The sequence below is a fragment of the Mustela putorius genome, unplaced genomic scaffold, assembly GCF_011764305.1.
Source record: "Mustela putorius furo isolate JIRA1106 unplaced genomic scaffold, ASM1176430v1.1 tig00003901_pilon_pilon_pilon, whole genome shotgun sequence".
NCBI lineage: Eukaryota > Metazoa > Chordata > Mammalia > Carnivora > Mustelidae > Mustela > Mustela putorius.
The window spans coordinates 22,151,385-22,223,473 of record NW_025422049.1 but is presented as its reverse complement, the minus strand read 5'-3'; the positions used below and the strand labels follow the sequence as shown (position 1 = coordinate 22,223,473).

General features: G+C 38.9%; 3 long non-coding RNA genes across 3 annotated transcripts; all 3 read right to left on the bottom strand.

The window, feature by feature from the left end:
* Positions 1–7,138: 7,138 nt before the first annotated feature.
* Positions 7,139–17,504, bottom strand: LOC106004304. The gene is made up of 4 exons (XR_001177281.2): positions 17,443–17,504; positions 15,702–15,767; positions 9,080–9,220; positions 7,139–7,204 (listed from the first exon to the last, which is right to left on the bottom strand). It is a non-coding gene; the product is annotated as an uncharacterized LOC106004304 (long non-coding RNA).
* Positions 17,505–19,754: 2,250 nt separating this feature from the next.
* On the bottom strand, positions 19,755–25,599 carry LOC106004302. The gene is made up of 3 exons (XR_001177277.2): positions 25,532–25,599; positions 20,354–20,482; positions 19,755–19,792 (listed from the first exon to the last, which is right to left on the bottom strand). It is a non-coding gene; the product is annotated as an uncharacterized LOC106004302 (long non-coding RNA).
* A 2,331-nt stretch (positions 25,600–27,930) lies between these two features.
* On the bottom strand, positions 27,931–40,454 carry LOC106004303. The gene is made up of 3 exons (XR_001177278.2): positions 40,286–40,454; positions 28,750–28,839; positions 27,931–28,112 (listed from the first exon to the last, which is right to left on the bottom strand). It is a non-coding gene; the product is annotated as an uncharacterized LOC106004303 (long non-coding RNA).
* Between the last annotated feature and the right edge of the window lie 31,635 nt (positions 40,455–72,089).

The window sequence follows — 72,089 nt, the reverse complement described above, 5'->3', positions numbered from 1 at the left end:
AAGGCTGTTATTCAGAACAGAAGGAGATAGTTTCCAGGACAAAGACTAAAGGAATTCATGAGCACTAATCCATCCCTGGAAGAAATATTAAAGGGGATCCTTTGAACACAGAGAGAGCCCAAAAGTAATAAAGACCAGAAAGGAACAGAGACAATCTACAGAAACAGTAATTTTACAGGTAATACAATGGCACTAAATTCATCTTTCAATAACTACAGGGAATGTCAATGGACTAAACGTTCCAATCAAAAGACACAGGGTATCAGATTGAATAAAAAAACAAGACCTACCCATATACTGTCTACAGAGACTCATATTGGAGCCAAAGACACCTCCAGATTGAAAGTGAGGAGGTAGAGAGCCACATATCATGCTACTGGACATCAAAAGAAAGCTGGAGTAGCATCCTTATGAAAGATAAACTGGATTTTACACCAAAGACTGTAATAAGAGATGAAGAAGGACACTATATCATAATAAAAGGGTCTACCCAACAACAAGATCTAACAACTTTAAATATTTATGCCCCCAACTTGGGAACAGCCAAATATATCAATCAATTACAAACTTAAGGAAACTCATTGATAATAATACAATAATAGTAGGGAATACTAACACGCCATTCATAGCTATAGACAGATGGTCTAAGAAGAAGATCAAGAAAGAAACAATGGCTTTGATTGACACACTGGTCCAGATAGACGTCACAGTTATATTCACAGCATTTCATTCTAAAGCAACAAAATACACATTCTTTTTGAGTGTACATGGAGCAGTCTCCAAAACATATCAGATACTGGGTCACAAATCACATCTTCACAGCTACCCAAAAACTGAGATTATACTAGGCATATTTTCAGACCACAATGCTTTAAAAGATGAACTCAATCATAAATCCCCCTACGATTTGCGGTCTCTTCTGATTTGGTTAACACACATTTTTCTGGGGTCTTTTCCACCCTTTTAGTACTTTATTCTCTCCTTCACATATTCTTATCTGGATAAAATGACTAGGCTGAAAAACTCACCACAAAAAAAAAAAAAAAAAAAGAGGGACACCTGGGTGGCTCAGTGGGTTAAGCCACTGTCTTCGGCTCAGGTCATGATCCCAGGGTCCTGGGATCGAGTCCCAAATCGGGCTCTCTGCTCAGCGGGGAGCCTGCTTCCTCCTCTCTCTCTGCCTGCCTCTCTGCCTGCTTGTCATCTCTCTCTGTCAAATAAATAAATAAAATCTTAAAAAAAAAAAAGAACAAGAGGCAGTACTGAAGGCCAGGGACCTAATCAATATGGACATTGGTGATATGTCAGATCTAGAGTTCAGAATGGCGATTCTAAAAGTGCTAGCTGGGCTCGAAAAAGGCATGGAAGATATAGGAGAAACCCTGTCTGGAGAAATAAAAGCTCTTTCTGGAGAAATAAAAGAACTAAAATCTAACCAAGCTGAAATGATAAAAGCTATTAATGAGGTGCAATAAAAAATGGAGGCTCTTACTGCTAGGATAAATGAGGCAGAAGAGAGAATTAGTGATATAGAAGACCAATCACTAATTCTCTCTTCTGCCTCATTTATCCTATAAAGAAGCTGAGAAAAAGAGAGACAAACAACTACTGGACCATAAGAGGAGAATTCGAGAGATAAGTGATACCAGAAGACAAAACAACATTAGAATAATTGAGATTCCAGAAGAAGAAGAAAGAGAGAGGGGAGCAGAAGGTATATTGGAGTGAATTACTGTAGAGAATTTCCCTAATATGGCAAAGGGAACAAGCATCAAAATCCAGGAGGCGCAGAGAACCCCACTCAAAATCAGTAAGACTAGGTCCTAATAGTAAAACTTACAAGTCTAGTGACGAAGAGAAAATCCTGAAATCAGTCCAGGACAAGAAGTCTGTAATATCCAATGGTAAAAATATTAGATTGGCAGCAGACTTATCCACAGAGACCTGGCAGGCCAGAAAGAACTGGCATGATATATTCAGAACACTGAACGAGAAAAACATGCAGCCAAGAATACTATATCCAGCTAGGCTATCATTGAAAATAGAAGAAGAGATAAAAAGCTTCCAGGACAAACAAAAACTAAAGAATTTATAAACACCAAATGTGCTCTACAAGAATTATTGAAAGGGGTCCTCTAAGCAAAGACAGAGCCTAAAAGTAGTAGACCAGAATGGAACAGAGACAATATACAGTAACAGTCACCTTATAGACAATACAATGGCACTAAATTCATATCCCTCAGTAGTTACCCTGAAGGTAAATGGGCTAAATACCCCAATCAAAAGACACAGTATATCAGAATGGATAAAAAATAAACCCTATCAATATGCTGTCTACAAGAAACTCAATTTAGACTCAAAGACACTCCCAGATTTAAAGTGAGGGGATGGAAAACAATTTACCATGCTAATGGGCACCAAAAGAAAGCTGGGGTGGCAATCCTTATATCAGATCAATTAGATTTTAAGACAAAGACTATAATAAGAGATGAGGAAGGGCACTATATCATACTCAAAGGGTCTGCCCAACAAGAAGATCTAACAATTTTAAATATCTATGCCCCTAACGTGGGATCAGCCAACTATATAAACCAATTAATAAGAAAATCAAAGAAAGACATCGACAATAATACAATAATAAGGGACTTTACACCCCCCTCACTGAAATGGACAGATCATCCAAGCAAAAGATCAACAAGGAAATAAAGGCCTTAAATGATACACTGTACACTGAACCAGATGGACATCACAGATATATTCAGAATACTCCATCCCAAAGCAACAGAATACACATTCTTCTCTAGTGCACATGGAACATTCTCCAGAATAGATCACATCCTGGGTCACAAATCAGGTCTCAATCAGTACCAAAAGTCTGGGATCATTCCCTGCATATTTTCAGACCACAATGCTCTGAAGCTAGAACTCAATCACAAGAGGAAAGTTGGAAAGAAACCAAATACATGGAGACTAAACAGCATCCTTCTAAAGAATGAATGGGTCAACCAGGAAATTAAAGAAGAATTGAAAAAAATTGATGGAAACAAATGATAATGAAAACACAATGGTTCAAAATCTGTGGGACACAGCAAAGGCAGTCCTGAGAGGAAAATATATAGTGATATAAGCCTTTCTCAAGAAACAAGAAAGGTCTCAAATACACAACTTAACCCTACACCAAAAGGAGCTTGAGAAAGAACAACAAAGAAAGCCTAAACCCAGCAGGCGAAGAGAAATAAAGATCAGAGCAAGAATCAATGAAGCAGAAACCAAAAACCAATAGAACAAATCAACAAAACTAGGAGCTGGTTCTTTAAAAGAATGAATAAGGTTGATAAACCCCTGGCCAGACTTATCAAAAAGAAAAGAGAAAGGACCCAAATAAATATAGTCATGAATGAAAGAGGAGAGATCACAACCAACACCTAAGAAATACAAACAATTATAACAACATATTATGAGCAACTCTATGCCAGCAAACTTGACAATCTGAAAGAAATGGATGCATTCCTAGAGACATATAAACTACCAAAACTGAACCAGGAAGAAACAGAAAACCTGAACAGACCTACAACCGGTAAGGAGATTGAAACAGTCATCAAAAATCTCCCAACAAACAAGGGCCCAGGGCCAGACGGCTTCCCAGGAGAATCCTACCAAGCATTTAAAGAAGAATTAATCCCTATTCTCCTGAAACTGTTCCAAAAAATTGAAATGGAAGGAAAACTTCCAAACTCATTTTATGAGGCCTGCATTACCTTGATCCCAAAACCAGACAAAGATCCCGTCAAAAAGAAAATTACAGACCAATATCCTTGATGAACACAGATGCAAAAATTCTCACCAAAATACTAGCCAATAGGATCCAACAGTACATTAAAAGGATTATTCACCACAACCAAGTGAGATTTATTCCAGGGCTGCAAGGTTGTTGGTTCAACATCTGCAAATCAATCAATGTGATGTATTAATAAAAGAAAAAACAAGAACCATATGATACTCTCAATAGATGCTGAAAAGCATTTGACAAATACAGCATCCTTTCTTGATCAAAACTCTTCAACATGTAGGGATAGAGGGTACATACCTCAATATCATCAAAGCCATCTATGAAAACCCCACTGCGAATATCATTCTCAATGGAGAAAAACTGAGAGCTTTTCCACTAAGGTCAGGAACACGGCAGGGATGTCCATTATCACCACTGCTATTCAACATAGCACTAAAACTCCTAGCCTCAGCAATCAGACAACAAAAGGAAATTAAAGGCATCCAAATCAGCAAAGAAGAAGTCAAACTATCACTCTTTGCAGATGATATGATCCTTTGTGTGGAAAACCCAAAAGACTCCACTCCAAAATCTGCTAGAACTTGTATAGGAATTCAGTAAAGTGTCAGGATATAAAACCAATGCACAGAAATCAGTTGCATTTCTATACACCAACAACAAGACAGAAGAAAGAGAAATTAAGGAGCCAATCCCATTTACCATTGCACCCAAAACCATAAGATACCTAGGAATAAACCTGACCAAAGAGGTGAAGTTCTGTACTCAGAAAACTATAGAATCCTCATGAAAGAAATTGAGGAAGACACAAAGAAATGGAAAATGCTCCATGCTCATGGATTGGAAGAACAAATATTATGAAAATGTCTATGCAATCTACACGTTTAATGCAACCCCTATCAAAATCCCATTTTGTTTTTCAAAGAAATGGAACAAATAATCCTAAAATTTATATGGAACCAGAAAAGCCAGAGGAATGTTGAAACTCGAATAGCCAGAGGAATGTTGAAAAAGAAAGCCAAAGTTGGTGGCATCACAATTCCAGACTTCAAGCTCTATTACAAAGCTGTCATCATCAAGACAGTATGGTACTGGCACAAAAACATACACATAGATCAATGGAACAGAATAGAAAGCCCAGAAATAAACCCTCAACTCTATGGTCAAGTAATCTTCGACAAAGCAGGGAAGGATGTCCAATGGAAAAAAGACAGTCTCTTCAACAAATGGGGTTGGGAAAATGGGACAGCCACACACAGAAAAATGAAACTGAACCATTTCCTTATACCACACACAAAAATAGACTCAAAATGGATGACGAACCTCTATATGAGAAAGGAACCCATCAAAATCCTTGAGGAGAACACAGGCAGCAACCTCTTTGACCTCAGCCACAGCAACTTCTTCCTAGGAACGTCACCAAAGGCAAGGGAAGCAAGGGCAAAAATGAACTATTGGGATTTCATCAAGATTAAAAGCTTTTGCACAGCAAAGGAAACAGTCAACAAAACCAAAAGACAACTGACAGAATGGGAGAAGATATTTGCACACAACATATCAGATAAAGGACTAGTATCCAAAATCTATAAAGAACTTCTCAAACTCAACACCCTAAGAACAAATAATCCAATCAAGAAATGGGCAGAGGACATGAACAGACATTTCTGCAAAGACATCCAGATGGCCCACAGACACATGAAAAAGTGCTCCCCATCACTCGGCATCAGGGAAATACAAATGAAAACCACAATGAGATACCACCTCACACCAGTCAGAATGGCTAAAATTAACAAGTCAGGAAACAACAGATGCTGGCCAGGATGCAGAGAAAGGGGAACCCTCCTACACTGTTGGTGGGAATGCAAGCTGGTGCAACCACCCTGGAAAATAGCATGGAGGTTCCTCAAAAAGTTGAAATAGAGCTACCCTACGACCCAGCAATCGCACTCCTGGGTATTTACCCAGAAGATACAAATGTATTGATCTGAAGGGGCACGTGCACCAGAATGTTTATAGCAGCAATGTCCACAATAGCCAAAGTATAGAATGAACCTAGATGTCCATCCACAGATGAATGGATAAAGAAGAAGTGGTATATATATACAATGGAATACTATGCAGCCATGAAAAGAAATGAAATCTTGCCATTTGTGATGACATGGATGGAACTAGAGGGTATTATGCTTAGCGAAATAAGTCAATCAGAGAAAGACAATTATCATATGATCTCCCTGTTTTGAGGAAGTTGAGAGGCAATGTGGGGGGTTTGGGGAGTAGGAAAAGAATAAATGAAACAAGATGGATCGGGAGGGAGACAAACCATAACAGACTCTTAATCTCACAAAACAAACTGAGGGTTGCCAGGAGGAGGGGTGTAGGGAGAGGGAGGTAGGGTTATGGACATTGCAGAAGGTATGTGCTATGGTGAGTGTTGTGAAGTGTGTAAACCTGGCCATTCACAGACCTGTACCCCTAGGGCTAATAATATATGTTAATTAAAAATGAAAATTTTAAACACATAAATAAATAAAATAAAAATAGAAGCCACTGAAGGTTAAACCTCTGCCTTCAGCTCAGGTTATGATCTCACAGTCCTGGGATCGAGCCCTGTGTCGGGCTTCCTGCTCACTGGGGAGCCTGCTTCCCCCTCCCCCTCTGTCTGCCTGTCTGCCCCCTTGTGATCTCTCTCTCTGTCAAATAAATAAATAAGATCTTTAAAAAAAATAAAATTTTAAAAAATGCCATTGAAGACTTCAGAGAATTAAAATTAAAACCACAATGAGATACTACCACAAGCTTACCTAAACCACAAAAATGAAAAAGACGAAAGGTACCAAGTGTTGCTGAGATTGGAAATATAGCCTGAAACAACCACTTTGAAAAAGTGTTTGGTAGTATCTACTAAGCTCAGCATGCACACACACATACTATGACTCAGAAATGCCTGTCTTAGGTATGTGCCCCAGAGAAAGGAAAGTAAGTATCCATCTAAAAGGTAGGTACAAGTATGGACATCCATAGCAACATTAAGTAAAAGAACTAGAAAATACCCAAATCCCCATAACAGATATATAGATTAAAGTATCTACAATGTAATACTATACACCAATGAGAATGATCTGCAACTACAATGATAATATAAATCACATACTCAAACACACACACACACATACACACACAAATCCCTGTTATGTTGATCTGAAGGAGCCAAACGTAAAAGAGTACATGCTGTATAATTCCAGAAATTTTTTTCTTCGAATCTCCCTACTGAGTTTAAGAAAGAAGAGGAAAATCAACACCTCATTTCCTTTCATTTGAAAGTATTTAGTGTCCCCTTATATTACCTTCAGAATAACCTCAGAGAAGCACATATCCTCTGAACTCTTGAAAAGTGGTGCACTGCACAGAGTACCATATCTGATGGAAAGAAAACTGAGTATTAACAGGAGATATATCTGACCTGCACCAGACCTAACCCACTAATTCTAGGTGACCTTGGGTAAGTTAAGACAGCTCTGCTTGCCTCACCAGTCAAAAGGGGTCAGATCATACTTCCCACCCAACAACCGAGGCCTCAGACACAAAAAAATGTCATTCTCATCTTGAAGAGCACTCTGAATTTACAGAAAGAATTCATAGTGGAAGCCCAAGGTATTATTTTTATAGACAAGTTGTCCAATGCATAGTAACTATGATAATTATTTTTTTTGTTTTTTATAATTATTACCTTCTCGTTTTTCTTAAATAAATACCCCCTATGTATTTTTTAAAAAATGCACACTGAAGCATAGCTTTAACCCAAAGACATGGCCCTGGGGGCACCTGGCTTCCTCAGTCAGTAGAGCATGTGACTCTTGATCCTGGGGTCATGGTTTTGAGTCCCACACTGGGGGCTGAGATTACTTAAAAAAAATAAATAAACTTTAAAAAAACCATATAGCTCCAGCCTAACATCACCCAGTATGAGCTGACATAGTTCAACACATGTTTTTGTTGTTGTTCTTGATGTTGTTTAGATTTTATTTATTCATTTGAGAGAGACAGTATGATTGGTGGTTGGGGGGTGGAGGAGGAGAGGGAGAAGCAGACTCCCCACTGAGTAGGGAGCCCAACACGGGGCTCAATCCCAGGACCCCGAGATTATGACCTGAGCTGAAGGCAGACAGATGTTTAACCACCTGAGCCACCCAGGCACCCCCAACACATGTTTCTTAATTCTTCTTCAGTACACTGGTTAGGAATGTAGCCTCTGGAGACAGACTAGGGCCAAACCCTAGTTCTGCCATTTACAAAGTGTGAGTGTGAATATTTTACTTCTCCTTGGATTGGCTTCCATCTCCCCTTCTGACCTCATTTCCTACCATCTGTACTCTATCTGCCAGGTTCCAGCCACTCAAGCTCATCATCAGCTCCTGGAACAAATGATGCCACACACATCACAAATCAAGAAGCCAGCCTAGGCCTAATAGCCTCTTGTCCTTCAGGACTCACCTCAAATGCCACTTCCTGAGAAAGAACTTTATGGACAGCCCAATCTAAGTAATCCCTGACCCATCATTTTCTCTTCTGTGTATGTGTTTACCTTCCTAAAGCCCAAATGGAACTGACCCACTTATGATCTAACAGCTTATTGCCAGTTTTCCCGAATCTGAATGAAAGCACCAGAAACTCTGCCTATCTTGTTCTCTGTGCTATATTCCCAGTACCTAGTTTAAGGCCTCACATATAAATCACTAAAAATGTATGACCTAAATGAAGGAATTATTACCTATTTGACACACAGGAGCAGACACAGATATTTGACAAATAAATTAGATGCCAAAGATTCAAAATTTTAAGAACATTTTGTTGTAAATCCAGAGTTCTTTTCAAATTGGAATGAGCCAGAACCAACTATTTGAACCAAATTATTCAAAATTTAAACCCTTCCCACCTACCTCCCTGTTTGGGATACAGCAGACCTAGGATGAGCCCAGGAATCTTAAGTTTCCACCAACACTCCCTGACAATTTTGATGAAGTGGTCCATGAACCACACTTGGCAAAATCCTGACCTAAACATCTGATATTTGTGTAACATTAATGCATACCATGCAGATTATGTGATATGAAGGGCATCTCCATTAATATAATTACTCAAAGGGGGCACTGGTCCTTCCCTCCTACCTATGACCACAGATTGCTTCCCCACATAAAATCACACTTAAATTCAACAATATTCCTGTGTAGGGGGAGGAATTGGGTATCACTTTACTAAAGTATAGATGAGGCTGGTGGAAGGGTAGTGACTTACCTAACGTTTCCCAATGATGGGAACCCGATGTCTTCATTCTTGCTCCAGGAAACTGACTAGCACACTGGAAATTATACTTGGTTCTTCTCTATCAGCTCCTGTTTGGAGGGCCTACACTCCACACCTTTCTCTGATGTTCTACTAGAAGGGAAATTCAAGGAATCAGACAGCAGTTGGAATAGAGGAAAAAGTGAGAGGAAGGGAAAGCACATGAAAGACAGGGGAAAGGGTGAGCACAAGCTTGCCTGTGCCCACTCAGTTCACAGAAAGCTGTGCAATGATGCATAGCCCCCTCCCACACACACAAGTGACACTGAAGCTCTCATATCATGGAAATGAGGCCTCATCCCTGTTTACTGTTCCATGTCCAAGTACTCTCTCTGGTAGTTATACTATGAGGTTTATGTCAGAGGTGGGATCACATTGACAGAATTAAGGAGGCCAAGTTGGAAGAGGCAACTAGCATTTAGAGGGCCTACTAAATGCCACCCAATATGTCATTATTTTCAGACTTTTTTTCTTTAAATCCTCAAAGTATTGCTCTAACATGGGCAACGTTGCTTTCTTTCTATAGACAGGGAAATACTCCAGCTCAGAAAGTAAAAAGTCCATGCTCAAAGACCCCTAAGGAAATGACAAACAGACAGAGAAGCCAACCTGAAGAAGCTTCGGATGGCGGGACCTCAGCTTCAGCAAGCAGACCACTGCACAACTTGCTACCCAAAATAAGCAAAGGGAGCCTCTGCAGATTACTGGACTGAAGGAAAAAGAGGCCAAGACTCAATAGCAGAACACATACAATACACACAGGAAACACAAGCAGAAGCACCAGGCCCTGGGGAGCAGGGGACACTACACTGCAGGGCACTACAGGACCTCTTCTTTTTAAGGCGATTATCATTCAGAACAAGAGAATTAGTAGACTTTCCTAACATACAGAAACACACAGAAAGTGAGACAAAATGAGGAGATAGGGAAACATCTCCTAAATGAAAGAACAGGACCAAACCACAACAAGAGACCAAAGTGAAACAGGTACAAGTTGTATGTCTGATAGATAATTTAAAGTAATGATCATAAAGATACTCACTGGAACAGAGAAAAGAGTAGAGGACATCAGGAAGACCCTTTACACAGAGATAAAAAAAAAAGAACCAATCAGAGATCAAGTGCACAATAAAAGAAATTAAAATTAAAAATACACTTGATTGAATAAATAGCAAGCAAGGTAAAGCAGAGGAACAAGTGAATTAATGACCGGGAAGACAGAGTAATGGAAAATAACCAAGCTGAACAAAGGAGAGGAAAGAAAATTATGCAAATTGAGAATGGTCTTAGGGAACTCAGTGACTCCATCGAGTGTAATAACATCTTCATTATTAGGATCTCAGCAGAAGAAGAGAGATAAAGGGGCAGAAATTTTATGTGAAGAAATAATAGCTGAAAATCTCACTAGTCTGGGGAAAGAAGCATATATCTAGATCCACGAGGCATAGAGATCCACTCCCCTCCAAATTCACCCCAAGGAGGTCCACACCTTGTAATATAAGGCTATTATCATACAGAACAAGAGAATTAGTAGACTTTCCTAACATACAGAAACACATAGAAAGTGAGACAAAATGAGGAGATAGTTAAACATCTCCTAAATGAAAGAACAGGATCAAACCACAATAAGAGACCAAAGTAATTAAAAGGTCAAAAAGGAGCAATAGGGTGCCTGGGTGGCTCAACTGGTTGAGCGTCTGCCTTCGGCTCATGTTGTGATCTCAGGGTCCTGGGATCAAGTCCCACATCAGGCTTCCTGCTCAGTGAGGAGTCTGCTTCTCCCTCTGCTTCTGCTCCTTCTCCCTGCTCATGCCCTCTCTCTCACTCTCTCTTAAATTAATTAATAAAATTTTTTTTAAAAGAGCAATAAAGAAAAAAATTTTAGAGCAGCAAGAGAAGACAGTTACATAAAAGGAAATCCCCATGGGGCACCTGGATGGCTTGGTCAGTTAAGCATCTGCCTTCCACTCAGGTCCTGATCTCAGAGTCCTGGGATTGAGTCCCACATTGGGCTCCCTGCTCTGTGGGGAGCCTGCTTCTCCCACTACCTCTGCCTCCCTCTCTCCATTTCTCATGAATAAATAAATAAAATCTTTTAAGAAAAAAAGAGGATATCCTCATAAGCTTATCAGTGAATTTTTTAGCAGGAACTTTCCAAGCTAGAAGGGAGTGTTATGATATATTTGAAGTGCTGAATGGGAAAAATCTGCAGCCAAGAATACTCTATCCAGCAATGCTATCATTCGGAATAGAAGTAGAGATAAAGAGTTTCTCAGACAAACAAAAACTAAAGGAGTCCATGACCACTAAGCAGCCCTTCAACAAATATTTAAGGGGACTCTGAGTAGAAAGGAAAATAATAAGTGAGAGTATAAAAAGTAAAAAACACAAAAGCAATAAAATAAATATTACTGTAAAAATCAGGCAAAGAATTCATAAAACAAAAGGATATAAAATGTGACATAACATACCTAAAACATGGGAGGAAGAGGAGTAAAGAATGAGTTTAAGCAACCATCAAGATAATATAGACTGCTATATGCAGAAGATATTACATACAAACCTAATGGCAAACACAAATCAAAAACCAGTAATTGATATGCAAAAAATGAAGGAAAGGAATCCAAGTATATCACTAAAGAAAGCCAACAAATCAGGGACGCCTGGGTGGCTCAGTTGGTTAAGCAGCTGCCTTTGGCTCAGGTCATGATCCCAGCGTCCTGGGATCGAGTCCCACATCGGGCTCCTTGCTCCGCAGGGAGCCTGTTTCTCCCTCTGACTCTGCCTTCCACTCTGTCTGCCTGTGCTCGCTCTCGCTTGCTCTCTCTCTGACAAATAAATAAAATCTTTAAAAAAAAAAAAAGAAAGAAAGCCAACAAATCATGAAAGAGAGCAAGAGAAGAATCATAGAAAATCTATAGGAAAAAAAAAAAAACAAAACAAGTAACAAAATGCTAATAAATACTATCTGTAAATAACTACTTTGAATGTAAATGGACTAAACACTCCAATCAAAAGACACAGGGTGACAGAGTGGATAAATAAAAGAAGACCTGGGGTTCCTGTGTGTCTCATTCAGTTGAGTGTCCAACTCTGAGCTTTTAGCTCAGGTCTTGATCTCACGGTCGTTGAGTCCAGTTCCCACATGGGGCTCCATGCTGGGTATGGAGCCTACTTAAAAAAAAAAAAAGACCATCTATGTACTGACTATAAGAGGCTTGTTTCAGACCAAAACACACCTACAGATTAAAATTAAGGGGAGGGGCGCCTGGGTGGCTCAGTGGCTTAAAGCCTCTGCCTTGAAATCAACCACAGGAAAAAACTTGGAAAGATCATAAAATACATGGAGGTTAAATAACATGCTACTAAACAATGAATGGGTAAACATAGAAATCAAATAAGAAATAAAAAATTACATGAAAATGCAAGCACAACAGTCTAAAATCTTTGGGATGCAGCAAATGTGGTTCTAAGAGAGAAATTTATAGCAACACAGGCATACCTCAAGAAGCAAGAAAAATCTCCAATAAACAACCTAACCCTATACCTAAAAGAGCTAGAAAAAGAACAAACAAAACCCCAAACCAGCAAAAGGATGGAAAAAACAGATCAGAGCAGAAATAAATGATATAGAAATTTAAAAAGAAAACAACAGAATAGATCAATGAAACCAGAAGCTGGTTCTTTGAAAAGATCAACAAAATTGAGAAACCTATAGCAAGAGTCATTTTAAAAAGAGGGACGACTCAAACAAAATTACTAACGAAAGAGGAGAAATAACAACCAACGGGGCGCGCCTGGGTGGCTCAGTGGGTTAAGCCTCTGCTTTTGGCCCAGGTCATGATCTCAGGGATCGAGCCCCGCATTGGGCTCTCTGCTGGGCAGGGAGCCTGCTTGCCCCTCTCTCTCTCTGCCTGCCTCTCTGCCTACTTGTGATTTCTCTCTCTCAAATATATAAATAAAATTTAAAAAAAAAAGAAATAACAACTAACAACACAAAAATATAAACTGTAACATAATATTATGAAAACCTATATGCCAACAAATGGGACAACTTTGAAGAAATGGATAAATTCCTTGAAATATATAAACTACCAAAAGTAAAGCTGGAAGAAATAGAAAATTGGAAGAGAAAAATTGAATCACTAATCAGAAAACTCCCAAAAACCAAACTTCAGGACCAGAGAGCTTCACATGTTCTGCTGAACATTTAAAGAAAAGTTAATATCCATTCTTCTCAAACTATTCCAAAACATAAAAAAGGAAGGAAAACTTCCCAACTCAATCTATGAGGCAAGCATTATCAGAAACCAGATAAAGACAACAACAACAAAAAAACTATAGGCCAGTATCTCTGACAAAAATAGATGAAAAACTCTCAACCACATACTAGCAAACCAAACCCAAAAATACATTTCAAAAAATCACTTACCACAATCAAGTGGGATTTATTCCTGGGTTGCAAGGCTGGTTCAATATTCATAAATCAATCAACGTGATACATCATATCAATAAGAGAAAGGATAAGATTATTTCAACCGATGCAGAAGAAGCATTTGGCAAAATATAGTATTATTCACGTTAAAAACCTTCAACAAAGTCAGTTTACAGGAAACATACCTCAACATAGTAAAGGCCATCTATGAAAAACCCAAAGCTAACATATTTAATGGGAAAAACTGAGAGCTTTTCCCCTAAGGTCAGGAACAAGACAAGAATGTCCACTCTCACCACTGTTATTTAACATAGTACTGGAAGTCATAGCGACAGCAATCAGACAACAAAAAGAAATAAAAGGCATCCAAAGGCAAGAAGGTAGTAAAACTTTCACCATTTGCAGATGATATGGTATTATATATAGAAAACCCTAAAGACTCCACCAAAAAACTGCTAGAACTGAAAAACAAATTCAGCAAAGTCACCGTACACAAAATCAGTGTACAGAAATGTTTCATTTCTATGCACCAAAAACAAGGCAGCAGAAAGAGAAATTAAGAAAACAATTCCATCTACAATTATACCCAAAACAATAAGATACCCAGAAATAAACCTAACCAAAGAGGTAAAGGATCTATACTCTGAAAACTATAAAACATTGATGAAAGAAATTGATGACACAAAGAAATGGAAAGACATTCTACGTTCATGGATTGGAAGAATAAATATTGTTAAAATGTTTATTTTACCCCAAGAAATGTACACACTTAATGCAATCCCTATCAAAATGCCAACAGCATTTTTCACAGAACTGTAACAAATAATCCTAAAATTTGTATTGAAACACAAAAGATCCCAAATAGCCAAAGTAATCTTGAAAATGAAAAGCAAAGCTGGAGGCATCACAATTCCAGACCTCAAGCTATAGTACAAAGCTATACTAATCAAGACAGTATGGTAATGAGGAGCACCTAGTTGGCTCCATCAATAGAGTGTGGGACTCTTGATCTCAGGGTCATGAGTTCATGTCCCATGTTGGGCATGGAGTCTACTGAAAAATAAAAAAGAAAAAAACATGCTATGATACTGGCACAAGTCAAAGGAACAGAATACAAATCCCAGAAATAAACCCACAATTATATGGTCAATCTTCAACAAAGCAGGAAAAAATATCCAACGGGAAAAAGACAGGCTCTTCAACAAATAGTGTTGGGAAAACTGGACAGCAACATCCAAAACAATGAAACTAGACCACTTTCTTACACCATACACAAAAATTAACTTAAAATGAATTAAAGACCTAAATGTGAGACCTGATACCATAAAAATCCTAAAACACAAGCAGTAACTTCTTTGACATCAGCTATAGCAATTTCTTTCTAGATATGTCTCCTGAGTCAAGGGAAACAAAAGTAAAAATAAATTATCAAGACTACATCAGAATAAAAAGCTTCTGCACAATGAAGGAAACAATCAGCAAAACTAAAAGGCAACCAATGGAATGAGAGAAGATATTTGCAAATGATATCTCTGATAAAGGGTTAGTGTGAAAATATTAAAGAACATATAAAACTTAAGACCCCAAAAAACAAATAACACAATTAAAAAATAGACAGAAGACATGAATAGACATTTCTCCAAAGAACACATCCAGATAGCCAATGGACACATGAAAAGATGCTCAACATCATGCATCATGATAAGTGTACTCTTTAATCTCCATCTCCTATTTCCTCCACCCACATTGCCACTTATCAGATGAAAAAAATAAAATGAAATGATTAAAGTTTTATATAAGGAATGAAATTAATAACATTTAGTTTGTAAAAAAAAAAAAAAAAGGAAAGCAACACTTGATAACTATCATAGTAACAAATGATCCAGGCAACAGATCTGAGTGCATCAGTCTGCATCAAATCCCACAGCAGTCACTGAGTCACTATGGTAAACATATAAACATATTGGCCAGGGAAAGCTAGGAAAAAGCAAACAGCAACCACCCTCATTTGGTTCCTAACATGTGCTAGGAATTGGGCTGGACTGACATAACACACAGTAATTCACCCCTCAAGTATTCCTGACAATATATTCCCAGCAGCTTTAGTAATATATACATATGTGCATACATATGTACCACATTCACATATGCTTCTTCCTCTTCTCTCCCCACTCGAGATCCCAAGAATTCATTATAGTGGAATATCTGGGGAGTAAAAAAGAAAAACACTACAATTCAATGGATTCAATTCTAAATACACATACAAACTTGAAAACTACTAAACTATTTTTTACAGATGAACTGTAGACTTGTCTTTGGAACATTTTCTCCCTAGTTTCAATACATTGCCAATAACCTCTAAAAGCTGATATAAAAATACAAACAAATGCATGTTATACATCAAGTACTTTTTCCACTGCAGAGGAAGTAGCCTGAGCTTTCAACCAAAAAGATTCCTCGATGGCTATTTTTCAACATTTTGGCTTCTGAGAGTTTAGTGAAAATATATGTGTAAATTGCAATTAAAAGATAGTGTCATTTGGACACCTGGGTGGCTCAGTCATTAAGTGTCTGCCTTCAGCTCAGGTCATGATCCCAGGGTCCTGGAATTGAGCACCGCTTCAGGCTCCCTGCTCGGCAGGAAGCCGGCTTCTCCCTCTCCCACTCCGCCTGCTTGTGTTCTTTCTCTGGCTGTCTCTCTTTCTGTCAAATAAATAAAATCTTTAAAAAATAATAAAAATTTTTAAAAAATACTATCATTCATGATAGTACCAAAAAGTATAAAATACTTGGGAATCATCTCTCTACTTATATGTAAAGGTAGGTACATTGAACAGTACAAAACACTGCTGACAGAAATTAAAGATCCAACTAAATAGAGGGATATACCATTTTCATGTGTCAGAACACTAGTATTATTAAGATTCTATTCTGCTCAAACTGATCTACAGATTCACTGTAATCCTAATAAAAATCCTAGCACACATTTTGTTTTTAAGAAACTAAGAAGTTGATTCTAAAATTCATGTTGAAATGTAAAGGACCTAGATTATAAGAACAACTTTGAAAAAGAACAAATTAGATTGTGCTATTTACAACATGGATGGACCCAGAGGGTATTATGCTAAGTGAAGCAAGTCAGACTAAGACAGACAAATACCATATGATTTCACTCATATGTGGAATCTAAAAAAGCAAATGAATAAACAAAGAGCAGAATCAGACCTATAAATACAGAGAACAAACTGATGGTTGCCAGAGGGGAGGGGGTTGGAGGATGGACAAAATGGCTGAAGGGAAATGGGAAATACAGGCTTCCAGCTATGGAATGAATAGGTCACAGAAATAAAAGGCAGAGCATAGTCAACAGCTTTGTAATAGTGTTTGTATGGGGACAGATGGTAGCTACACTTGTGATGAACACAGAATAACGTATAAACTTCTTGAATCAAAATGTTGTACACCTGAAACTAGTATGACATTGTGTGTCAACTACTCAAATTTTTTTTAAAAAAAGAACAAAGCTGGAAGATCAAAACTACCTGATTTCAAGAGTTATGATAAAGCCTTCAGTAACCAGAACAGTGTGGTATTGGCATCAAGGTAGACAGGAAGAAGATCAAAGGAACAGAATTAAGAGTCCAGAGTTCACACCCATATGAACAACTGATTTTTGACAAAATTGCAAAAGCAATTCAGTGGAGAGAGGAGAGTCTTTCAACAAATGGAGTTGAGACATATTGAGTACAATATGAGTGCATATCCATATGCACAAACAATCATCCATGTATCTTACCATATACAAACATCAACTCAAAATGGATCATAGACCTAAATATAAAACCCAAAACTTCTAAAATAAAACAAATGAGAGGGGTACCTGGGTAGCTCCATCGTTAAGCATCTGCCTTTGGCTCAGGTCATGATCCCAGGGTCCTGGGATGGAGCCCTGTGTCAGGTTCCCTGCTCTGCGGGAAGCCTGCTTCTCCCTCTCCCACTCCCTCTGCTTATGTTCCTGATCCCACTGTCTCTCTGTCAAATAAATGAATAAAATATAAATTAAAAAAAAGAAAAGAAAAAGAAAGGAAAAAAATCCTTATGACCTTGGGTTAGGTGAAGATTTCATAGATGCGAAATCGAAACTATAATTAATAAGTGAACAAATCAATAAACTGGACTTCCTCAAAGTTAAAAATTTCTACACTTCCAAAGACACTATTGAGAGAATTAAAAGATAAGCCACTGACCGGGAGAAAATATTTGTAAATTAGAACTCTGATAAAGGACTTGTATCCAGAATACAGAATTTCTCACAATGGTCATTAACAAGAAAACAGTTACTCTAACAAATAAATGGGCAAAAAAATTTTGAATAAACACTGTTAGAGAGAAGGGAGTTGGGGTAAATTGGAAGGGGAGGTGAATCATGAGAGACTATGGACTCTGAAAAACAATCTGAGAGGTTTGAAGTGGTGGGGGGATGGGAGGTTGGGGTACCATGTGGTGGGTATTATAGAGGGCATGGATTGCATGGAGCACTGGCTGTGGTGCAAAAATAATGAATAGTGTTTTTCTGAAAATAAATAAATCACTTTAATAATTTAAAAAAAAAGATACATAAATGTTTGGGCACCTGGGTGGCTCAGTGGGTTAAGCCTCTACCTATGGCTTAGGTCATGATCTCAGGGTCCTGGGATCGAGTCCCGCATAGGGCTCTGCTCCACAGGGAGCCTGCTTCCTCCTCTCTCTCTCTCTTCCTGCCTCTCTGCCTACTTGTGATCTCTGTCTATCAAATAAATAAATAAAATATTTTTTAAAAACATACATAAATGTTAAATAAGCACTTGAAAAGATGCTAAACAAACTTTTCTCAAATATTCAAATCCATTAGGGAAATATAAATAAAAACTACAACATACCACTACACCCTTCTAAGAACAGCCAACATTAAAAAAACTGACCATACCAAGTCCTGGCAGGGTTGTGGAGGATGGAACTCTCATACACTGCTAATGGCAATGAGAAATGGTGCCAACACTTTGGAAAACAGTTTGCCAGTTTCTTAAAATGTCAATCTTACACCTACTATATGTCCCAGCCATTGTACTCCTAAGTATTTACCCTAGAGAAAGAAAATGTTATGTCCAAATGAAGACTCATATACAAATATTCATAGCAGCTTTATTTATAAGAGCCCCAAAGTGGAAGGCAGCTATGCTCACCACTATACCACCAATGCAGAGAGCCCCAAATCGGAAACAACTCAAATATTCATGACCAGGTAAATGGACAGAACAAATTGTGATACATCCATACAATGGAATAATGGAATATTAGTCAATCATAAAAAGGAGGAACTATCCATACATGCAACAAATGGATAAATCTAGAAATAATTAGATTGTAGGAAACAAGACACAAAAAATACACACTGAATATTCTATTCACATACAACTGTAAGAAAAGAAATCTAACCCATACTGACAGAAGATCAGTAATTGCCTGGGAATGGGGTAGAGTGATGTGGAGAGAGAGAGGATGGAAAGCGGTAGATGGGGGTATTACCAAGGGGCACAAAGAATGTTTTTAAGGTGATGGATATGTTCATTATCTTGACTGTATTAGTATTAGATTCACAGGTACATACATGCAACAAAGCTTATCAAAGCATATACTTTAAATATGCAGTGTACTGTATGTCAATCATACATCAATAAAGTACTTTACATATATTTATATATTCAAATTCTCTGATGCAATTAAATAAATCAGGGAAAAGATTTCCACAACTGTGTTCTTGTAACATTAGCAGATCCACACACTGTCTTACCAAATTTGTCCATGCTACATATAACCAAAATAGAAATAATCATTTTAGTGAAATATATCCAAATACTTAGGGAAAGTTGATGTCCATATCCTTCTAAAGTATGGAAATAAAAATATTCTATTCTAGGAAAATAATCATAATGATATTTAAGTGTAACTGGTTATTTTAGGGAATGTAGCTGAGTATCATTATAAGAGGGCAAACTCTAGGATAATAATTATCTTTTTTATGTTAAGTTCTAGGGGTACCTGGGTGGCTCAGTTGTTTGAGAGTCTGTCTCTTGGTTTCAGCTATGGTCGTGGTCTTGGGGTCCTTGGATCGAGTTCCACGTTGGGCTCTGCACTCGGTGAGGAGTCTGTTTGTCCCTCTCTCTCTGCTACTCCCCTTGCTCTCTCTTTCTCTGAAACAAGTGGATAAAATCTTTAAAATAATAATAATAACAATAATAATATAATAACAGTAATAATAATAATTTCTTGTCACTGATATCTTTAACTAACACTTGGAAATTTTCTGGCTCTTTAAAACATTTCACTATATAATAGGAAAAAATCATGGGCACCAGAGAAAAATCTGTTACAATGTCATATTACTAGGAAGATCTAACAAATGCACATTTCCATACCCATCTGAAAGACATGAGAATTGCTGATTATTTACACAGAACAATTTAGGTGTATTTATGTTAATGTATATTAAATGTATGTTTAAGACCAAGTAAGTTTCTTCCTAAACCGGATGATTCATTGTTTTTAGGGAAAAAAAAGTCTCTCTAAGATGGGCCTCAAGGGCTTACTACACAGGCTATAGCTGCTGATGAAATAAAATTCCACCTGCTAAACCTCTTCTCCCATGATGAGATCAAAGCAGCTTCTCTACTTTTAGGCTAGTTTGTGAACCTCAAAGGAGCTGTTCCACAACATGCTTTTTTCAGATCTATGCACTCTCTTTAGCCAGATACCATATTCCACCAGGGATGTAAGGTGATGGGCTCTCCTGAGGACTGCTGGAGTAGAAGCCATCCGGACACATCCTCAGAACCTGCCTCCTTCAGGCACCTGATATGAGCTGGGCCATCCACCATGAAGAGCTATACAGGGAGAGACAGATCCAGCAATCACTGTGTTTTACTGGAATAACTAAGTGCCTAATACAACACTAGGTCCCCTTTCACCAAAAGCAAACCACCTTCACTCTTCAGACCACCACCACTAGCTGCCGGTGATCACCCCTCCATTGGAGCAAGTTCAGGGAAATGAGCAACCATATTAGCAATAATAAGCTGGTATTGGAGGAATGAAGGGACCCTTCATATTATGAAGCATTTAGTTAAAGCAGGCCCTAGGGAAAGGTTCTTCATGTTGTTGACTAGATTTAGTTCTTCACCGCAAACTTGCTATGAGGTGTTGCTATCCTCTCTTCATGGATGTTTGCAACTCCAAGCATGTGTTCCTAACCAGAAACAGACAGCAAAAAGATAAAAGTCCAGGTTCCCCCTCTCAGCTCCACTGACATGGGGGGGGGGGTGTTTGTGCATGGTAGTGGAAGGGAAGGAATGCCTTGTTCCTGTTTGGCAGAAGTATGATTTCACTACCCCCCGCCAGGCCTCCACTGACACCACCCTGGCAGGTGGGGAGGACCCTTCCTTACTGCCTTCCGTGTGATCTCCACTGACACTGTGGAGGGGAGGAGGCCTTCTCCTTATTGGATGGTCACAAAACTTCTAAAAGAGGAGAAGGTACCTCATTATCACTGAATGGGGTTGGAAGGTAGGCTCCCACATGGTCTCCACTGACGCCATGAGGAGGGGTGCTCATTTCCCCCAGGTTGGAATGAAAGTCTCTGTTCTACATACAGTCTTTTCTCATATCCCCCAAGGGTAAGGATGGGTGCCTAATTACAATTGTGTGGGCATGGAACCCATGCTCCCCACTCAACTTTTGCTGGCATGGTGGAGGTGGAGCTATGCTTCACTCTGTGGTGTTTGGGCAGTTGTCTAAAAACTATCTTTCTTGTTGGGTTCCCCCCTTTCTGGTTCTTTGTCCAGAGAAAAGATTCTCTGGGGGTTCTTCTCATCTTTTCCTATTGGCATTTTTTTAGTTCCCTATTCCTCTAGCACCCAGTCTGGTATATACAAGGCAAAATACAACCAAGAGAATTCACTGTGTATCATTACTTAGGTTCCAAAGTCCCAAGACAGTCTGTCTTTTTCCTCTCCACCTTTCAGAGTCTTGTATTTGTTGCCCATGTAATACCCAGAGATTTCAGCTGCACCTAGCAGTAACAGGGAGTGTATCTACTCCTTCTGGTCCCCAAAAGAGAAGTCCTTTTACTTTTAATACAAGTAAAACATTTTTACATTTGCATTCCCCCTTTCCTAGATAAAAAGTACCATGCAATTTATAACTTTGAATACAATGACTTTTTCATTTAACATTATATTCTGGAGATCCCTCCACAGTCATATGTGGAGATTTTCATCAGTCTTTTTACAATGTACTTTGTGTACACCTTGTGTGACTGTGTGATAGTTTACTTATCCATTACACAACTGATGTATAAAGTTATTCCCATTCTTTTGCTATTCAAATAGTACCAGAGTGAGTATCTATATCTATATTTATTATTATACCCCTATCAAAAATCTTTTTGTGTCATTGCCAGTATATCTTTAGGACAATTCTGGAAATAGGATTTCTGAGTCAAAAAGTAAGGTCATATATAAAATTGCAAGATACTTTCAATTTCCCCACTGTAATGATTTGTTCCCTATAGTTACTTTAAAAATTACCACATACTCAGTGTCATTAAATGGAAATATTATCTCACAGTTTGGAGGCTAAAAGTCCAAAATTAGTTTTATGGGGCCAAAATCAAGGTATTAGTAGTGCTTCACTCCTGGAGACTCTACGGAAGCTTCCCTGCCTCTTCCAGCTTTCAATATCTACCAACAGTCTCAGGCTATGGCTTCATGACTCCAGCCTCTCTATCCTTGGTCACATTGTCTTTCTTCTTCTGTCTATGTCAACTCTCCCTCCATCTCTCTTATGAAGACACTTGGGTTTGCATTTAGGACCCATTTTGATAATCCAGAATAACTCCACCATTAGGTTGTTCCCATTCTCTTGCTATTCAGATAGTGCCACAGTGAACAGCCATATATATATATATATATATATATATATATATTATGATTATACCTAAAAGCATCAACTTAATCACATCTGCAAAGAACCTTTTCCATATAAGCAATATTTACAGGTTCCAGGGATTAGGACCTAGTATCTTTGGGGACCACTATTAAGCCTACTCCAGCAATTATACCATTTTGCACCTCCGTGAGCAGGGAGTGAAAGGACATATTTTTCCACATTCTCACCAACTGAATATATTGATAAATATTTGGATCTTTGCCAATCTAACAGTTAAGAAACAATATCTTAGTGTAGTTTTAATTGCATCTCTCTTAATTAAAGCAAGGTGGAAACTCTTCATACATTTAAAGGCAATTTTTCATACATTTAAAAACAACTTGTTTTCTGTTAACTGTTAATTTCTTTGTCTTTGATAGCACTGTTTTTTCATGCCTCTATATTGATAAGCATTTACATAGGGGGGATATCAATGCTTTGTTAAAGATGTTAGCTGCAAATGTTTCTTCCAGTGTCCTTAAATGGCTAGGCTAGCATGTTTTTGCCATGCAGAGTTGTCATTTTTATTTTTATATTGTCAAATATATCAATCTTTTTCTTTACTGCTCCTGGATACTGATTTATATTGAGGAAACTTTCTTCCACACGGGTTATAGAATAATTCGCCTATGTTTTCTTCTAATACTTGTATGGATTTTCTTTTCTTTTTACATTTCATTCAGAATTGTTTGGAATCTATCCTGCTGTTTCAAGATAGAGAAATGGGCTCCTATTTATTTTTTAACCTTTTGGTTACTTAGCTATCTCAATACCACTTCTTAATCATCCATTATATCTCCACAGATTTGAAATGTTGCTTTAGTCATACTTTAGTTTTTTAAATGTAATTGAGCTTATGTCACTATTTTCTATTGTTACATTAACCTAACCTTTTTGCCAATTAATGGGCCAATAAAATAAAAATAAAAAGGATCTTTTAGGGGTGCCTCGGTGGCTCAGTGGGTTAAGCATCTGCCTTCAGCTCAGGACATAATCCCAAGGTCCTGGTATCGAGTTCTAAGTCAGGCTCCTTGCTCAGTGGGGAGCCTGCTTCTCCCTCTCCCTCTGCCTGCCTCTCCCCCTGCTTGTGTACTCATGCTCTCCCTGTCAAATAAATAAATAAAATCTTTAAACAAAATAAAATAGAAGGATCTTTTGCCTCCACTCACATAGAGCTTTTTCTTCAACATGGGAAACTACACTTTCTGTCCAAAGGTCCTTAATAACCATACCTTGGAAATGTCCCCTTTCCACACAATTTCCAGAAGGCTCTGTCTGGGTAGTTTGGGGCCACAGCCCCTCCCTCCCACCTTCCTGCTCTGCCAAGTTCAAGCTGCAGTTCAGCTTTTTGTCACAAGATGGCACCAACTCACCACCACCATTAAATTTCTCTATAAAGAAAGGTCAGCTAGGAGCAAAAAACCACAATACCTTCATTTAAAATACAGCCTTTGAATCCACGTTCAGAATGATTCTAATTCTGTCTGAGAAAACTGATGAATGTAGAAGATTCGAAAACATATGCTCCAGGTCCTGCAGATGATGAAACACTAGGTGGCAGCAGCATGCCTTGGCAGTGTGTGTGAAGAGGCAGCTGAGGCAGGAGGGAGGTGACTGAAAGGATGGGGCCTTTGGGCAGGGTCTGGACAGCTGTGTGCTGTGTCATGGACAGATGACAGGGGGTGGAAGAAGGTTTGGAAGGCTTATAAGGATGGAACAATGGAGGATGAATGCCCTACTCTCTCGGAGAGAACTTCTACAATGTGGACATGTCAACCCATATTGGGGAGGGAAGAAATACGTCAATGAACATGAACTAGATTTAGGGTCAACTATGGATGGAATTCCTTTAGTATTCATATGAATTTTCCCATTTTTTACTTTTTAAAAAAGATTTTATTTATTTATTTATTTGAGAGAGAGAAAGAGAGAGCATAAGCAGGGGGAGAGGAAGAAGCAGACTTCCCACTGAGCAGGGAGCCCAATGCAGGGCTCAATCCCAGGACCCCAGGATCATGACATGAGCCAAAGGCAGATGCTTAACCAACTGAACCAATTGGTGTGTCTTAGTAAACAAACCATCTGATATTTCTTCCCCTTTGCTAAATGCACTCGTTTCCTCTAAAAAAAAAAAAAAAAAAAAAAAACAAGGAAGGGCGCCTGGGTGGCTCAGTGGGTTATGCCGCTGCCTTCGGCTCAGGTCATGATCTCAGGGTCCTGGGATCGAGTCCCGCATTGGACTCCCTGCTCAGCAGGGAGCTTGCTTCCCTTCCTCTCTCTGCCTGCTCTCTGTCTACTTGTGATCTCTCTCTGTCAAATAAATAAATAAAATCTTTAAAAAAAGAGATATTATTTAAAAATTAAATAAATAAAAAGAAAGAAAAAGAGAAAAAAAAAGAAAGAAAGAAAAGGAAAAGGGAGATGGACGCCACCAGGTAGCCAGATCTAGAATGTCAGCACTAAGAGTTTCAAACCTGGGGGATCGGCAAGGGGAAGAAAGGGACGGGAGTTTGGATCTTGGTCTAATAGTTTCAGCCAGAATTTAATGGAACTTTTTAACCCACTAGCAGCCATCCAGCTGTATCACCATCACTTTCTGGGCTGTCTCGGCCTGAGATTGGCTGTCCAGCATTGGTCTGAGCTGAAGATAAAGATGCACTTGTGAATGTGAGTATGTGGGGTGATACAGCTAGAGAGACCTATAAACACACATGCGTACAGGGAGAAACACTTTCAATTCTATTTTTTCCTACATCATTTTTCTAAGTAATTTTTTAAAATGAATGCTTTTCCAAAGTAATGAATACATGTGTGCATTACTTTTCTGAATCTGTTTATAAGTATATTCTGCTTTCAAATTTTCATCAAAATACTTTTTTCCTAAATACTGTATTTCAAACAACATATGCAAGTACATTTATAAACGGAAATTGTCCTGCATTTCTTACCAGCCACAGTCCTACCGCCTGACTCAAAGGGGTCTGTTGTCATAGAACAGTGCTCCTCTCCAGATGTGTCCCTGTAAGTGAAGGATACATGAAAACAGATGCCTGCACATGTGTGTGTGTGCACAAATATACACATACACACACATACGTCTTTTCCAAAAAAGGAATCACATTTCTCATCTTTTGCATATTATATTTTCCACTCAACATGAATCTAAGCATTTATACTCGCATCTTTTTAATGCTTGTGATTTGGGCATATTTTGACATGTTTACTATTCATTTATAATTTTACATGAATTTGCTATTTAAATTACAAGCCAATTTTTATTACTAAGTGTGTTTCACAAACTATGGACACTAATCCAGTAGATGAGCTGTAGTTTGCCAATGATTTCTCCCTTGTTTTCACACAATTCTTAGTATATTCTCCATTTAGAATGTTTTAAATTTCAATAATATTGTAACAAAAACTATGTAGCTCACAATTCTAAAAATTAAGTAACACATAGAGACCTTGCCTAGGGTTTAAGTCATTCAGAGCCCAGGAGGATTCAAGACAAAAGGTGAAAAACTTTAAAATAATACCAGTTCGCTGTTGATTCCAAGAACATAAGTTGTTTCCCTAATGTATTTAAACTCCCTTAAAGTCAGTACCTGATTTGAATAATGTATATTTAAAGCTGTTAAGATTAGAGGAAATTAAATATAAAATACATTTGCTTAAAGTAGCTCTGTTCTTATTGCTTCCCTTCTCTCTGGATCACCTGTCTGATCTGTGCTTCTGCCCCAGCCTAAGTCAGCACTTAGAGGATCAGCCAACACACGTGGCCCAATACCCAGGTCTCTTAGCACAAAGGGTGAGATTTCATCTCCTCTGTTATCCTCATCAACCAGAGGGGTTGCTTAATGAGTACCTGCAAAGCTACAATAGTACGGGAGCTGATCCAATCAGTTCTCCAGCCTTGGAAGCCCATCTTCTGAAAGGGAGGTTGCTCTGTGTCCCTTAGGGAGGGCAAGAGATGGAACCTCATTCCCATCCTTCACTAATCTAGAGAGGTAACTTAGGTAGGCTTTGTCAGTCTGAGCTTGGACACCTGTGAAATGGGACTCACCAGACCTTTGTCACAGAGCTGTCTCAATGAGTAAATAAGAAAACCTGCCTAATTAAGGAAGGTACATGATCTGATGAGTACTGGGTGTTATGCAACTAATGAATCATTGAACACTACATGAAAAACTAATGATGTACTACATGTTGGCTAACTTAATAAAAAAAGAAAGAAAAAGAAAATCTGCCTGGAGTATATGGCATGTAGTATGACTTCAGTGGCCCTTTAAATGCAATCAACAGTAAGACTGAGGGTCTATGCACACTGGTTAAATGCAGGGTTTCAGAAGCCACACAGAATCTGTTCAAATCTTGGTCTTATGACTTGCTAGCCCTGCCCTCACTTCACCTCGGTTCCCTGATACTTCAAGTCAGGCAGCAGTAGCTCCTCCTCATAGGCTGTGGTGATGACTGAGTAAGTATAGGTTTATCATGTACACCACTATGGAGAACAAAGGGAGTCAGTCATAATACTGACTTTCTTATCATTATTATCATGCCAGAATGCGTCATTAGAGATCTTAGGGTCACTTTTATAAATTGGACCATTTCCTTACACCACACACAAAAATAGACTCAAAATGGATGAAGGACCTCAATGTACGAAAGGAATCCATCAAAATCCTTGAGGAGAACACGGGCAGCAACCTCTTCGACCTCTGCCGCAGCAATATCTTCCTAGGAACAACGCAAAAGGCAAGGGAAGCAAGGGAAAAAATGAACTACTGGGATTTCATCAAGATCAAAAGCTTTTGCACAGCAAAGGAAACAGTTAACAAAATCAAAAGACAACTGACAGAATGGGAGAAGATATTTGCAAACGACATATCACTTTTATTATTATATGGGATTATACTGATTGGCTTGAAGTCACTTTAATAATATGGTGTTTACCATAAAAAAGTAATTTACAAAACTGTAAGTAGATGGTTATATCATTGCTAAGCTTAAAAATGCATGATTATACAAGCATAGTAAAATTTCTGAAAAAAAAATACAAATGATCACAGTGCTTATCCATGGAAAATAGACTTCCAAGTATTTAATGATTTTTTTTCCTTTTGAGCAGTATCCATTTTTAACTACCATAAAATTGTCTTGGCTTTGAGTGTGAAAAAATAAGAAGAATAAGTAAATATCCCTAGACTTCCCCATAGCAAAGTGGTTCGGCCTCAGAATGGGGAACATCACTAAACCAAGGGAATTACATACTAGGCGGTCTCAAAACTAATTTTTGAATCTACATGACAGTGTAAGGGACACTACAGATGCCTAGGGGAAAGGCGAGCATGCTGCTCAAAAAAATCTTACACTGGAGAAGTCTTCTGATGTCTCCACTCCCCAGGACTTGGTAAAGGTCATGAGAGGAAAGTAGTTTCACAGCATGCTTCTTTCTCTTCTCTCCAAATAAAGCCCCTTGAACTGAAAGCAGGCTCCTGGGTCTAACCTCCCAGTTAGCCAAGTGGGAACCTACAGTGGAGAGAATGTGGGAGGGAGCATGAGATGGCCCAGTGCTCTCAGCCCACAGCTTCCAGAAGGGAAATGTTTCACCAGCGGGATTCAGGGGGAGGTTTAGTTACCAGCTACTTCAGCCCAGGGCCCAGGGCAACCAACGTACGTGGATTAAAACACTTCTAAAGCACCTTCTTTGTACAATGAAAATAGTAAAAGGAAAGGAAAATATATACAGCCCAGCATATGTAATACAAATCAGCTCAAGTTCAAAATAGAATGGGTCCCTCAGTGAATGTAGGGATGTGGATATTAGTCTGGACACAAGAGAATGAACTCCCTGCAGTCACTGCATCTCTCACCAGGATGGCCCAGATCAGGCTGCAGATGTACAGGCCTCAGTGAGTAACAATGTGAATAAAAGCCTGAAAATAAGGCCTGGGAAAAGGGAAGATGTTTCAGGTTCAGGAGACACCTGACAATGTTTTGGGCTAGCCAGAGGCTGGGAACTCCAAGACCAAACATAGCTGAGTAAAAAATATATATATATGTCTAAAAACAGTATCCTATCTGCTGATTCTGTTAGAGCTCCTACAGCATATAAAGTGAGAAAATGGGTGTGTCTGCTTTGGAAGCTCTGAAAGAGAATACATACCGGATATATACTCGTAAGATATATACTTGCTTTCCTGCTCCAAATCCCAGTGGTCTCTATGAGTTGTTCATGGTAAAGTCATCTCCTCTACTGGGGAGAGAACACAGAATATGTGTCAAAGTTTTACAATATTACATGTCAGATACTTCCTGTTGGTTTGTTCATTTCTCCTCATAGCAGTCTGTGAGGTTAGTACCAACTTGCCCATTTTACAGATGACCAACTACAGGACCACACGCATCTACTTAGAAGCATCTTTCTTCATTTTCTACAGGTTATTTTTTCCCAGTAAAAAGACACAATGTTTAGAAACAGAAACAAAATGTTTTCTTCACAGCAGATTACAAAATCAGTAACTGTGATGTGATCCCAATCTCCTTGAAAAACATTTACATAAAAACATTTATATAAAAACAATGAAAGGATATATGCATCATTTTATACCCTACTTATGCCTTTATACCTACATCTCATGTTAATTAAATGTGAATCAGATGCCTGCTGTGTGACAGGCACTGTCCATCCAATTCCACATCTGCATCCACATCTTCCCTCTCTTGATATCTAGACTGGAGATCTAGAAATACCCACAGGCTACAAGGTGAATATTAGTGTCCAACCCAGGAATGGTGAGGTATGGCCTTAAATAGACTCCATTCCAAGCAACTTTAGCCCAACCATGACCCTGAGTCAAGATGGAAACCCAGCATCTAAGCAGGAAATAAGGTGGTTGAACAGAGAGATGCTATTCCCTGGGACGCTGGGAAAAGGCAATTTGTAACACACACCTCCATCATCTTGAATATCACTAAGAGACTGCAACCTTCTCCTGAGGAGATCTCACAGAGAGTGAAAGACAAGATAACAATTGTGTGGTTTCGGTGTTGGTTCTCTCATGGTTGCAAACTAAAGGTTTTACTTTCTCTTTAGTCCATAGCCAAGTTATGTGGAAGATTTTGGAAATGATTTTGTGTTTCTCCTTATCACTAGAAGGGTGGTCCTCTCATTTAGACCTACGAAGGATCCATCTAAGGTGGCATGGAATTTCTACTTCACTAAAGACCTCATCTCCCAGTTGTGTGGGGTCTGGACACACATCCACAGGAGAAAGAAGAGAGACTGAGCTCTCGAAGACAAGCCCAAGACCAGGATCCTGACTTCACCATCTAGTTCTCCTGACTTAGTAACATGGTTTTCACAGATTTCTTACAATATGGTCACCTCCCCTAAGTGCTCCTCCTATGCCTGACACCCTAATATGATTCACTTCTCTCATCTCTCTTCCTGCCCACAGAAGCACACCCACTGAAATTCCTCTATAACGTGGAGGTGGAGGGAACTTTTCCAGCTATGCCTACAAATCTAGAGGCAATTAGGGGGAAAGTGATGTATTTAATTTCATTTAAAAATTACATGGCAGGGGCACCTGGGTGGCTCAGTCATTAAGTGCCTGCCTGTGGCTCAGGTCATGATCCCAGGGTCCTGGAATTGAGCCCCGCTTCAGGCTCCCTGCTCAGCGGGAAAGCCTGCTTCTCCCTCTCCCACTCACCTTGCTTGTGTTCTCACTCTAACCCTCTCTTTCTGTCAAATAAATAAATAAAATCTTTAAATAAAAAATAAAAGTTACATGGCAAAAAAAAAAAAACAAAAGCAAAAGCAAAATGAAAAATTACAAATTGGGAAAAATATTTACAACCTACATCGCAAATGGTTATACCCATAATACACAGAGTCATGAAAAAAATGAAGGCAAAACACCCCCAAAAAACACCAGGAAAGAAAAAGGGACAATACATACAAACAACTATTTCACCAAAAAAAAAAGTGTCTTAAACATGTAAAAATTGCTCAGCCTAACTCATGATAAGACATTAAAAAAAAAAAAATTTCTTCTCACCAATTAGCATGTGAGGAAATCAGCATTCCCATGCATCACTGAAGGTAATATGAAATGGTTCAAACTCTGTAGATGGGATTTGATGCTATCTAGTAAAATGACATGCGTATTTCCTCTTGGAACCAGTCATCTCTCTTTTAAGAATCTATCCTACTATGGTGAGTGCTGTGAAGTGTGTAAACCCGGTGATGCACACACCTGTACCCCTGGAGCTAATAATACATTATATGTTAATAAAAAAATATGCAGTTAAAAAAAAAAGAATCTATCCTAAAGAAATAATACAAAAAATGAAAAGGTATCAGTTACAAACAAGGTCATTCCTTAAAGAAAAATTCGTAACAGCAAAAAACTAGAAATAAGACAGCTGTCCACCAATAGGGGACTGGATAAATACGCTATGGCACATCTATATCCTAGCATACTATGCAGCTTGAAAAGCAATAAGAAAAAAAAGAAAAGCAATGAGGACTCCCTCCCTATAGTGCTATAGCTGTATTGTTTAGTGAAAAAAGCAAGGTACAGAAAAATGTATAGATCTATTTCTGTCCAATATGATAGTCATAGACACACAGGACTATTTAAATTTTTTAAGATGTATTTTAGAGAGAAAGAGCAAGAGCAGTGGGAGGGGCAGATGGAGAGAGAGGGGGGAAGCAGAGTCCCCACTGGACCCAGGGTTTGGTTGGTCCCAGGACCCTGACATCATGACCTGAGCCAAAACCAAGAGTTGGACATTTAGCCAACTGAGCCACCCAGGTGCCCCTAAATTTAAATTAGTTTTATTAAATGAAATTAAAAATTCAATTCCTCAGTTCCAGTAGCCACATTTTAGTTGCCAAACACACCCACATGTAGCTAGTGACTACCAAGTTGGATAGAACAGATACAGAACATTTTCATTTCTGCAGAAATTTTTATTGCAGAGCACTGGTGTAGAATATGCCACCTTTTTACAAATGAACAGGGACAAAAACTAATAAATATATATTATAAATTATTATATCTTTTAAAATTGGGAGGTTAAAACCCAGTTGAGAAAAATGATTACCTATAAGGTGACAGAGGAACCTATAAGCCCAGGATGGAAGAAGATGATGTACATTCCCATAAAATATATAATACATATTTACAGGTTCCAGGTAGTAAAAAGGACAATCAACAGTGACCAACCCAGTAGCAATGAGCATCTCTAGTTCCCAGACTGAGTGCTCTAAAAAAATATTTACCCCTAAAAGAACCAGGCTTCCTTGAAGAAATAGCTGATTCTAGGGTTAAGAAGGGATTATAGCAGATGACCCAGGACCAAACAGCTCATACCAGAAAGCATATCAAAGAGATAAAAGTCAACCCAATGGAACTCCCACAGGCCTAAGATAGATCAACTGAACATCAAAAACATTAATGGCTGCAGTAGATTACAACCTCAAGTATATAAGCATCTAGAACTCATGACGACACTCTTAAAGAAAAACAAAAAATAAAAAACAAATAGCAAATTCACAGTTCATCTTTGGAGGATCCAAGGGAAACAACTCATTATTTATAAAAAGCAGAAATAGTACAAAAGAAATAAGCATTCATCCTTCCCTTCTGTGTGGACCATACCTCAGTGTAACCACGTAGTTGTTGAGAGGAAGTTTGTTTTATAGAATTGTAATATATGCAGAAGAAATTACAGAATTAAAACATTACTCCTTACATCTGGTTTTTCTTTTAAAGAATTTTTTTAAGATTTTATTTATTTATTTGACAGACAGAGATTACAAGTAGGCAGAGAGGCAGGCAGAAAGAGAGAGGAGGAAGCAGGCTCCCTGCCGAGCAGAGAGCCCAATTTGGGGCTCGATCCCAGGACTCTGGGATCATGACCTAAGCTGAAGGCAGAGGCTTTAACCCACTGAGCCACCCAGGCACCCCCTTACATCTGTTAAAGAAAGGTAAATCTAGGCAATTATCTTTAAGAAGATACAAAAAAACTGAGTTAAAAGATGGATTGGAAATTTAATAATGGGGGATCAAGCTGACAACACTGGATAGACAGCACATGGAACAGAGAGAAAAGTAAGAGGAAGGGAGGGGCGCCTGGGTGGCTCAGTGGGTTAAAGCCTCTGTCTTCAGCTCCAATCATGATCCCAGGGTTCTGAGATCAAGCCCCACATCAGGCTCTCTGCTCAGCAGGGAGCCTGCTTCCTCCTCTCTCTCTGTCTGCCTCTCTGCCTACTTGCGATCTCTATCTGTCAAATAAATAAATAAAGTCTTTAAAAAAAAGAGGAAGGGAAAACACATGAAACACAAGGGAAATGGGTATGTGCTTGCCCATACCCACTCAGTTCACTAGAAGCTGTGCAGTGACACTGTGCCTCTTCCCCAGCTCCATCCCACAGCCCCCTCCCACACACAGCAGTGGGACCGAAGCTCTCACATTATGGAGATGGGGGCTCATCCCTACTTGGTGCTCCATGTCCAAGTATTCTATCTGGTAGTCATGATAGAATATTCATGTCAGAGGCATTATGTTGACAGAATGAAGAAGGCAAAATTAGAATGAGGAACTAACATTCTGAGGGTCTACTAGATGTCCCATGCTATACGTCATTATTTTCAGATTTTTTTTCTTTAAATCCTCAAAGCAATGCCCTGAGAGGTCATAATTACTTCCTTTCTACAGACTGGGAGATATTCAAGCTCACAGAACAAAGTCCATGCTCAAAGAATTCTAGGGAGGTAACAAACGGACACAGAAGCCAACCTGAAGGGGCAAACACTGGCCAATTCTGTGACAACACGACCAACAAAATAAATAATTATAATGTTAGGTGATGACCTTTTCAGCAACATAAGACTCTATGAGTCAGAGTAGTTAAATAAATAGATGAATAAATAAATAAACCATAAGGGAGAGCAGGAAGCTCTACCCAACATCAGAACAACAATTAATAAATCTAGAAGGAATGATAGAATTATAAAAGCAACATTTAACAACTATCATAGTAATAAATGATTCAAGCAAGAATCATGAACAGATTTTCAGGCTGTACCAAATCCCACAGCTGTCACTGAGTCACCATGGTAACTGTGCTGGCCAAGGAAACCTGGGAAAAAAGCATACAGCAAACATCCTGATCTGTCTCCTAACATGTGCTAGGAACCAAGGACTGACATAACTTATAGTAATTCACCACATATATTCCTCACAAGAAATATTCCTTCCAGCTGCAACAATACATACACACACACACACACACACACACACACAGAGTTATACATATTCTCTCCCTCTTTTTCTTAACACTCAAGAACCCAGGAACTCATTGAGGTGGATTTATTTGTGCATAGGGAAAGAAAACTTCACAATTCAATTTTAACCACACATATAGGGTTGAACGCTACTAATCTATTTCATTTTAGTGATTATTTTTCTGGAGATGACCTATAGAATTTTCTCTGGAACACTTTCTCCCCAGTTTAAGTACTTTATCAGTAATATCTAAAAGCTAATATGGAAATCTAGGCAAATGAATATTGGGGTGATAAATTTTAAAATTTAAATTTTATGCATCAACTTCTCTAGGCCACAATGACCAAATATTTGATCAAACATTATTCTGGTTGTTTCTGTAAGACTACTTTTGAAAGAAATAAACATTTAAATGCGCAGTCTTTCAGTAAAGCAGCCAGCCATAAGGTGGGTGGTCCTCACTCAATCACCCGAAGGCCTGAATAGCATAAAGGACTGATCTCCCGGAGCCAGAAGGAATTCTGCCAGACTTGCCTTTGGAATTTATCTACAACTTCACCTTCTCATGTTTCTCTAGATGACAGCCTTCAGACTCCAACTGTAACTCATTCCAGAGTCCCCAGACTGCCAGCCACCCCCCCCCCACCAGATTTTGGACCTGCCAGGACTCCACAATCTCATGAGTCAATTTCTTAAAATAAATCTCTGTCTATAAATATGCTATTGGTTCTGTTCCTCTGGAGAACCCTAATACAGGTGCTAAGCATCAAGTATCTTTTTCAGCCCAAAGTAACTTGTGTTTTCAACTGAAAAGATTCCTGGCAACATTTGGCTACTGACAGTACAGTGAAAATATAATACTTGAGAAGTATAATAAAAATATTACCATTAGGGCAAATGGGTGGTTCAGTTACTTAAGCATCCAACTTCGGCTCAGGGTCCTGGGATCAAGTCCTGCATCAAGCTCCTTGCTCACTGGGGAGCCTGCTTCTCCCTCTGCATGTCACTCCCTCTGCTTGTACTCTCTCTCTCTCTCTGACATATAAATAAATAAAATCTTTTTAAAAAGTATTACCATTGAGGGGTGCCTGGGTGGTTCAGTTGGTCAAGCATTTGCCTTCAACTCAGGTCATGATCCTGGGGGTCCTGGCATGATTCTGGGATCCTGGCAGCAAGCCCCCCACATTTGGCTCCCTGCTCAGAGGGGAGTCTATTTCTTCCTCTCCCTCTGTTCTTTCCCCTGCTCTCTTTATGCTCTCTCTCACTCTTTCTCTCAAATGAATAAATAAAAATTTTTTAAAAATTACCATTGATGGGGCACCTAGCTGGCTCAGTTGGTTAAGCAACTGCCTTCAGCTCAGATCATGATCCTTGAGTCCGGGGATTGAGTCTGGCACCAGGCTCCCTGCTCAGCAGGGAGTGTGCTTCTCATTCTGACCTTCTCCCTCTCATGCTCTCTCTCTCATTCTCAAATAAATAAAATCTCTTAAAAAAGACAAGAAATAACAAGTATTGACAAGGATATGGAAAAAGAAAACCTTCATGCACTGTTAGTCAAAATGTAAATTGGTGCAGCCACTGTGGAAAATTGTATGGAGGCTCCTCAAAAATTTAAAAACAGAACTGCCATACAATCCAGTAATTGCACTACTGGATATTTATATCCCCAAATGAAAATACTAGTTCAAAAAGATATGCATCCCTATGTTTACTGAAGCATTATTTAAAATAGCCAGGATATGAAAGCAACATAAGTATCCATTGATAGAAGAATGGATAAAGAAAATGTGGCGTATAGAAACACACACATACAAGCACACACTCAATGAGATATTATTTGGCCATAAAAAAGAATGAGATCTTGCTATTTGTCAAAACATGGATGGACCTACAGAGTTTTATACCAAGCAAAATAAGTCAGAGAAAGACAAATACCATATGATTTCATTATATGTAGAATATTTTTTTTAAATGACTGAACAAAAGCAGCAGAAACAGGCCCATAAATACAGAGAAAAAACCTGGTAGTTGCCAGAGGGGAGAGGGATGAGGGGATAGGCAAATCTGATTTAAAATAAAAATAATGCCACTGACAACAGCATCAGAATGGATAAACTTAGCGGTGCCTGGGTGGCTCAGTGGGTTAAGCCTCTGCCTTCGGCTCAGGTCATGATCTCAGGGTTCTGGGATCAAGTCCCGCATTGGGCTCTCAGCTCGGCAGGGAGCCTGCTTCCCCCTCTCTCTCTGCCTGCCTCTCTGCCTACTTGTGATCTCTCTCTCTCTTTGTCAAATAAATAAATAAAATATTTTTTTAAAAAAAGGATAAACTACACTGAGGTAATTTATGTAGCACAGCTATGTCCACAAATGTGTAAAGACTATACTCTGAACAGTATAAAACATTGCTGAGACAAATTAAACAAAGCCTAAGTAAAAGAAGGACACATCATCTTCAGGGTTCAGAAGTCTGGTTATCATTAAGATGTCTATTCTCCCCATGGTGATCTATAGATTTGATACAATTCTAAAAAATCCTAGCTTACTTTTTTTTAGAAGAAATTGACAGGCTTTTCTCAAAAGTCATGTGGAAATACAAAGGGCCTAGACTATGAAAATAACTTTGAAAAAGAAGAAAGTTGGAAAATAAGCGCTATCTTATTTCAAGACTCATTATGAATCTACAGTAATCCATATAGTGTGATACTGGGACAAAGGTAGAAACGTATATCAAAGGAACAAAATGAAGAGTCCACAAATACCCACACATATATAGATGACTGGTTTTCAACAAACCTACAAAGGCAATTCAGAGAAGAAATGACAGTCTTTTCAACAAATGGTTCCGGGACAAGTATGTATCCATATACACAAACATAAACTGTGATCCATATATATATTGTACCATATGCAAAAGTCAACTCAAAGTGAATTACTAAGAAAAGTACAAGAGCTAAAACTATAAAACTTCTAGAAGAAAACACAAGAAAAAACTCTTGTGGTCTTAGGTTAAATGAAGATTTCCTAGATAGGACATCAAAAGCAAAATCAAAACCATAACTGAAAAATTAAAAGTAGACATCCTCAAAATTAAAAACTTCTGTTCTTTCAAAGGCACTCTTGAGAGAATTAAAAGACAAGCTTCTGACTGCAAGAAAATATTTGCAAATCTTATATCTCATAAAAGACTTGTATCCAGAATTTAAAAAAAAACCTTGCAAAGTCAATAAGAAAACAGAAACTCCAATAAATAAGTGGACAAATGATCTGAAAAGATGCTCCACCAAAGAAGGAATACAAATGTTAAATAAGCAAATGAAAAGATTTTGAACATCATTAGTCATTAGGGAAAAGTAATCCCACCACACCCTGAAAATGGCTAAAATAAAAACAGTGACCACACCAAGTCCCAACAGAGTTGTGGAGGATGGAACTCTCATACGCTACTGGTGACAATGAAACATTGTGCAACCATGTTGGAAAAATAGTTTAGCACTCCTACAAAGTTAATTTTACAAATTCTTTAAGTAAATACACCTCAGTACTGGAGAAAGAAAACATGCCCAAGCAAAGGCTTATACCCAAATATTCATAGCAGCTTTATTTATAAAATTGAAAATAAAATTAATATAAAATTGGAAATAATCCAAATATCCATTACCAGGTGAACAGATAGAACAAATTGTGGCATATCCATAAAGCAGAATATTAGGCAACAAAAAAGAAGGAACTATTAACATGTGTAACAAATGGATAAATCTAGAAATAATTAGGTTGAAGGAAAGAAGACTGGCAAAAAAGAATACACAATATGATTCCATTCATATAAAATTATAGGGAAAATAACTAATCCATAGTGACAGAAGATCAGTGGGTTGCCTGGAATGGGGTAGAGTAACAAAGACAGAAATACTGGAGAGAGGTTGATGGAACACTACAAAGGGGTATGAAGAAGCTTTTTAAGGTGATGGATATGCTCATTATCTTGACTGTAGTATTGGATTTACAAGTACATGCATATTAAAACTTATTAAAGCAAAAACTTTAAATATAGTATAGTATGTTGCATGTTAATCATACCTGAATTAAGTATTTGTAGAATATTTATACATTCATAATTCTGCAATGCATAATTCTGCAATCTTTCTTAGATGAAAGATTCCCACCATTATGTTCTTACAGTATCAACACAACCATACTATGTCTTGTCAAACTGGTTCGTGGTACATACAACCAAAACAGAAATAATCATTTCCCAGTGAAATATATCCAAATATTTAGGGAAATACAGAAAAATATATATATACTTTGGTTATAGCAATTTCTTACTAGACACATCTCCAGAGGCAAGGGAAACAAGAGCAAAAATGAACTATTAGGACTTCATCAAGATAAAAAGCTAAAGTGAAGGAAACAATCAATAAAACTAAAAGGCAGCCTGTGGAATAGAACGTATTTGCATATGACATGTTGGATAAAGGATTAGTAACCAAAATCTACAAAGAACTTATCAAATTCAATACCCAAAAACCAAATAATCCACTTAAGAAATGGGCAAAAAACAGGAATAAACATTTTCCCAAAGAAGACATCCAGACGGCCAACACACACATGAAAAAACGCTCAACACCACTCATCATCAGGAAAATGCAACTCATAACTACAATGAGCTATCACTTCACACCAGTCAGAACAGCTAAAATTAACAACACAGGAAACAACAGATGTTGGCGAGGATGCTAAGAAAGGGGAACCCTCTTAACACTGTTAGTGGGAATGCAAACCAGTGCAGAGACTCAGGAAAACAGTATGGAGGTTCCTCGTTATGTTAAAAATCGAACTACCCTGAGATCCAGCAACTGCACTACGAGGTATTTATCCAAAGGCTACAAAAATACTGATTCAAAGGGGCACCCAATGTTTACAGCAGCATTATCAACAATAGCCAAATTATGGAAAGAACCCAAGTGTCCATCAACTGATGAACGGATAAAGAAGATGTGGCATATATATACACATATACACATATATAATGGAATATTACTCAGCCATCAAAAAGAATGAAATCTTGCCACTTACAATGACAAGGATGGAGCTACAGTGTATGATGCTAAATGAAATAAGTCAGTGAGAGAAAAACAAATACAATATGATTTCACTTATATGTGGAATTAAGAAACAAAACAGATGAGCATAGGGGAAGGGAAAAAAGAGGGGGAAACAAACCATGAGAGACTTAATGATAGAAAACAAACTGAGAATTGTTGGGAGGGAGGTGGGTGGGGAATGGGCTATATGGGTGAAGGGTATTAAGGACAGCACCTGCTGACTGATGAATCACAGACCAGTACCCCTGAAACAAATAATACATTATATGTTAATAAAAATACATAAATAAAATAAAATAGAATAAGAGAAAAAAGAAGAGGGCACTTGCTGTGATGGACACTGGGTATTGTATCTAAGTGATGAATCACTAAATTCTACTGAAATCAATACTACACTATATGTTAACAACTAGAATTTAAGTAAAAATTTGAAGAATAAAAAAGCAACAACTTCCTTCATCAACTAGACAATTATTTTTCAGGAAAAAAAAAAAGCTTCTTTAAGATGAACCTCAAGAGTTACTACACAGCATGTAGACACTGAAGGAATAGAATTCCACCTGCTAAACCTTTTCTGCCATGATGGGATCAAAATAGCTCTCTATTTTTAGACTAGTTTGTGAACCTCACAAGAGCTATTCCACATCATGCTTTTGTTCAGACCTATGCATTCACTTGATCCAGGCATCAATTTCCACCAGGAGAGTGAAGTGTTGGGGTCTCCTGAGGACTGCTGCCCTTGAATTTGGAGTAGAAGCTTCAGCAGCCATCATGACGCAGATCCTCGGAATCTGCCTTCTCCAAGTACCTGATATGAGTTCATGAAGAGCTGCACAGGAAGAGACAGATCCAGAAATCACTATGATTTACTGGCCTAAGTATGTGCTCAGCACCATGCCAGGCACTGGGTTAGTGGCAATGACACTGATACAAACTGCATCGTGATCGTAACAACCACGTTTTAATGGGCTTCTCAAAGAGCCTTTTTCTCCTACTTTCCTAATTTATCCTCCAGCAACAAAGCCGAAAAGGAGTAAGAAGTGGCCTGAGTTCATACATTCATGATCCCACAGTAACCACCGGGCCATGGGCTTGCTCGTGTGTATCACTGATTGTTCTCAGCGATCCTGTGAATGCAGCATTCTCATACCCATTTTACAGACGGGAAAGTTGGGTCTCAGGGACGTTGTTTGTCTTACCTCCCGCGCCCCTGTCTTTAAATGAAAGCATCTCCACGGCATCCCCTCAAGCAGGAATCACACTAACTGGGGCGGGGCGAGATCCCCACGGTTTTACCTACAAGACAGCGGTGCCTCCGACTTCCAACTCGGGAAGGAATCAGCTTGGATCTGGAGTTCTTTGTCTCCTCACGCCCCGGGGCGGTTCAGCCCCCACCGCGGGGACCAACACCTTCAACAGAGCCCCAAATTCCTGACGGTGGACCCCTGCTCTTCTATCGAAAGAACGTCCGTCTCTACTAAAAAGTGGTCACGGTCGCCATATTGACCTCATGTTTCTATGGCAACCGCGAAGCGTGGGCTGGTCCTCCACAACTCGTAGAGCTTCTGCACGCGGCTCCAACCCCTCGCGCATAGTTGTAAGCTCTTCAGGCCACCACGTGAGAAAGCATAGTAGTTAGAGGCACCAGACTCGGACCCGAACAATTTGTGGAAGTCTGCTCTTGTTGATGGAACAAAACATGTCACTGTCTTCAAGAATTTTGCTTCTTTTGAAGAAACACTAGGGTAGTATTATCAATACACAGAGGCCCAGGGGAGATTTCCTAGGGTTCTTGAAGATAAACTAGACCTTGGAGGGTAAATATTAGAAATCAGGACCATATTAAGCGGTTAGCCATCTGAGGCAGAAAACTGAAAGATTGTCTGCAATGTGACTGAATGATCTAGATACATACGCAAATAATGTCATTTCAGAAATCTCAGAGTAATTTCAGGGAAGCAGCCCTAAACTATACCAGCCAATTAGTAGGCAGACACCTAGTCAGTTGTACCATGCATTGTTTTTTCCTGGAGAACTCTTATCCTCCATTTCCCATATTTTCTTCCAGGTGTAGAGACATCTATAACCAAACACACTTGCTTCATTCTCAAGAGAATCACTTACTTGATTAAATGGGTTGTAGGACCCAAGCAGTCTCCCTTCAAAACTCTTTTGGCAAGCTGCCCTTATGGAGCACATATTTTCCTCTGCCCTCAAGGATGAGTCTAAAAATAGACTCCCAACTCTTCTCCCCTTTTCTGTGTCTTCTTTTCTTCCCGAGTGTTCCTATGGTCTTGGTCCAAAATGTTTGGGCCTTTAAGGGATGCTCAAAATACACCCTTTCTCCATATCTGGGTTCTAAACCACCTAAAAAATACGGGAAAAAAGAATATTAAGGAAAGTATATCTACTTTATTTTTATAAAGATGATATTGGAGAATGTGGCTTAGGTTTGCCACAAGGGAATTAGGCTTCCTATTAATGAACCCCAGAACTGAGCAAACATTACTATCCAGCAGTGCTGCACAGGGACATTCAGAAAGGTTAAGGACTGCAATGCATCTATATCTGCTATCTGATGAAGGAGTTCTGCGTGTATTCAAGAAGAGTGTGTTCCTTGCAAGGTTGTCCCCGTAGCAGGAAAAAGTTTTTCGGGACAGTTTCTTTGAGAAAACTTCTTGAGATGACTAAATAATCCTTGTTCTAATTATGTACTCACCAAGCCACCTTCTGAGGATATGGTTTTCCATGCATCTCAGGAAGCAGCTTGAAGCATTACCCTGTCATTTCCTTGACAAGCATGATTGCAGGGGAGTCTCTTCTTGTAGAAGGGGGTTGGAATAAATTTCTAAATTCCAAGAATAGGATGAAGGTCAAACATCATGAAAATTTTGTTGGAAATCCATTCAAGAAGGAATTGAGGAAATGTTCAAACTCTATACCCACACTTAAACTCACACACTAACCATAGCCAAAATTATAACTAAGTCCTACCAAACTTTCAAGAATAAGCAAATCCCTGTTTTACCCAATGATTACAGACCACCCAAAGCACATGTGTTGGATATCCATTTCTGTTCAACAAACACCACCAATAACCAATTTTTATCCCTCAGGATTCTGTGGGCTACCTGGCCTCAGCTAGGTTGTTTTCTGCTCCATGTGATATTTGTCACCTGGGGCTGCAGTCATCTGGAGTTCCCACTCAGCTGGGACATCTAATCACTCACATGGGCCATTGTTGTTCGTTGTTGCGGGGGATTCAGCTGGAGCTGTTCACTGGGGCACCTTGGTTCTCCTCCACAGCATCTTACTTGTATACAGTTGCCAGATAATATCAGGACACCAAGTTAAATTTGAATTATAGGTAGCTAACAAATAATTTTTACTGTAAATATTTCACATGCAAGGTCACTTTGTTTATCTGAAATTCAAGTTCAGCTGGGCATCCTGTACATTATTTGCTAAATCTGGCAACCCTAGGAGAGGAACATATGAATTTGTCAAAGAGCATATTCATTTTCTGAGAACCATATTACTATAGCTTAATGATTTGAATGGCTTTAATACGGAAGTCTTATTTTTACCAACAAGAGAAATGCGTGTGAGGGTTTAGAAATGGATCCCCAAAGTGATTCTGAGGTACAATCTAGTTAAGGGGACTTGGGTGACAGAGAATGTCAGGACCAATTTCCTGATTCAAAGAGGAAAGATAGCTACTATTTATGGAACAGATTGTTTTGAGGGGCCCAGACCCAGGGTCTTCATGCTAGTGGTAGTATTTAATCTCACAATAGCCCTGCTAGTGGGGTATCACTATTTTCTCTTCATAGATATATGTTATTCCAAAGTACATGCTCCTAAGCACAAACACAGATGACAAAAAGATTGCTCCCCATGCCCACTGCTAGAGTCAGGGATGGGACCTGGCAGTCTGGGTGCTGTTAGTTGCTTGTGGCAAGTTTTAGCAAAGGTATCAGGACATGTTCTGTTGAGGTGGTTAATTTCTGTTCTCCTGGTGTTTACCCTCTCTGCTGCAGGAAGCCAGGCTTGGTGACTCTTCCCCCTCTTCAGGGGAGATTAGTGAGGGGACTGGAAGCAGAAGCTGTCTGAAGCCTGTGTTTCTTTCATCCTTTGTGAAAACTTAAATTTATGGAAATGATTGGGCTGCTTGTACATTGTAGGGAAGAAAGGGCCTCTGAAAACACAGAGAAGGAAATATTCTCTCAGAGAGGGATGAGGTTGGAGGTCTACTGGTCTTTTCAAGAGTAGGTGCACAAGCAGTGCGCCATAAACACTGGGTGTGACTCCGTGGATGGTCCATCAAGGCTGGGCACCTAGATGTGATAGATTTTCTAGATCCAGAGATGGATGAAGAAAGAATGGGATTCTAGCTTTTCCCCTAATTACTATACATCATGCATTCTCAACAGAGGTGACATAGCCCCCAGGGAGCTGAAGATTGGTTCTTGGGGATAGAATTTTCAAAGATATTACAATAGATATTACAGTGGTCCGTGAACCTTCAAAGGACCACAGCATACAAACAGATAAACTACATTTGTGGTCTTAAAAATGTCATATTCCACCAGGGAGTAGGGTTTCAGGTGATTCAGTTAAAAAAAAAAAGTCTGACAAGGCTCCTTGAGGGGGGAGATAATGAAAGAAAATTGACAACACTTTGTACACACTATGACCTTTTATGTATATCATGGGCCACCAGGAATTAAGAACAGGTCATTTAAGCTTCCTCATGGATACTCAACAATCACTCTTGGTGGTGACAGTGATGCTGATGATGATAATGATGATGATTATAGAAATGAAATCCTGCACCTAAAGTCAAGAGAATTGAGTATGTAAATTGTTGTTGGGTTTTTTCTTTTTAAAGATTTTATTTATTTGGCAGACAGAGATCACAAGTAGGCAGAGAGGCAGGCAGAGAGAGAGAGGAGGAAGCAGCTCCCTGCCAAGCAGAGAGTCTGATGCAGGGCTCTATCCCAGGACCCCGGGATCATGAACCGAGCCAAAGGCAGAGGCCTCAACCCACTGAGCCACCCAGGCACCCCTTGTTGTTGGTTTTTAAGATGATAAATAAAAAAGGATCAGTCAGAACAGATATTTTCTCTGGGAAAGAGGATATAGAGGGTAGGAAAATAATGTTTATAGAATTAATGTAAACAAGTGATATTCTAAATTTCAATCTCCTTTAATCTTTTTTAAAGTAAGTCTCTGTACACAACATGGGGCTTGAACTACAGACCCAATGATCAAGACTGAGCCAGCCAGTCACCCTGTAGTATCTCCTTTAGTCTGAACACTTCTTCAAGCTACCAATTCAATCCTATAATCCAGATCATGATAGGAAGTTAGGAGAGGTTAAATAAATCAGGGAAACTGCTCTGAAAGCCTGCCCAGCAGTGAAACCTGGAATTACACTAAAATTTTTCTCATGCGTCCTGAAGCTGCCAAGGCTCGGAATGCTCTAATCTCTCTGGGCATTTGATGCTGCCCAAAGTGTTGTTTAACTTATTAATAATGGCCTCTGTTACTTTTAAATTATACTATTATTGTGAATTTTATTTACTTTTTAAAAATAATTTATTTAGGACTCAACCGGTATCAAAAGATTGGGATCATTCCCTGCATATTTTCAGACCACAATGCTCTAAAGCTAGAACTCAACCACAAAAGGAAGGTTGGAAAGAACCCAAATACATGGAGACTAAACAGCATCCTTCTAAAGAATGAATGGGTCAACTGGGAAATTAAAGAAGAATTGAAAAAAATCATGGAAACAAATGATAATGAAAATACAACGGTTCAAAATCTGTGGGACACAACAAAGGCAGTCCTGAGAGGAAAATATATAGCAGTACAAGCCTTTCTCAAGAAACAAGAAAGATCTCAGGTACACAACCTAACCCTACACCTAAAGGAGCTGGAGAAAGAACAAGAAAGAAACCCTAAGCCCAGTAGGAGAAGAGAAATCATAAAGATCAGAGCAGAAATCAATGAAATAGAAACCAAAAAAACAATAGAACAAATCAACGAAACTAGGAGCTGGTTCTTTGAAAGAATTAATAAAAATTGATAAACCCCTGGCCCGACTTATCAAAAAGAAAAGAGAAAGGACCCAAATAAATAAAATCATGAATGAAAGAGGAGAGATCACAACTAACACCAAAGAAATACAAACTATTATAAGGACATACTATGAGCAACTCTACGCCAATAAATTTGACAATCTGGAAGAAATGGATGCATTCCTAGAAACATATAAACTACCACAACTGAACCAGGAAGAAATAGAAAGCCTGAACAGACCCATAACCAGTAAGGAGATTGAAACAGTCATTAAAAATCTCCAAACAAACAAAAGCCCAGGGCCAGACGGCTTCCCAGGGGAATTCTACCAAACATTTAAAGGAGAACTAATTCCTATTCTCCTGAAACTGTTCCAAAAAATTGAAATGGAAGGAAAACTTCCAAACTCATTTTATGAGGCCAGCATCACCTTGATCCCAAAACCAGACAAGGATCCCACCGAAAAAGAGAGCTATAGACCAACATCCTTGATGAACACAGATGCGAAAATACTCAACAAAATACTAGCCAATAGGATTCAACAGTACATTAAAAGTATTATTCACCACGACCAAGTGGGATTTATTCCAGGGCTGCAAGGTTGGTTCAACATCCGCAAATCAGTCAATGTGATACAACACATCATTAAAAGAAAGAACAAGAACCATATGATACTCTCAATAGATGCTGAAAAAGCATTTGACAAAGTACAGCATCCCTTCCTGATCAAAACTCTTCAAAGTGTAGGGATAGAGGGAACATACCTCAATATCATCAAAGCCATCTATGAAAACCCCACTGAAAATATCATTCTCAATGGAGAAAAACTGAAAGCTTTTCCGCTAAGGTCAGGAACACGGCAGGGATGTCCATTATCACCACTGCTATTCAACATAGTACTAGAGGTCCTAGCCTCAGCAATCAGACAACAAAAGGAAATTAAAGGCATCCAAATTGGCAAAGAAGAAGTCAAATTATCACTCTTCGCAGATGATATGATACTATATGTGGAAAACCCAAAAGACTCCACTCCAAAACTGCTAGAACTTATACAGGAATTCAGTAAAGTGTCAGGATATAAAATCAATGCACAGAAATCAGTTGCATTTCTCTACACCAACAGCAAGACAGAAGAAAGAGAAATTAAGGAGTCAATCCCATTTACAATTGCACCCAAAACCATAAGATACATAGGAATAAACCTAACCAAAGAGGCACAGAATCTATACTCAGAAAACTATAAAGTACTCATGAAAGAAATTGAGGAAGACACAAAGAAATGGAAAAATGTTCCATGCTCCTGGATTGAAAGAATAAATATTGTGAAAATGTCTATGCTACCTAAAGCAATCTACACATTTAATGCAATTCCTATCAAAGTACCATCCATCTTTTTCAAAGAAATGGAACAAATAATTTTAAAATTTATATGGAACCAGAAAAGACCTCCAATAGCCAAAGGGATATTGAAAAAGAAAGCCAACGTTGGTGGCATCACAATTCTGGACTTCAAGCTCTATTACAAAGCTGTCATCATCAAGACAGTATGGTACTGGCACAAAAACAGACCCATAGATCAATGGAACAGAATAGAGAGCCCAGAAATAGACCCTCAACTCTACAGTCAACTAATCTTCGACAAAGCAGGAAAGAATGTCCAATGGAAAAAAGACAGCCTCTTCAATAAATGGTGCTGGGAAAATTGGACAGCCACATGCAGAAAAATGAAATTGGACCACTTCCTTATAGCACACACAAAAATAGACTCAAAATGGATGAAGGACCTCAATGTGCGAAAGGAATCCATCAAAATCCTTGAGGAGAACACAGGCAGCAACCTCTTCGACCTCAGCCACAGCAACATCTTCCTAGGAACAACGCCAAAGGCAAGGGAATCAAGGGCAAAAATGAACTATTGGGATTTCATCAAGATCAAAAGCTTTTGCACAGCAAAGGAAACAGTTAACAAAATCAAAAAACAACTGACAGAATGGGAGAATATATTTGCAAACGACCTATCAGATAAAGGACTAGTGTCCAGAATCTATAAAGAACTTATCAAACTCAACATCCAAAGAACAAATAATCCAATCAAGAAATGGGCAGAGGACATGAACAAACATTTCTGCAAAGAAGACATCCAGATGGCCCACAGACACATGAAAAAGTGCTCCAGATCACTCAGCATCAGGGAAATACAAATCAAAACCACAATGAGGTATCACCTCACACCAGTCAGAATGGCTAAAATCAACAAGTCAGGAAATGACAGATGCTGGCAAGGATGCGGAGAAAGGGGAACCCTCCTACACTGTTGGTGGGAATGCAAGCTGGTGCAGCCACTCTGGAAAACAGCATGGAGGTTCCTCAAAATGTTGAAAATAGAACTGCCCTATGACCCAGCAATTGCACTATTGGGTATTTACCCTAAAGATACAAACGTAGTGATCCAAAGGGGCACGTGCACCCAAATGTTTATAGCAGCAAGGTCCACAATAGCCAAACTATGGAAAGAACCTAGATGTCCATCAACAGATGAATGGATCAAGAAGATGTGGTATATATACACAATGGAATACTATGCAGCCATCAAAAGAAATGAAATCTTGCCATTTGCGACAACATGGATGGAACTAGAGCGTATCATGCTTAGCGAAATAAGTCAAGCAGAGAAAGACAACTATCATATGATCTCCCTGATATGAGGAAGTGGTGATGCAACATGGGGGCTTAAGTGGGTAGGAGAAGAATCAATGAAACAAGATGGGATTGGGAGGGAGACAAACCATAAGTGACTCTTAATCTCACAAAACAAACTGAGGGTTGCTGGGAGGAGGGGGTTTGGGAGAAGGGGGTGGGATTATGGACATTGGGGAGGGTATGTGCTTTGGTGAGTGCTGTGAAGTGTGTAAACCTGGTGATTCACAGACCTGTACCCCTGGGGATAAAAATATATGTTTATAAAAAATAAAAAATTAAAACAATAATAATAATTTATTTGTTTGTTTGTTTGTTTGACAGAGAGAGAGAGTGAGAACACCAGGCAGAGAGGGGGAGAAGCAGGCTCCTCACTGAGCAGGGAGCCTGACATGGGACTTGATCCCAGAACCCTGGGATCATGACCTGAGCCCAAGGCAGGAAATCTCAAGAAAAATTTTAAAAAACCTATAGAACACAATTTAAATGAAAAGACAAAATGAAAACCTACAACTATCAAAATTTCAGGATTAGGAAACAAACTGTTGTCATGGTTGGGATGGAGAGAATGAGTGACTACAAAAGGAACAGGGAAATTTTTTGACAAGATAGAACTCTTGTCTATCTTGACTGTGGTGATGGTTATACAACTGTATGTATTTTTCAAGACTTATGGAACTGTATACTAAAAAGAGTGAATTTTTTTTCTTAATCAAAATTTAATGAAAAAAGTTTTTAAAACAGTCATTTGTTGGGGCATCTGGGTCGCTCAGTGGGTTAAGCCTCTGCCTTCAGCTCAGGTCATGGTCTCAGGGTCCTGGGATCGAGCCCCACATCGGGCTCTCTGCTCTGCAGGGAGCCTGCTTCCTCCTCTCTCAGACTGCCTCTTTGCCTACTTGTGATCTCTGTCTCTCAAATAAATAAATAAAATCTTTAAAAAAAAGCAGTCATTTGTTAAATGAAGAACATAAGTAGATTAGTGTTAATTCTGTGATTCCAATTTCATATCTGAAAAATAAATCAATTGATGAAAAGGGCAAAATATGTATATTCATAGATATATTTTTCAGGATGCATAGAAAAATGAATGCCAAGTAAAATCAAATGATAGCAGTGGTTACCTTTGGGGAACAGGAAGGAGAAATAAAGGTCAGGTAAGAGACTTTCACTGTGGGGACGCCTGGGTGGCTCAGTCAGTTAAGCTGCTGCCTTTGGCTTAGGTCATGATCCCAGGGTCCTGGGATCAAGTTCTGCACTGGGCTCCTTGCTTGGCAGGGAGCCTGCTTCTTTCTCTGCCTCTGCCTGCCACTCTGCATGCCTGTATGTTCTCTTTCTCTCTCTGACAAATAAGTAAATAAATAAAATCTTCTTAAAAAGAGGAAGACTTTCACTGTGGCTATGAGGCATTTTAAATTGCACATAAATTAGCTCTATTTATAATCCATTATGAAATAGCATATATGGAAGATATTCTGACAGGAAGTAAGGGTACTGAGGAGAAGTATAAAAATGATATTCAATATACACTTAAAATATATTTGTCTAACTCTTTGTTCCACTAAAATTAATGTAGGAATGATAACTAGCTTCACATGGTTTATGAGAGAAAAAAATGCAGTGGATACAGTTAAAATTTAAATAAATGTGGTCTATATTCCTTTTGAATTGTAATTCATAAAGAGAAAATACTATGCCCTGAGTGAATAATAATAGTATCTTTTAAAGAATATCAAATGATCAGGAACTGTGCCTGAGTATTGTTATTATAATAGAAAAAATGTCATAGAAGAATATGGGTCTCTTGTTATGAGCATAAGAATTCTTAGATATTTCAGAGGTACTTGGGTGGCTTACAGAATTGAACATTCGGCTCTTGATTTCAGTTCAGGTCATAATCTCAGGGTCATGGGACTGAGCTTCACGTGGGGCTACACACTCAGCAGGGAGTCTGCTTGGGAATTCTCTTTCTCCCTCTCCCTCTGCCCCAACCTTTCTCTCTCTCTCTCTCTCAAATAAATAAATAAATACTTTTTTGAAAAAAGAATTTCTAGGTGTTTCAGACCCAGACAAAGAAAGTGAGCTGTTTGTCTCTGTGACCTCTGTCCTCCCTTAGCAAGGCTTATAGACTGATGAAGGATCAGTTGCCCCCCAGCCCTCTTTACCTTATGCAGTACATTCACAGGGGTGGGAGAATCAGGAGTCTCACTTGCCAGCCCACAGCCTGTCACATATTATCACCAGCCACTAGCCATACATCAGGTTTCCATAGTAACAAGGACAAAGTCCTGTCACCTCAGCAACAGAGGCTGTATCCACAAGGCTGTTCTTCATTGCTGCTCTGCTCTGAGGAAGGATGATATTTCTACTCTCAGAATCCAACACCTTCCTGGTTACCAAAAGCAAGTGGACTCTCACCTGGTTACAAACTCTCCAGTGCCTTGCCAGAGCTCTGCAGGTAAAAGGCAAACTCCCAACCATGGCCTAGAGGACCCTGCATACTCTGGCCCCTGCCTTCCTTACTACTCCTATCTAGGGTCACTTACTCTCTCACAATCACTCTGCTACCATGGCCTCACTCCATTCCAAAAGTGTCAAACTACTTCCCACCCCAGGGCCTTTGCACATGCTACCCCTCTCCCACCTGGGATTCTATCCCACCCTAGCTCTCTCCTCCTCACACTTCAGGTTACCCTTAAATGTAATTTCTCAGAGAGGATTTTTTTAAAGAGTTTATTTATTTGACAGACAGAGATCACAAGTAGGCAGAGAAGCAGGCAGAGAGTGAGGAGAAAGCAAATTCCCTGCTGCTGAGCAAAGAGCCTGATGCGGGGCTCAATCCCAGGACCCTTGGATCATGACCTGAGCCGATGGCAGAGGCTTTAACCCACTGAGCCACCCAGGCACCCTCAGAGAGGATATTTTTTACCTCCTTACCATCTAAATTAGGTCCCCAGTATTGTTCTTTCACAGGATGCTGGATTTTGCACCATGAAGACCACTTGAGCAAAAGTGATTGACAAAAAGGGAAAAATGCAAGTAAAACAGATGGCATAGTGCCTAGAATATAGTTGTTACTCAATTCAGGTACCACACCCTCTTTGACCTGGCTCCCTGATATAATTCTCTTCGGTGGCTGAGGAGAGAAGAGAGGAGATGATTCACCCAAGGTCCGGTCAATGGTGAAGGCTCAGGCGCTGAGACTCAGGCAGCACTTCTGGCTCTTGCTCTAGTGTCCCTCCCCATAGATTCATAGTCACCAAATGCCTCATCTATCTGGAACTCCAAAAAGGTCCCAGCCTCCGAACTCATGAATACACCTGAACTTAACCTACTGGACCGAAAAAGGCCACAGCAAAGGCATAATCATTCAGTAGAAAATACTAAGTCTTTTTCTCCCACCCCCTCCATTAGACAACTCATTCTATAGCATTCTTCATCACAGAAATGACCCTAAATCTTTTACATGATGTAGCTGTAGCTGAGGATGTCTGTTTTCTTTCTTCTTTTAATATCCTCAAAATTCTTTCTAAGACATAGTGACACTCTTGAGGAAAATGAAATCTCTCTTAAAGAGGGGAAAAGATGGAATGAGAAGGAAACAAACATTTGCTGCCAGTGTCTCCTATACATTCTAGATATTCTGCTTGGCATTAGGATGTCCTTTCACAGATTATAAGAGTGAGGCTCAAAGAGTTTAAATATGTGCCAGGGTCACACAACTACTATGATAAAGAAATGCTATCATAACCTCCATGTGCTTGATTCAAAGTCCTGTGCTTGGAACCAGGCACTCTAGCTCCTCTTTAGATGGACTATGCAGAGCAATGGGGATTCTCATACACAATTTGTTGAACTGTAACCTTGCATCAACTTACAGAGCAATTTGATCATATCTAGCAGATTGTGCCTATCCTCAAATAGACCCCAAAGTGTATACCCAGAACCACTGTCAAGTGTGCCCAAGGAGGCCTGTACAGGAAAGGCCTTTGCACCACTCTTTTTAAAAGCACAAATCTTTTTTTTTAAGATTTTATTTATTTATTTGACAGAGATCACAAGTAGGCAGAGAGGCAGGCAGAGAGAGAGAGGGAAGCAGGCTCCCCGCTGAGCAGAGAGCCCAATGTGGGACTCGATCCCAGGACCCTGAGATCATGACCTGAGCCGAAGGCAGCGGCTTAACCCACTGAGCCACCCAGGCACCCCTTAAAAGCACAAATCTTAAAATAACTTAAACATCCATCAACAGATTATTCTGGATAAATAAATCATGGTACAATAATACAGTGAGATACAATATACCAGTCAAAAATAGAATGTAGGTGGGGCACCTGGGTGGCTCAGTGGTTTGGGCTGCTGCCTTCGGCTCGGGTCATGATCTCAGGGTCCTGGGATCGAGCCCCGCATCGGGCTCTCTGCTCCTCAGGAAGCCTGCTTCCCTCTCTCTCTCTCTCTCTCTGCCTGCCTCTCTGCCTACTTGTGATCTCTGTCTGTAAAATAAATAAATAAAAATCTTTAAAAAAAAAATAGAATGTAGGTGACTCCCAGAACCAAATATGTGGTGGAAACTGCAAGTTATGCAGTGATACCTAGGCAAACCCATAGACATATGTCACCAAAACTCAAACTTGTCTGTACACCCAATGAGCCGTATGCCAGTGTTTGAGACACTGGTTTTGGAGTAAAGAAAACTTTACAATCAGAAGGCTGCCCAGTGAGAAGACAGAGGATCATTCCCAAAGCTGCCTTGCCTTGATCCTTGGGACAGCTTATATACATGAGAGGAGGGTAAGGGGCTTCTTGAAACTTTATGGGGGAGGAGTCCTTGAAACAATCTGGAGGTAAGCATTCTCCCAGACAATGAGGTGATATTTGGGACCTGTATGATCATATTCATCAAGACAGATGTTATTGTCCAGTCCCTACTAGGTTTCTACAATCTGTGGGTAAACAGGGACCAGGGGTAAAAAGACAAAATTAATGATTGGTTGTGCATGAGATTAAGAGGTACATAAAGCATAAGTAGGGAACAAAACAAAAAATGAGGAGTTAAGTTAATAATGCAACTAATACAACTATAGTTCTGCTTATGCTTTCAAAACAGGTTCAGGAACTAAGCATTGGACCTCACATATAGTGAGGAATGTAAAGACTTTCCTATGAAGTTTTATTAAAATATAGATGTTTCAGACCTACTCTAGACTTACTGAATCTCTCTCTCTATTTGACATTCCCTTGGTGTATATTTTTACTGCATGCTTGGTATATTCATGGTGTATTGAGTATGTTATGTCCTGGGATTTTTTTTCTAAGATTTTATTTATTTATTTATTTATTTTTCAGAGAGAGAGAGATTGAGCACAAGCAGGCAGAGTGGCAGGCAGAGGCAGAGAGAGAAGCAGGCTGCCTGCTGAGCAAGGAGCCCGATGGCAGAATCGATTCTAGGACCCTGGTTTTAAGAGAGAGGGAGAGAGAGAGAATGTGCGCAAAAGCAGGGGTGCAGGTATGGGGGAGGGGCAGAAGGAAAATGAGAGAGAGAATCCCAAGCAGGCTCTACATCCAGGGTGAAGCCTGACATGGGCTCTCTACCTCACAACCCTGAGATAAAGACCTGAGCTGAAATCAAGAGTCAAACAGTTAACCTATTGAGCCACCCAGTTGCCCTGGATTATTATAAGTCTTGAAATTTTTGTTTCTTTATAAATATTATGCTCATCTATTTTTTGCAAATCCGATATAAGTCATTGTCTTCATTGAAAATATGCATAATAATGATCCTTAAACACATTTTGTCTAAGACTTTGTGAATTGTCTTTGTTGTCATTGTTTTGTATGCCACAGAAATAAAATTTCCTTGTCAATTATATTATTCTTGTTATAAGCTCCTCAGCTTTTTCACTTTAGCAAATTACCATCAATAAATTAACCAAAGGGTGCCCAGGTGACTCAGTCAGTTGAGTGTCCAACTGTTAGTTTTGGCTCAAGTCCTGATCTCAGGGTCCTGGGATGGAGCCCCACATCAGGCGCCACACTCAGCACAGAGTCTGCTTGGGATTCTCTCACTCCCTCTCCCTCTGCTCCTTGCCCTACTTATGCCCTTTCTCTCTCTAAAATAAAGAAATAAAATAGTTTAAAAAATTAAATGAATTAATGACAGCTATTTAAGTTCTGTCATCTACTACAATTCTGACTCCAACTCCCATGTTTTTTCCATACCGTGAAACAATTCTCCAGCACCTGCTGTATGTCCTACATTTCAATTCAATTCTGACACTAACTACCTGGAGTAGATAGCCACCACCATTCCACTTCAGACATCAATCTCAAGTCCAGGCTGTCACCTATTCTTCAGACTGATAAGCTACAGATTTGGAGGTTCCAACCAGCCCCTCCTTAGGTTTAATTAATTTGCTACACTGGCTCACAGAACTCAGAGAAACATTTTATTTACTTATTTTACTTACTCATTGTACTTACTAGATTACTGGTTTATTATAAAAGGATATAACTCAGGAACAGCCAGATGGAAGAGATGCATAAGGGAAGGTATAGAGAAAAGGGTGCAGAGCTTTGGTACCATCTCCAAGTGCTCCACCCTTTTCAAATCTCCACGTGTTCACCAACCCAAACAACTCTGGGCCCTACCTTGGGTTTTTATGGAGGCTTCATTATGTAAGCACGATTGATTAAATCATTAACTCTTAGTTATCTTTCAAGTTTTTTTTTTTTTTTTAGTAATCTCAACGCACAATGTGGAGTTTGAACTCACAGCCCCAAGATCAAGAATCTCTTGCCCTACTGACTGAGCCACCAACTCTATCTCCAGTCCCTCTCCCTTCCCCAAAGGGTGATTTGGTATGGGACAGAAAGTTCCAACGCTCTAAGCACAGGATCAGTTCCCCTAGCAACTGGCCCACCCTTCTCAGGTCTTGCCAGGTTGCCTCATTAACATAACAAAAGATATTATTATTGCTCTCTGCACTTAGGAAACTCCAAGGATTCTAGGAGCTCTGTGCTTGGAACAGAGACAAAAAATAAATACATATTTCTTATCATAAATCAAAATGTCATATCTATAAATAGGCTTTGTTTTACTCTGATGCTTGCCCAAAGGCTCAGCTATAGGCTGAGCCCAAAATCAGCTATAGGCCAGAGTTTATGTCTTCAGTAAAGAGGGACTGCTTCAGAGCACGGCAGAAATCTATTTCAACACAAAGAGGATAAAAATATGCTTAGTAAAGAAAAGAGTGAGTGGGCTCCTTTAAGATTCAGACAGTGCATTACTTACACAGATATTAAAAGGTTGAGTAGCTGCAGGTAACTGTTCTTCTTGTCCCTAGCATTGGGGAAAAAATGCAAAAGGGGCCAGAAAACTGCAAATGGATTATAGGGCACCCAGTTTCTGGGGAGTCAATACTGTCCTGCAGCTCAACAGTTTTATAGCCTATAGCTCTACCTCAAAAGAGAGAGGCAGAAAGATTCACACTTCATCAGAATCCAGGAGGCAAGAAAAAACTCTTAAGATAATTTTCTAGGTAAGGAGGTGAGTGGGCAATGCTATGGTAACAGCTTCTCAGAAGGCTTCCATGCTCTCAAGTTCTGGAAAAACAACAAAAGGCATTCTTCAGTGATTCAGATGAGCTGATGTTCGAGTCTAGGCTACAAGGCCAATGTGGATACATGCAAAGTTGTTGTGGTGCTAGAAAGGAGCTCTTTCCCAAAAAAGGACTATGCTAGGTATTTTAGCCTACTGACACTTGAAAGAGTACATTTGTGGATATGGATTTCTGAAATCTTTGCTTCAGCAACTTAAACCATACCAATGGACTGAGTCCTGACTTCCAGGATGTTTTTTTTAGTTCAGAAACAGATGGGTCCATGAGACTACTAACCCAAGATCCAGCAGAACAAGAGTTAACTATATAGGACTAAATGACCTGATGAGGGATGACTGTAGTTTTTGTTTAGAATATTGTTGATACTGTTTTCATCTATATTCTGGATATACAATGTGGCCCTAGATCTTTCTGACACTAACTACAACCCATAACAATTTACTATGTACTGCACTTGTAAATTGAAATAAAACATTTGTAAATGACTTTTTTTCTCACTAACCCCCCCCAACCCTATGTAGAATTTACAAACCCTAATTGGGTCTTCTTACTTTTAATTACAATGTAATGATTTGCACAGATTCATTAATAACATGTACTCCTTGGAGCATGGTAACAATGAAGGTGAAATAGGACAGGCCCCTGTCTGTTGCCAGTGAGGGGGGTGCCCTATGGCCCCATCAACTACAAGTAGAACCCGTCGGATGAACCCATTGCTGTGGGCATTGGGACATTGCTCTTAGGATACTATAGCACGACAAAGTGGAACCAGGAAGGCAGGAGACTGAAAATTGAGGACTTAGAGGACTGAATCATGCTGATGCCACTGTTGCAAGCAGAGAAGGATGGGAGGGTCCTGATGATGCTTCAGGAGAGTCTGGAGAAGGAAGCCATCCTCTTGAAGGATGTGCCTGACTGGGACGTGGGCAAGTCTGTCTTCTACACAGTGCACTGGGTGACTCCCGTGACAGGTGAGATCATGGGCTATACATGAACAAGGAGATCCTCAATGCCAACTATGGCTTCATGTGGTACATGTAGGGGCCTGGATCCCTCAGACCACTGGGCCCTTATACCCTCTCTACTGGGAAAGAATAAATGCTCTGGAGACCAGCCAAAAAAATGTGTGCTCCTTTTTAACAGGATATAATTAGAAACTTTGGTTATGTAAATAAGGCCTTGCCTGGGATACCATATTTGAGAATGATATTCATTTAATTGAGTATGACCTGCTATAGTTAGAGCATTAAGGTTGACTCTAAAGAACCCACTGAAGAAAACTGGTTTGATACTTGGCTGACAGGGTCTCCAGTCTTTAGATGAGAAAGGAACTCAGCCTAATAGGCTGGTCAGGAACTCTGAGATAGTTTGGTAACCTTGAGAAAAGAATTTCCCCAATTTATACACCTTGTAGGTGAAGTTTGGGATAGATAGTCTCTTGGCTTCTCTTGCTAGCCTTAGGATAGGTAAATAATTAATAAGAGGCTTTTAAAAGTACAATGTGAAAAACCCGCAGCTAACATCATACTCAATGGTAAAAGACTAAAACCTTTCCTCTAAGACCAGGAACAAGAAAAGTTTGCCCACTTTTGGGGCGCCTGGGTGGCTCAGTGGGTTAAGCTGCTGCCTTCGGCTCAGGTCATGATCTCAGGGTCCTGGGATCGAGTCCCACATCGGGCTCTCTGCTCAGCGGGGAGCCTGCTTCCTTCTCTCTCCCTCTCTGCCTGCCTCTCAGTGTACTTGTAATTTCTCTCTGTCAAATAAATAAATAAAATCTTTAAAAAAAAAAGTTTGCCCACTTTTACCACTTCAGTTCAACATAGTATTGAAATTTCTATCCAGGACAGTTAGATAAGAAGAATAAATTAAAAGCACCCAAATTGGAAAAGAAGATGTAAGATCATCTCTTCACAGATGACATGCTCCAATATGTAGAAAAACCTAAGGACTCCACAAAAAAACCTGTTAGAACTAATAAACTAATTCAGCAAAGTTGTAGGATTTGAAACCAAGACATAAAAATCAAGTTTGGAAGACTTAATATTGCTAAGATGTCAATACTACTCAAAGTGAACTACAGATTGTTCAAATCCCTATCAAAATTCCAATGATACTTCTTGCGGAAATAGAAAAATTTATCCCAAAACTCATATGAAATCTCAAGGGACCCTGAAGAATCAAAATATTCTGGGAAAAAAAAAAGTTGGAGGTCTCGCACTTCCTGATTTTAAAACTTACTACAAAGCTACAGTGATCAAAGCAGTGTGGTGTTGGCATAAAGACAGACCTTTAGATCAATGGAATAGAACAGAGAACTCAGAAATAAACCTTCACACATATGATCAATTGATTTTTGACATAAATGGCAAAACCATTCAATAAGAATAGTCTTTTCAACAAATTGTTCTGGGAACACTGGGTATCCATATGAAAAAAATGAAGTTAGACTTCTACCCTATACCATATATAAAAATTAATTCAGAATGGACCTAAGATCTAAATTTAAGACCTGATATTATAAAACTCCTGGAAGAAAACATAGGAGAATATTTTTATGACACAGATTTGGCAATTATTTCTTAGAGATGACACCAAAAGCAAAAATAGACAAATGAGACTACATCAAACTTAAAAATTGTGCAGCAAAGTAAGTAATCAAGAGGGTGAAAAGGCAAACTACTGATGGGAAATAATATCTGTAAACCATATATCTGACAAGAGGCTAATATCCCGGACATAAAAAGAACTCTTACAACTCAACAACAACAAAAAACAAGTAACCAGATTTAAAAATAGGCAAAGGACTTGAATAGGCTTTTCTCTAAAGAAAATATGCAGATGGGGGCGCCTGGGTGGCCTCAGTCAATTAAACGTCTGCGTTTGGCTCAGGTTGTGATCCCAGGGTTCTGGGATCAAGCCCTGTATCCAGTTTCTTGCTCAGAGGGGAGCCTGCTTCTTCCTCTCCCAATTCCCCTGCTTGTGTTCTCTCTCTCTTTCTTTCTCTCTCTCTCTCTCTCTGCCTTACAAATAAATAAATACAATCTTTAAAAACTTTAGAAAAAAAAGAAAGTATACGGATGACCAACAAACACATGAAAAGATGTACATTACCAATCATGGGGGAAATGCAAATCAGAACCATAATGAGCTACCACTTCATACCTATTAAGATGACATTATAAAAAAAAAACAGAAAACAATTATTGTTGAGGATGTGAAGAAATTGGAAACCTTGTGCTTTGCTTATGGGAAAGTAAAATGGTGCAGCTATTAAAGAAAACATTATGGTGTTTCCTCAAAAATTAAACATGCAGGTTCACCTGGGTGGCTCAGATGGTTAAGGGTCTGCGTTTGGCTCAAGTTGTGATCTCCTGGTCCTAGGAGCCAGGCCCATGTAGGGCTCCCAGCTCAGTGGGGAGTCTACTTCTCCCTCTCCCACTCCCCCTGCTTGTGTTCCATTTCTCGCTGTGTCTCTCTCTCAAATGAATAAATAAATAAAATCTTTTTAAAAAAAGAATAATTTTTGAGATTACTGTTTATCAAAACTGGAGGAGAGATGATAGGGGGAAACTATTCTTCAATGGAAAATTATGAGTACACCATTCTGTGTTATTTGATTCTGATTCAATGGGAACTATTTTATAACTGCAAGCTTTAGACAACTTAGAGCAGTGGAAATAATTCCCAGGCTACAAATATGCAAATTAACGTTATCTTACAGGGCAGGGATGGGATAGCCAGCTCCTCCTGCAGAAAAACCACTGAAAAAGAGACCAGTTATTTCCAAGTGATATGATTATACTGCAAACAATACCTGGAGCAGTTCTGGTCTCAGAGCACTTTAAGATTTAAAAATTATGGAGTTTAAATTTTTTTTATGTAGGTTACATCTATCAAAATTTACTGTATTAATATAAAAATTGAGAATTTTAGTATATTTATTTTAATTAATTTAAAACATAAAATAAAATACCCATTACAGCATATAAAGCTAAATTGTAAATTAATATGAAAAATACATACCTCAGAAAAAAGTCATGAGGAGAGGGGCATTTTATTTATTTTTATTTGTATATTGTTGACACACAATGATACATTAGTTTTAGGTGTACAATAGTTATTCAACAACTTTATACCTTATGCTATGCTTACCACAAGTGTACCTACCATCTGTCACCATACAATGCTATTATAAAACCATTAACTAAAAAAAAAAAAAAAAAAAAACCATCAACTGTATTCCCTATGCCGTACTTTTTATTCCCATGACTTATTCATTCCAAAACTGTAAGTCTCTATCTCCCATTCCTCTTCAACCATTTTGTCATCCCCCTACCTCCTCCCCTCTGACAATCATCAGTTTGTTCTCTGTATTTATAGGTCTGATTCTGCTTTTTGTTTGTTTGTTTATTCATTTGTTTTGCTGTTTAGATTACACATACGAGTGAATTTATCTTTCTCAGTTGGACTTATTTCACTTATCATAATACCCTCAAGGTCCATCCATGTTCTTACAAATGACAAACTTTCATCCCTTTTTTATAGTTAAGTAATATTCCACTGTATATATACCAGATTTTCTTTATTCATTCCTCTCTCAAACCCACACTTATATCATCAGTTAATCTATGACAAAAGAGGCAAAAATATAAAATGGAAAAAAGACAGTTTCTTCAATAAATGTTACCGGGAAAACTGGACAGCTGCATTCAAAAGAACGAAACTGGACCACTTTCTTACACTACACACAAAAATTAATTCAAAATGGATTACAGATCTAAATGTAAAACCTAAAACCATAAAACTCCTAGAAGAGGACATAGGCAGTAATTTCTTTGACATAAGCTATAGTAATATTCTAGATATATCTCTTAAGGCAAGGAAAACAAAAGCAAAATAAACTATCAGGACTACCTCAAAATAAAAAAAAACTTTTGGGGGCACCTGGGTGGCTCAGTGGGTTAAAGTCTCTGCCTTCAGCTCAGGTCATGATCCCAGGGTCCTGGGATTGAGTCCCGCATCGGGCTCCCTGCTCAACGGGGAGCCTACTTCCCCCTCTCTCTCTGCCTGCCTCTCTGCCTACTTGGGATCTCTCTCTCTCTGTGTCAAATAAGTAAATAAAATCTTTAAAAAATTAATTAATTAATTAATTAATTAAAAAAAACTTTTGTAGAGTGAAGGATACCATCGACAAAACAAAAAGGCAACCAACTGAATGCAAGAAGACGCGGCGGGGACGCGCCGGGCTCTCCAAGAAGGGGTTAGTATCCAAAATATGTAAAGAACTTATAAAATGTAACAGCAAAAAAAAAAATAATAACCCCATAAATAATCCAATTTAAAATGGGCAGAGGACCTGAATAACTATTTTTCCAAAAAAGACATACAATGACCAATACACACATGAAAAGATGCTCAACATCACTCATCATCAGAGAAATGCAAATCAAAATCACAATGAGATATCACCTTACTTCATGCATAATGGCCAGAATTAAAAAGACAAGAAATAGGAAGTGTCAGTGAGGATATAAAGGAAGTGTTTACAAGTACATGTGCATATATCTGATAAGGGACTTGTATCTACAACATATAAAGAATACTTACAACTCAGTAATAAGTAACAAATAACCCAATGAAATAACAGACAAAGTATCTGAATGCACATTTTTCCAAATAAGATATGCAAATGTCCACTAAGCACATGAAAAGATGTTCAACATCATTAGTCACTGGGAATGCAAATCAAAAACACAGTAAGATATCACTTCACACCCACTAGGATGGCTATAGTCAAAAACACCGATAATAACAAAGTGTTATCAAGGATGAGGAGAAAATGAGACTCTCATTTGTTGCTGATGGGAAAGTAAAATTATGCAGCCACTTGTAAACCAGTCGGGCAGCTCCTCAAAAGGTTAAACATAGAGTTAACATGTAACCCAGAAATTCCTTCTGAAATCTATACCTACGAGAAATGAAAATCTATGTCCACATAAAACCTTATAAAAGAATGGTTATAACAGCAGTATTTGTAATATCCTCAAAGTGGGGGAAACCCAAATGGCCAGCAACTGATGCATGGATAAACAGATGTGGCATGAATGGAATATTATTCAGCCATAAAAACGAATGAAGGACTGATACAAGCTACAACATGGACAAACCTTGCATAATGATGCAAGGGAAAGGGGCCAGTCAGAAAACAGTGCGTATTGCGTGATTCCATTCTTATGAAATGTCCGGAACAGGCAAATCTGCAGAGACCCAAAACAGATACAGCGGTTGCCTATAGTGGGGGAGTTGGGGAGAATGGACAGTGACGTCTCTGTTGCTGTGTCTGAAGAACTGCTACCCACCTCAGGGACCTCCTTCTGTCCATGGCTATAGGGCAAGACAGGCTTCAGGTGGATGCAGTGGCAGGCTTGCAGGAGGAGCGAGTCTTTCTGCACCTGGAGTGAGAAAACCTGGGTTTGAGCTCCTCCTCAGATGCTCACACCCAGCATCCTTCAGGCAAGTCGCTTCATCTTCCATCACATTGCTACTCAAAATGTGCCCGCTGGGCTGGTGCGGATCCACAAACTGTTAGCCTCCCACAACAGCGTAAACACAGATATTGAAAGAAGCATTTACAAACCTCAATAGCAATCTGACTGAGTGCCTTTATTGCTGTTGAATTTAATAACAAACAGGTTGAGCTCATTAAAACAAACAAACAAAAAACAAGAAGAAAGAAAGAAAGAAAGAAAGAAAGAAAGAAAGAAAGAAAGAAAGAAAGAAAGAATCAGAGGTGCTTCCCCCTCAGTCTCCCAGGTGGAATAACCAAGGAAGACATGTACTGGCTCATCTTAAGACACCTCCTCATACATAGGAGGGCCAGTGGCTGTGGCTCAGAGGCTGTAGGTCCACCAGAGGCCGACTCAGAATTGTATGTGGTTGCTTCAATTGGATGCTACATAATACCCATAATTGAAAGACCCTAGAGGACCGGCACCCAAGGACGCACTCACAGACCACTGGATGCAATAAGCAAGAGGATTTTATTCGGGCATGCTCGGACTCCCAGGGACACTTGACCACGAAATCCGCGAGGGATGGGTCAGTGTCTGAGAGCCCCGATCTGTTTCGGGAGTCCCTTAATATAGAATTTTACAGTCCATTACATCAGAGCCCTCACTTTTCTAGCCAGTAATTTCAAAGCATTACAGTAAGGCCTACACATAGGTAGCCAATCCTTTAAAACCAACCATACATTTTGGCCAGTCACCGTTCAGGTAGTGTACAGTAGAGGGTACGTGTTGAATTGCACGTTTCTAACCTTTATCTGTATACGTGCTGAACCGCACGTCTCCAGCTAGCGTACGACGTGCTGAACCGCACGTCTCCGGCCTTGGTACGGGAGGCAACCCTTATCAATTTTACTTAGTAGTAGGGGAAATTCTTAACAGGGGAAGGGTATAACTTTATTTGATTACACAGCGAACGAGGGTTTAAGCAATTTTTCATTTCTTAGCAAAGCATTAGAAGCATTATTATACAGAAGCCAGAAACAGCTGGGTTAAACACAGATGTTCACTATTCGTTATCCTGTTATGCTGCTTGCTGACTCCCTTATCTATGGTCAGCTGGCCACAGTTTCTTAGTTAGCATAAGCTGGTTATAAAAAGAATGTTAAAACTTATAGGCTATACTATACTTCTGACCTGGGGTCCTTCATAATGTTGTAAATAATTAAGTTCTGACCTTTCAAGAATGAAAGTTTATAACCTGAAAAGAACAAAGTCAGATAAAACTGAATGAGTTAAGAGTAGCATTCCATTGGAAAGGGTCCTGAATAGCTGTTGTTTCTTGAACTTTCAGATTTAGACATTTGCATACTGAGTTTGGGTCCTTGCTTATGCTTTTCAAAGAATTTCACAATATGAATAGCATTGAAAAAGTTTTGATTTGTATATGCCTGTCCTATTACTGCTATTTTCCCCGTGTTGTTGCTTATAATTTGTCAGTGAAGCAGTAGCCATTCCCTCATTTCATCTCAATAACCATAAGCATTGGGACACCTGAGTAGCCCAGTGGGCCTTCAGCTCAGGTCATGATCTCGGGGTCCTGGGAGTCCCGCATCGAGCTCCTGGCTCAGCAGGGAGCCTGCTTTTGTCTCTGCCTCTGCCTGCCTCTCTGCCTCCTTGTGTGCTCTCTCTCTCTGACAAATAAATAAAATCTTAAAAAAAAATAACCACAGCATTACATCATGATTGCTCACTAGGTAATTTTTACCTCAATCATCCACTCATAGGAATAATCAGATGTACTCAACTCCCACTCTGGTCTTCAACATCAAACTTCATCTTCCTTTCTCTTCCCCAGATTTCATAGGTGTCTCTCACACTTCCACTCCAAGTGCCCCATCCACAGCGCAATTACTGTGCATTTTATTTTTTTAAATATTTTACATATTTGAGATAGAGCAAGAGTGAGAGAGAGCGAGAGCACAAACAGGGGAAGCAGCAGGCAGAGGGAGAAGCAGGCTCTCCACTGAGCAAGGAGCCAGATGTGGGGCTCAATCCAGGACTCCGAGATCATGAGCTGGTCTGAAGGCCGCCACTCAACTGACTGAGTCAGCCAGGCATCCCTATGGTGCATTTTAATGTTGTTCTCCTAGTGCTCTCATTTGATATCTGAAATTACAAATGCAAGACATCCACAGCAGGCACACACACACATATGCACCCCCCTCACACACATATCCTAATGGATTCAAGTTCTTAAAATGACTTTTTACATAATACAATGTGTATGGGACCAATATGACAGATAACGTTGAAAAACATCTGTATGTCATATTGACAAACATGGGCCTTTTAAAGCAACAGTGATTAGTATGATAGAAATTAAGCTGACTCGTAAAATGTAGTTCTGTTTTTCTTTGTTTTAAGATTTTATTTAGTTATTTGAGAGAGAGAGAGAGAGAAAGAGAGAAGCAAGCACCCTGCTGAGCAGAGAGCCCATTGCAGGGTCCAATCCCAGGACTCTGGGATCATGACCTGAGCCAAACGCAGATGCTAAATCAACTGATTTACCCAGGCACCCCAAGTTCTTTTTTTCTATGGCCTACAGTTCTTTCTCTGAAAAGGCTGTCTTTATGTGCGTGTGTGTGTGTGTGTATTCATTGGAGCAATGTTAATAGTGAAAGTATGAAACATTTTTAATATTAATAGGAATTTGATTAAATAAAATGTGATAAATCTAAAGAGTAGAATCACATGCAACAATTGAAATGCATAGGTAGTTCCATGTATACTGACATGCAAATGTGCTGAAGATATACTTTATAAAAATTATTTTTATTAACATATAATGTATTGGGGCGCCTAGATGACTTAGTGGTTTAAAGCCTCTGCCTTCAGCTCAGGTCATGATCTCAGGGTCCTGGGATCGAGCCCCGCATCGGGCTCTCTGCTCGGCGGCGCGTCTGCTTCCTCCTCTCTCCCTCTCTGCCTGCCTCTCTGCCTACTTGTGATCTCTGTCTGTCAAATAAATAAATAAAATCTTTGAAAAAATATAATGTATTATTTGTTCCAGGGGTACAGGCTGTGAATCATCAGGGTTAACACATTTCACAGCACTCACCATAACACATACCCTCCCCAATGTCTATAACCCAACCACCCTCTCCCTACCCTCTCACCCACCAGCAACCCTCAGTTTGTTTTGTGAGATTAAGAGTCTCTTATGGTTTGTCTCCCTTCTGATCCCATCTTCTTTCATTTTTCCTTTCCTGAAGATATACTTTTAAGTGGAAGAATCAAGTCCAACAATATATATAATTTCACTAAATATAGAAATTATGTGTATGAAATAAGCATAAAAAATTTAATACATAATATGCAGATCTACTTTCTACATTATATATGTTTATGTTTTCTGAAAACTTTTAGAAGATTTATTTATTTATTTTAGAGAGAGAAAGAGTGCACAAGCAGGGGAAGGGGTAGAGGGAGGGGGCAAGCAGACTGCTCACTGAACGATGAGTCCCACACAGGACTCAATCTTAGGACTCTGAGATCATGATCTGAGCCCAAATCAAGAGTCAGATGCTTAACTGAGCCACCCAGGTGCCCCCCCTGAAATTTTTATAATTAATAACTAGTTAAGTTCTAGCTATGTGTGTCAAGAAACCTTAAATTTTTTTATAACTTTAGATCTTCCAATTCAATTTCTTAGAATAAATCCAAAGATGGGGTGCCTGTTTGGCCGAGTTGGTAGAGTATGCAACTACTGACCTCTGGGTAATGAGTTCAAGTCCCATATCAGGGGTAGAGTTTATTTTATTTTTTAGAGTTTACTTTTTAAAAAAGAATAAATCCAAAGAAAATGACCAGAGAAATACACCAGTATATAAATACAAAAACATCCCAAGGAGAGAAAAAAAATTATGTGAGCTTAATTCATCCTGTTGGATAGAAAATCTATAGAATAAAATACTTTGAAATCACCAAAATTATGACAGATTTCTATAACAGCTTCGATTCTCATAGCATATAATTTATCCATTTAGAGTGCACGATTCATTGGTTTTTAGTTATTCAGAGTTGTGCCACCATCACCAATATCTTAGAACATTTTCATCACCCCAAAAAGAAAGTGTATTATTCATCATTCCAACCAAGCCCTAAGCAACTATTAATCTTTCTGTCTCTAAGAATATGCCTAGTCTAGATGTTTCATATTAATAGAATCATACCCTATGTCGTCTTATTTTTTTGTGTGGAGTGCCTGGGAGGTTATAATTATCTATCTATCTATCTATCTATCTAATCTATTTATCTCTAGTATAATTAATGTACAATTGTTATATTAGTTTCAGATGTATAATATAGTGATTAAGCAATTCTATATATTACTCAGTGCTCATCATGATAAGGTACTCTTAACCTCCTTCACCTGTCCCCACCTATCTCCTCTCTGGTAACCACCAGTTTATCCCATATATTTAAGAGCCCAGGGCCATCTGCATGGCTCAGACAGTTAAGCACCTGCCTTAGCTTAGGTCATGATCCAAGGGTTCTGGGATCAAGCCCAGCGTCAGGTTTCCTGCTTAGCAGGGAAGTCTGCTTCTCTCTCTCCCTTTGTCCCTGCTGATGTGCTCTCTCGCTCACTCTCTCTCTCTCTCTTGCATAAATAAATAAAAAATCCTAAAAAGAGTCTGGGTGTTTTGGGTTGTTTTTTTTTTTTTTTGTCTCTCTATTTTTCCCTTTGTTCTTTTCTTTGTTCATTTGCTTTGTTTCTTAAATTCCCCATATAAGTGAAATCGCCGTATGTAGTCTTTTGTGACTGGGTTCTTTCACCATTTTCTACAGTGCCCGCACCATTTGACATTTCCACCATCAGAGTATGATGGTTCCTATTTCTCTACATATTTTGTCAACACATGCTATTATTTGTCTTTTTATGAGTATGAAGTGTTATCTCATTGTGGTTTAGATTTGCATTTCCCTGATGGCTAATGACATTGAACACATTGTGCTTACTGGCCATTTGTATATTTTCTTTGCATAAATATATATTCAGATCCTTTCCTCATTTCAAAATTGAGTTGATGGGTACTTAGGATGTTTCCATATCTTGGCTATTGTGAATAATGCTGTGATACACAAGTGAGTGCAGATATCTCTTTATAAACCCATTTTCATTTTCTTGAGGTATATACCCAGAAGTGGAATTGCTGGATCATATGCTAGTCTATTTTTAGTTTTCTAGAAAACATTTGAGGAACTAACACATTGTTTTCCATACTGGTTGAACTGATTTACATTTCTATATCAATAGTGCACAAGTCTTTTCTCCACATCCTCATCAACACTTAACTCTTCTCTTCCTGATGATAGCCATTCTAACAGGTGTGAGGTGATTTCTCACTGGGGTTTTGATTTGCATTTCCCTGATGGTTAGTGATGCTGAGCGTCTTTTCATGTATCTGTTAGCCATTTGGACATTTTCTTTGGGAAAATATCTATTTAGTTCTTCTGTTCATTTTTAAATAGGATTGTCTGAGTTTCTTTGTTTTTGAATAGTATGAGTTCTTTATATATTTTGGATATATTAGTTCTATATATATTTTGTATATTAACCCCTTATCTGATGGATGGTTTGCAAATATTTTTTCACATTCTGTAGGCTGTTTTTTCTTTTTGTTGGTTGTTTCTTTTTCTGTGCAGAAAATGAATGGGATAAAGAAGATGTGGTAAAAAAAAAAAAAAAGGAAGATGTGGTATATTTATACAATGAAATATTATTCAGCCCTGAGAAAGGACATGCTGCCATTTGTGACAAGATGGATAGATCTTGAGGACATTATGCCAAGTGAGACAAGTCAGAGAAAGGCAAATACTGTACAATATCACTTATATATGGAATCTAAAACAGCCAAACTTGTAAAAATAGAGAGTAAAGTGGTGCTTACTAGGGCCTAAGAGGTAAGGAGATAGGACAGATGTTGTCTAAGGCTACAAACTTACAGTGAATAGTAATTAAGTCCTAGAGATCTAATGCACAATATAGTGAATATAGACAACAATATTAGATTATAATCATTAAACTTACTAAGAAGCCAGATTGCAATTATTCCAACCACTAATAAGAAATGATAATTATGTTACATGATAGAGGTGCTAATTATCAACACAGTGGCAAAAAAAAGTATAATATATACTTTATTAAATCAATGTGTTGTACACCTTAAATTTAAGTGATGTTATAGGTCAAATATATTTCAATTTTTAAAAACCCCAAAATCCCTAAAGTAAAATTGGGTTGTCTGTTTCCTTATCAAGTTGCAACAGTTCCTTATATAGTCTGAATATAAGTCCCTTATCAGATATATTACTTTGAAAAATTGTCTTCCATTCTGTGGGTTGTCTTCACTTTCTTGATGTTGTCCTTTGAATTACAAAAATTCTACATTTTGATAGAATCCCATTTATCTATATTTCTTTTGTTGTCTGAGATTTTAGTGTCATATCTAAGAGACAATTGCTTAATCCAAGGTCATGAAGAATTACATCTCTATTTTCTTCTAAGAGATTAATAGTTTCTGCTTATACATGTAGGACTTTGATTTAATTTAATTTAATGTAATTTTTTAAAGTAAGCTGTATGCTCAAAGTGGGGCTTGAACTCAGGACCCTGAGATCGAGAGTTGCATGCTCTATTGACTGAGACAGCCAGGTACCTCCAGAACTTTGATTTATTTTTGAGTTAAGTTTTCTATGTGGTATGAGGTGGAGGTCCAAATTCATCTCTGCATGTTGTCTCAGCAGCATTTATTGAAAATTGGAATTTTCTTTGGACTCTGGTTGACAATCCATGACCATAAATCTGAAGGTTCATGTTTGGATTCTAAATTCTATTTCATTGGTTGTAAGCCCTTATGCCAGTACCACACTGTCTTGATTCCTATAATTTTATATTAAATTTTGAAATCTGGAAGTGTGAGGCCTCCAACTTTGCCCTTCTTTTTCAAGATTGTTTTGTCTATTCCGTGTTTGTTGCATTTCTGTGTGAATTTTGGGATCAGCTTGTAAATTTATGCAAACAAAGCAGCTGAGATTTTGACAGAGATTGTGTTGAATCTGTAGATCAATTTGGGAAATGTTACCCATATTAACAATATTAGGTCTTCCAATCTATGAATATAAGATATCTTTCCCTTTAAGAATTCTTTAATTTCTTTGAACATAATTTTATAGCTTTCAGTGTACAAGTCTTAGACTTTTTAATAAATTTATTTCCAAGTATTTTATTCTTTTTGATGCTATTTTAAATGGAAATGTTTTACTTTCAATTTCAAATTGTTCACTCCTAGCATATAGAAATACAATTGATTTTTATATATTGATCTAAACTCATTTATTAGTTCTCATAGCTCTTTAGTGGATTTCTTGGGATTTTCTATATATAAGGTCAAGCCATCTGCACATAAAGGAACTTTTTCTTTCTTTGTAATCTGGAAGCCTTTGATTTCATTGTACTTGCCTAAAGGAACTTGATTGTAGGTCAGAAAATAAGGATCTTCCTTTTTCTTTAACTATTTAATTATACAAAGGTAATTTCCATAATAACCTATTTTTCTCTACTGACCAGAGATGGATTCTTATCACATACTGAAAACCTTTATACTTGGGTATGTTGTGGGATCTCTGTGTTTTATTCCTCCTGCTACGCTTATTCTAATTCCATGCTGAGTTAAGCATATAGCTTTATAAATCATTCTGCTTCCTTGAAGTGTGAGTTCCTCTATCAGGTATAAATGAATTCTGGGGATGCCTGTGGCTTAGTCGTTTAAGCGTCTGCCTTCGGCTCAGGTTATGATCCCAGGGTCTGGAATCTAGCCCCATATCAGGCTCTCTGCTCAGTGGGGAGCCTGTTTCTCCCTCTCCCTCTTCTTGCCACTCTGCCTACTTGTGTTCTCTCTCTGTCAACTAAATAAATAAAATCTTAGGAAAAAAAGAATAATAAATAAGTAAATGAATTCCACACCAGGTAAGATAAAGTAGCTAACACAGTTCCTGGCATATAGGTGGCATTCTCTAGAGGGCAATACCACATCCTGTGACTATCTCTTGTGTCCCACTACCCATAGTAATTGGGGATCATAAATAGTTAATAATTTCTACTGTGTATTGAGAACCCAACATTTTCATTATTTTTCTTAACCAAACATCCAAGTATAACCAGGGTAAACAAATGTATTAAGAAGATTATGCTGGGGCACCTGGGTGGCTCAGTGGGTTAAAGCCTCTATCTTAAGCTCAGGTCATGATCCCAGGATCCTGAAATCGAGCCCCGCATCAGGCTCTCTGCTCCGCCGGGAGCCTGCTTCCTCCTCTCTCTCTGCCTGCCTCTCTGACTGCTTGTGATCTCTGTCAAATAGATAAATAAAATCTTTAAAAAAAAAAAAGAAGGTTATGCAACTAAATCTGTGTGATGGACAATTGTGATATTCCATTTTTTTCCATTATAAACAAAGCCTACATAATGAATACTGTAGCCCCAGTTCCAACAAAGAATAAATGCATAATAAACAATTATTATAGGAATTTTTAAAATATAAAGCATTTTTTAAAAAATAAGATTATAGTTTAGCACATTATTAATTCTCTCCATGGGTAATTACTAGAAGTGAAATTACTGAACCAAAATATCAAAATTTTTTTAGGTTTTTATTTATTGATTTGACTGAGAGAGATCACAAGTAGGCAGAGAGGCAGGCAGAGAGAGGGGGGAAGCAGGCTCCCTGCCCAACAGGGAGCCTGATGCAGGTCTCCATGCCTGCTGGATGCCGGCTCTACTCAGGGCTCAATCCCAGGACCCCCAGATCATGACCTGAGCTGAAGGCAGAGGCTTAACCCAATGAGCCCCCCAGGCACCCCAAATATTTTTATTTTAAAACAATTTACCAGCTTACTTTTCAGAATATTTTTTACCTTTCCACTCAACTAGAGCAGGGAAGAGTGCATGTGTCCTCAATCCCTTAAGAAATTGGTACACAGGGTGCCTGGGTGGCTCAGCCATTAAGTGTCTTATCTTCTCCTCAGGTCATGACCCCAGGGTCCTAGGATTGAGCCCTGCATTGGGCTCCCTGCTCAGTGGGAAGACTGCTTCTCCCTCTCTCACTCCCCCTGCTTGTGTTCCCTCTCTTGCTGTCTCTCTTCCTGTCAAATAAATAAATAAAATCCTTTTTTAAATAGTGACAATGACACTATTGTTTTAAAGAAAGAAATTGGTACACATTTTCAGGTAGTCAAATCTATCAACGTTTTCCTTAGTTGTTCATGTCTGTTATATTTTTAAAGGCCTCCCACACAAAAACCTTAAACATAGACTACTAATTCAGAACTTGTTATAACAAGGGACTCAGCCACCATTACTTGTGTTTGGCAGAGACTTAATGTCCATGGGGAGTGGAAAAGCTTTAGCCCAACAAAATAGAATACTTTAAGTATTCTCTGATTGGAGGCTGTTGGCAAGGGGAAGCTGGAAGCAGGCTAACTAAAAGCGGCACACCTTATACGATTGGTTTGGGGAGTCTATTTCGATTTCTCTTAGTGGGGGCAAAAATAGGGAGGCTGGCAGTCAATGATAAAGTCCTGAAGATCGTTTCAGAGGCTAGGATTTGGCTTCCTGGGCTGCTTGCTGCAGAGGTTGTGGGTCCCCAGTTCTATTGTCATGTATGGTCAGGTCATTGTCCGTTGTATATTCAGTAGCTCGCTTATAAAAAAAAAATCTTTCCTTTATTCTGCTTCAAATATGATTTTAAGATTTAAATAATTAGAAAATTAATGTTTGCACATGTCAGAAAAAAGGAACAAATTTATCTCGAAAGGAACATTTTTCCAAATTTTTTCTAAAGTGCAATATTCTGGGGTGCCTGCGTGGCTCAGTGCGTTAAGCCTTAGACTCTTGATTTTTGCTCAGGTCCTGATTTCAGAGTGGTGGGATGAAGCCCTGCAAGGGCTCAGAGCTCAACGGGGAGTCTGCTGGATATTCTCTCTCTCCCTTTCTCTGCCCCTCCGCCCTAAAATAAATAAATACAACTTTAAAAATTTAAAATAAAAAAACAAAGGGCAATAGTCTATGTACCACATGAAAGTTCACATTCATACGATTTCATTGGCTGGCTCTAGTCCTTTCAATGGAAATTAAGA